Genomic DNA, 72,089 nt, shown 5'->3' with positions numbered 1-72,089 from the left:
GCCATACGTACCCGACAGGGACATAGATCCCCTGAAAGGCTGGAGCTGGAGTTTAGGGATCGTGGAGCAATCCCAGGGCAAGGGCTGTTGTTGACTGTGGAGAGACAGATCGAGAGGATGTGAGGGAGGAGATTGTGGTGGGAAATGCCTGTGGACGAAAGCCTGGCAGCCACGGAAGTAAGGCAATACTGCTGAGTCACACATAGAGGGTAGAGCCATCACCATAGACTCTCCCCAAACACGCCAGCATTGGCAGCTGAACAATAGAGAGGCTGGCCCATCTAACGCCTGATGAGCTGAACTACAGAGTAGGAGCCCAGGCAAGGGAGCTCTGTAAGTGCCTGAACAGGCGGAGCTAGGGAGAAAGACTGGCCAAAGAAGCCTTCTGATTGCCAGCTACAAGAGGCTCAAAAAAAGGCTCTGATAGGGCCATAACTCCTGTGGTGGAGGCAGTCCGTGTCTCTGCACACTTGATGCCGCTAGGGTCCCTGCAAGGCAAGCAGCTGCACCACCTTCATGCTCAGCTCTCACTGGGGCAGAGCTGCCACAGGCAAAAAAAGTCTTCCGTCTGTGCATGCAGGGTTGCTTCAGTAGTGTCTTCAGTTCCTTCAATAGTGTAGACTGTGGCCTGCCAGGCTTCTCTGTCAGGGAAGGGGGCCCTCCAGGCAAGAATACTGGAGCGTATTGGCCAATACTGGTTGCCATACCCTTCTAGAGCACTATATTTCCTGCTGCCCTAGCTGCCACCACCCCTGAGTACCTGGTGCTGCAACCCAAGCAGCTGCACCACCTCCACACCTGGCCCTCAGAGGGGCAAACCCAAGTCCTCCAAGGCAGCCTCAGGAGCAAACCCCAGTGGAAGACCCACATGTAGAGGTGGAAATAAAAACACAATTGAAACCCAGGGGCAGTGTGGATAAAGGAGAAGATTCAAAACTTTCCCTCCAGCTGTACAAGCTGCAGATTAAATCCACACAATCAACTAGGCAGACTCTGTATCTATGGAATATGTAAGGTCACTGAGAGCTCCCACAAAAGAAAGTGCACTAGTTCTGATAGCTGTGGACATTGGAAGCAAGAACACACAGGAGTAGGACCAGATTAGACTCTGAACTGTCCCCATAGCAGGTCCAGAGATCAGCACAGTGTTGGAGGGCATCCTAGGGAGGTGAGGTGGACTGTGACTCCCAGCCAGAGAAAGGACTCTGACAGCAGTGACTCAAGAAAAACATTTATTATTCTTATGTTTTGACTTGTTCTGTAGATTCTTTTAGATTTTTCTTTTTTTTTGCTTCCCTCAACCCTGGTTGTAGCTGTCAATTTTACTGACATTATGAAATCTAATTAAGCTTTTGAGTTTTTTTTTTTTCCCTCAGTCACATTTTTAAATTGTTGTTATAAACCTCTGCTTCTACATTGGGCTTTTGCAGTTCTGAGGAGTTTTCCTTTTTTCTGTCTTCTTCCTTTTTTTTCTATTTTTTATAATTTTAATTTTCTTAAACCTATTATGGTTTTTTTACATTTATTCCTTTGGTTGCCTTTCCTACTGTTCTTTTCCCCTTGCAGTTAATCTTCAATGTATATAAATCTTCTTCATCTACCTCTATGTAACTTTGCATATCTATTCTTTCTTTACTTTCCTCTCAAAACATTTGTTAGTTTTATTTTTATTGCTTTATTCCTGTTGGCACCTTGCTTTAGTTTTGTTTTCCAGTTTGTGCTCTAGTTAGTTTTGTTCTGACAGATATAATTTTTGGTTTCATTTGTAAGCCGGGTCAATCTATTGTATTTTATTTTTGTTGGATTGTTTTGACTTTGCTCATGGGTGTACATGTATATGTGTATATTCCATTATTTTAATTATTATTTGCCTGATTTTGTAACTGCCATTTGTCTGGGGTTCATCTTTCCCTTCTCATTTTGAGATATTTGTTTTAATCTCACTTAATGCCATAACAAACCACTTGTGGAATCTTTGTTCCTGACCAGAGATCAAGCCCTGAGCCTTTGCAGTGGGAGCACTGACTCCAAGGTCCTAAACTACCAGAGAACTAACCTTAGGGAGGATTGAATAGTGAGAACTCACACAAGGAAACCAGTTGAATACAAAACCAGCATCACCCAACCACCAGTAGCACCCTGTGCAAGACACATCATCTAAACAACAAACAAAACAAAAATACAAATGCAATCATCAGAAGACAGGATTACCACCTCACTCAGCCTTGCCCATTAGAGGAAAAACAAACAAACAAAAACTAAGCACAAATCTCACCCTATACAAGGCTTACACAAACCACTGGACCAACCTTAGGAGGGCAGAAACCAAAAGAAAGAAAGAATGCAAACTTGACGCCTGGGAAAAGGAGACCTCAAACACAATAAGTTAAAAAAAGTAATGAAAAGGCAAAGAGTTCAGGTCAGTTCAGTTGCTCAATTATGTCCAACTCTTTGCAACCCCATGGACTGCAGCACGCCAGGCTTCCCTGTCCATCACCAACTCCTGGAGCCTATTCAAATTCATGTCCATCGAATCAGTGATGCCATCCAACCATATCATCCTCTGTCATCCCCTTCTCTACCCACCTTCAATCTTTCCCAGCATCAGGGTCTTTTCTAGCAAGTCAGTTCTTAGCATCAGGTGGCCAAAGTATTGGAGTTTCAGCTTCAGCATCAGTCTGTCCAATGAATATTCAGGACTGATTTCCTTTTGGATAGACCGGTTGGATCTCCTTGCAGTCCAAAGGACTCTCAAGAGTCTTCTCCAACACCACAGTTCAAAGGCATCAGTTCTTCAGTGCTCAGCTTTCTTTATAGTCCAACTTTCACATCCATACATGACTACTGAAAAAACCATAGGTTTGACTAGACAGACTTTGCTGGCAAAGTAACATCTCTGCTTTTTAATAGGCTGTTTAGGTTGGTCATAACTTTCCTTCCAAGGAGTAAGCATCTTTTAATTTCATGGCTGCAATCACCATCTGTAGTGATTTTGAAAGTGAAAGTGAAGTCGCTCAGTCGTGTCCGACTCTTTGAGACCCCATGGACTGTAGCCCTCCAGGCTCCTCCATCCATAGGATTCTCCAGGCAAGAATACTGGAGTGGGTTACCATTTCCTTCTCCAGGAAATGTAGTGATTTTGCAGCCCCCCCCAAAATAAAGCCTGCCACTGTTTCCGTTGTTTCCCCATCTATTTGCCATGAAGTGATGGGACCAGATACCATGATCTTAATTTTCTGAATGTTGAGTTTTAAACCAACTTTTTCACTCTCCTCTTTCACTTTCATTAAGAGGCTCTTTAGTTCTTCACTTTCTGATGACACCAGAAAGAGTGGTGTCATCTGCATATCTGAGGTTATTGATATTTCTCCTTGCAATCTTGATTCCAACATGTGCTTCATCTAGCCTGGCATTTTGCATGATGTACTCTGCATATAAGTTAAATAAGCAGGGTGATGATATACAGCCTTGATGTACTCCTTCCCCAATTTGGAACCAGTCTGTTTTTCCACATCCAGTTCTAACTGTTGCTTCTTGACCTGCATACAGATTTCTCAGGAGGCAGGTCAGGTGGTCTGGTATTCCCATCTCTTGCAGAATTTTCCAGTTTGTTGTGATCCACACAGTCAAAGGCTTTGGCGTAATAAATAAAGCAGAAGTAGATGTTTTTCTGGAACTCTCTTGCTTTTTTGATGATCCAAAGATGTTGACAATTTGATCTCTTGTTCCTTTGCCTTTTCTATATCCAGCTTGAACATCTGGAAGTTCTCAGTTCACGCACTGTTGAAGCCTGGGTTGGAGAATTTTGAGCATTACTTTGCTAGCGTGTGAGATGAGTGCAACTGTGTGGTAGTTTGAACATTCTTTGGCATTGCCTTTTTTGGGGATTGGAATGAAAGCTGACCTTTTGCAATCCTGTGGCCACTGCTGAGTTTTCCAAATTTGCTGGCATATTGAGTGCAGCAGTTTCACAGCATCATCTTTCAAGATTTGAAATAACTCAACTGGAATCCCATCACCTCCACTTGCTTTGTTCATAGTGATGCTTTCTAAGGCCCACTTGACTCTACATTCCAGGATGTCTGGCTTTAGGTGAGTGATCACACCATCGTGGTAATCTGGGTCATGAAGATCTTTTTTGTATAGTTCTTCTGTGTATTCTTGCCACCTCTTATCTTCTGCTTCTGTTAGGTCCATACCATTTCTGTCCTTTATTGTACCCATCTTTGCATGAAATATTCCCTTGCTATCTCAAATTTTCTTGGAGAAATCTCTAGTCTTTCCCATTCTATTGTTTTCCTCTATTTTGTTGCACTAATCACTGAGGAAGGCTTCCTTATCTCTCCTTGCTGTCCTTTGGAACTCTGTATTCAAATTGGTATATCTTTCCTTTTCTCCTTTGCCTTTTGCTTCTCTTCTTTTCTCAGCTATTTGTAAGGCCTCCTCAGACAACTGTTTGACCTTTTTGCATTTCTTTTTCTTGGGGATAGTCTTGATCACTGCCTGCTGTACAATGTCAGGAATCTCTGTCCATAGTTCTTTAGGCACTCTATCAGATCTAATCCCTCGAATCTATTTGTCACTTCCACTGTATAATCATAAGAGATTTGATTTAGTCATACCTAAATGGCCTGGTGGTTTTCTGTGTTTTCTTCAATTTAAGTCTGAATTTAGCAATAAAGATTTCATGGTCTGAGCCATAGTCAGCACCTGGTCTTGTTTACACAAATGAAGGGACAAACTAGAAACACAGAAGTCCAAATAAATGAGGAGGAAATAGGCACACTACCTGAAAAAGAATAATGATAGTAATAATGATTAAAAACCTTGAAAATAAAATGGAGAAAATGCAAGAATCAATTAATGAAGACCTAGAAGAATTAAAGAATAAACATACAGAGACAAACAACACAATTACTGAAATTAAAAATACTCTAGAAGGAATCAATAGCAGAATATCTGAAGCAGAAGAATGAATCAGTGAGCTGGAAGGTAAAATGATGGGAATAACTTCTGAAGAGCAGAATAAAGTAAAAAGAATGGAAAGTACTGAGGATAGTCTCAGAGACCTCTGGAATAATATCAAATGCACCAACATTCGAATTATAGGGTCACAGATGAATAGAGAAGGAAAGGATATGAGAAAATTTTTGAAGAAATTATAGTTGAAATTTCCCCAACATGGAAAAGGAAGTAATCAATCAAGTTCAAGAGGCACAAAGAGTTCCATACAGGATAAACCCAAGGAAAAACATGCCAAGATACATACTAATCAAACTAACAAAGACTAAACACAAAGAAAGAATATTAAAAGCAGCAAGGGAGAAGCAACAAGTAACATACAAGGAAAACAACATATGCCTCACAGCTGATCTTTCAGCAGAAACTCTGCAGGCCAGAAGGGAATGGCAGGATAATATTTAAAGTACTGAAAGAGAAAAATCTACAACCAAGATTACTATACTTGTCAAGGATCTCATTCAAAATTGATGGAGAAATAAAAAGCTTTTCAGACAAGCAAAAGTTAAGAGAATTCAGTACCACCAAACCAGCTTTACAACAAATGTTAAAGGGACTTATATAGTCAAGAAATCAAAGAGAAGAAAAAATATCTACAAAATGAATCCCAAACAATTAAGAAAATGGCAATAGGAACATATATATCAATAATTACTTTAAATGTAAATGGTTAAATGCTCCAACCAAAAGACACAGACTGAATAAATGGATACAAAAACAAGACCCATGTATATGCTGTCTACAAGAAACCCACTTCAGACCTAAAGACACATATAGACTGAAAGTGAGAAGATGGAAAAATATATTCCATGAAAATGGGAAGCAAAAGAAAGCAGGATAGCAATTCTCATATCAGACAAAATAGACCTTAAAATACAGAAGATTACAAGAGATAAGAAAGGACACTACATAATGATCCCTTGATCAATCCAAGAGGAAGACATATAATTGTAAATATCAATTCACTGAACATAGGAGCACCTCAATACATAAGACAAACACTGACAGACATAAAGGAGAAACTGACAGTAACACAATCATAGTAGAAGACTTTAACACCCCACTCACGCCAATGGACAGATCATCAAAAAAGAAAATTAATAAGGAACACATCTTAAATGATACAGTAGATGAGATGGATCTCATTGATATCTTCAGGACATTCCATCCAAATGCAGAAGAATACACCTTCTTCTCAAGTGTACATGAAACATTCTCCAGGATAGACCACATCTTGGGTCACAAATCAAACCTCAGTAAATTTAAGAAAATTGAAATCTTATCAAGCATCTTCTCTAGCCACAACACCAGATACCAATTACAAGAAAAAACCTGTAAGAAACACAAGCACATGGAGATTAAACAACACATTTCTAAATGACCAGCAAGTTACTGAAGAAATCCAAAGGGAAATAAAGAAATTTCTAGAAACAAATGACAATGAAAACATGACAATTCAAAATGTATGGGATGCAGTAAAAACAGTTCTAAGAGGAAAATTTATAGCAATACAATTCTACCTCAAGAAACAAGACAAACATCAAATAGACAACCTAACTTTATACCTAAAACAACTGGAAAAATAAGACCCCCCCAAAAAAATCCCCAAAATTAATAGAAGGAAATAAATCATAAAGATCTGAGCAGAAATAATTGAAAAAGTAATGAAAGAAATAATAGTAAATGTTAATAAAACTAAAAGCTGGTTCTTTGAGAAGATAAACTAAGATCACGGCATCCGGTCCCATCACTTCATGGCAAACGGGGAAACAGTGGAAACAGTGGCTGACTTTATTTTGGGGGGCTCCAAAGTAACTACAGATGGTGATTGCAGCCATGAAATTGAAAGATGTTTACTCCTTGGAAGGAAAGTTATGACCAACCTAGACAGCATATTCAAAAGCAGAGACATTATTTTGTCAACAGAAGTCCGTCTAGTCAAGGCTATTGGTTTTTCCAGTGGTCATGTATGGATGTGAGAGTTGGACTATAAAGAAAGCTGAGTGCCGAAGAATTGATGCTTTTGAACTGTGGTGTTGGAGAAGACTCTTGAGAGTCCCTTGGACTGCAAGGAGATCCAACCAGTCCATTCTAAATGAGATCAGTCCTGGGTGTTCATTGGAAGGACTGATGTTGAAGCTGAAACTCCAGTACTTTGGCCACCTGATGCGAAGAGCTGACTCATTTGAAAAGACCCCGATGCTAGGAAAGATTGAGGGCAGGAGGAGAGGGGATGACAGAGGATGAGATGGTTGGATGGCATCTCCGATTCAATGGACATGGGTTTGGGTGGACTCCAGGAGTTGGTGATGGACAGGGAGGCCTGGTGTGCTGCATTCATGGGGTTGCAAAGAGTCAGACATGACTGAGTGACTGAACTGAACTGAACTGAACTGAGAAGATAAACAAAATTAACAAACTTTTAGCTAGACTCATGAAGAGAAAAAGAGAAGAATCAAATCAACAAAGTTAGAAATGAAAAAGGAGAGGTTACAACAGACAATGCAGAAATACAAAGAATTATAAGAGACTATTATGAACACTATATGACAATAAAATGGATACCCTGGAAGAAATGGACAGGATTCTTAGAAACGTTCAATCTTCCAAGACTGAACCAGGAAGAAGTAGAAATTATGAACAACCCAATTACAAGCACTGAAATCGAAGGTGTGATCAAAAATCTCCCAAAAAACAAAAGCCCAGGACCAGATGGCTTCACAGGAGAATCCTATCAAACATTTAGAGAAGAGCTAATGCCTATCCTTCTAAAACTCTTTGAAAAAATTGCAGAGGAAGGAACACTTCCAAGCTCACTCTACGAGGCCACTATCACCCTGATACCAAAACCAGAGACAACAACAAAAAAGGAAAAATACAGGCTAATATCAATGATGAACATATAAGTAAAAATCCTCAACAAAATTTTAGCAAACAGAATTCAGCAACACATCAAAAAGCTCACACACCATGATCGAGGTGGGTTTATTCCAGGAATGCAAGGATTCTTCATACAGAAATCAATCAGTGTGATACACCATATTAACAAGTTGCAAGATAAAAACCATATCAATAGATGCAGAAAAAGCCTTTGACAAAATTCAGCACTTTTATGATTAAAACTCTTCAAAAACTGGGCATAGAAGGAAACTACCTCAACATAGTAAAGGCCATATATAATAAGCCTACAGCAAGCATTATTCTCAATGGTGAAAAACTGAAAGCATTCCCCCTAAGATCAGGAACAAGATAAGGGTGTCCACTTTCACCACTATTATTCAACATAATTCTGGAAGTCCTAGCTACATCAATCAGAGAAGAGCAAAAAATAAAAGAAATCCAGATTAGAAAAGAAGTAAAGTCCTCACTGTTTGCAGATGACATGATACTATAGAAAACCCTAAAGACAGTATCAGAAAATTGCTAGAGCTAATTAGTGAATTTAGCAAAGTTGCAGGATACAAAATCAATACACAGAAATCACTTGCATTTCTCTATAATAACAATGAAAAATCAGAAGGAGAAATTAAGGAATCAATCCCATTCACCATTACAACAAAAATAATTAAATATCTAGGAATAAACTTACCTAAAGAGACAAAAGAACTGTACACAGAAAATTATAAGACACCAATGAAAAAATCAAAGATGATGTAAACAGATGGAGAGATATTCCATGTTCCTGGATAGGAAGAATCAATATTGTGAAAATGATGATATTACCAAATGCAATCTACAGATTCAATGTGATGCCTATCAAATTAGCAATTGCATTTTTCACATAACTAGAACAAAAAATTTCACAATTCATATGGAAACACAAAAGACTCTGAAAAGCCAAAGCAGTCTTGAAAAAGAGGAATGGAGCTGGAGGAATCAACCTTTCCGACTTCAGATTATACTACAAAGCTACAGTCATCAAGACAGTATGGTACTGGCACAAAAACAGAACTATAGACCAATGGAACAAGATAGAAAGCCCTGAAATAAACCCATGCACCTATGGGTACCTTATTTTTGACAAAGGAGGTGAGAATATACCATGGGGCAAAGACAGCCTCTTCAGTAAATGGTGCTGGGAAAACTGGACAGCTGCATGTACAAGTGTGAAATTAGGGAGATGGTTCAAAAGGAAAGGGATATATGTATGCCCATGACTGATTCATGCTGAGGTTTGACAGAAAACAACACAATTCTGTAAAGCAATTATCCTTCAATAAAAAAATAAAAAGAAAAAAATTTTAAATTACTTCATAACAAGAATAGGGGTAGATAATCAATGATTTTCAAGAAAAACTGAGAGGTGAAAATAACTCTTTAAGATCACATAGATGATATAGCAATAGTTTATTTCAGGTTTCTAAATTTTTAATAAGATCTTCTTATGAGGTAATCTGGGAAGACGCTTACTATAGTTAACTGAGTTATGCTTGCTGAACTGATAGGAGGTTAATTCTTTTTCTTTTTTTTTTGGAATTATTGGTATCGTTCCATTTTATTGTTTTGTTTTAATTAATTAATTAATTTTACTTTACAATATCGTATTGGTTTTGCCATACATTGACAAGAATCCACCATGGGTGTACAAGTGTTCCCCATCCTGAATCCCCCTCCCACCTCCCTCCCCCTCCCATCCCTCTGGGTCATCCCAGTGCACCAGCCCTGAGCACCCTGTCTCATGCATCAAAACTGAACTGGCAATTCGTTTCACATGTGATAATTTACATGTTTCAATGCCATTCTCCCGAATCATCCCACCCTCACCCTCTCCCACAGAGTCCGGAGGTTAATTCTATTAATAATTTCTTATTGCCGTAGAGCTATAGAGTTGTACTTAATATCTGCATTTAGAGTTGTAGAGCTTTATCAAACCAGTGCCTTCCTAAGTAAGTTCTTTGAAGGACCTCACATTTATATTCTGCACCCATTGTAATCCTTGGCACATAGCAACAACTCAATAAATGCTTAGAGGCAGTGATCTCATTTGGCTTCCAAACAACCCAGTGAGAAAATCAAAGATGATAAGGATAAAAATAAAATTTAAAAAGTGCTAATGTTCATTATTAGGCCTTCCCTGGTGGCTCAGTGCTAAAGAAACTGACTGCCAATACAAGAGAGGCAGGTTGGATCCCTGGGTCAGGAATATCCCCTGGAGAAAGAAGTGGCAACCCACTCCAGTATTCTTGCCTGGAAAATCCCATGGACAGAGGAGCTTGGTGGGCTGCAGTCCATGGGGTTGCAAAAGAGTCAGATACAACTTAGTGAATAAGCAACAACAGTGTTTAATGAGTATATCCTGTGCTTAAGGCATTATGTTAAGCATTTCACATAGAGTACCTCATTTACTCCTTAGAATAATTCCAGGAGATTGGTATTATAAATATTTCAGTTTATGGATGGGGATGGAACCTGAGAAAGGTTAAATGGTTTGGCCAGTGTCTAAGAAGTTGCCAAACTCAGAGAATTGAAGTTGTCTGATGATAAAATCAGGGCTCTTTCCATTTTCTTCTTCCATATTTCATTAAAACCAAATTTTGTCTCAATATGTGGAATCTTCTCTTTGCCCAATTGGGAAAAAAATAACTGAGTTTCTGAAAATAAAATTTAAGGAATCCTGAGTCCCCTTGTTGCAACTACTGACGCCTGTGAGCTCTGGAGCCTGTGCACCACAACTAAAGAGTCCGGCACCACAATGAAAGAGCCGGCATGCATGAAGATCCCAAGGGCTGCAACGAAGACCTGACGCAGACAAATAAGTAAGTGAAAACTGCAAAAAAAAAAACCCCTAGAGTCCTAAAGTATAGAATAATGCCACTCTGCATAGTACAAAAGGATGAAAGATTTAGTGCCAAGGTCAGCAACCCAACAACACCAAGAGAGTAAAAGTTTTAGGCCAATAGGAGACTGATATTTTAGATCATTAAATTCAAGGGGGAAAGGGTTTGATATCAGTATGAACTGGTTCACAGGAGAAAGCATTTGGCCCATCCACCCTAACGCCTCGTCTTTATAAAATGTTATCAAATTCATCTCTATATTTAAAGTGATGAAGGCTGTATTAGTTATTATGTTTGTCTCATTTGAAACAGATTGGGGCAACTCCAAACCACAAGTAAATTATGCCCTTTTTCCCTAGACTTTCTAAACTGGGTTCTTTAGATCACTTCTTATTACTCTTTGAGCAGAAATTCAGGGTGAGAGTGAAAACAAGGATGTGTCTTTGTTTAAAAACCCTAAATGGGCAGGGCTCTGGTCTTACATGGGCACCTCCCCCACTGATGCCACCATTTTGCTCGCCACCCTCATCTCCAGCTTGTTGGCCCAGTGAAGGAAAACACCCAGGGCAGGTTTCAATTCTTTATCCTGCCTCACTCTCCCTCTCAAAGGTGAGCATGGAGCAAGGGCAGATGGCTGGACCGTTAGCTGAGTATTGCTTGGCAGGAAGCTGTGTGCAGTTGGGGGACAGTGGATCAGAGCACTGCTTGGCTAGGGTAGGAGAGGGGGGCAGTCTCCTGTTATTATACCCACCCCCTGGCATCTGTATGAGGCAGGTTAACGATCAGAATTGCCTGTGGCCTGGGATTTCCCTGGTGCTCCAGTGGCCAGGACTGTGCTCCCAATGCAGGGGGCCTGGGTTCCATCCCTGAAAGTGGAACTAGATCTCTTATGCCATGACTGAAGATCCTACACACTGCAAGGAAGATTAAAGATCCGGTGTGCCACAGCTAAGACCTGGCACAGCCAAATAAACAAACAAGATAAAAAAAAAAAAAAGAATTGCCTGTGGTCTGAAGATGGCCAGATTGGGTGGCAGTGGGCACGAAAGGGCAGGCAGCACTGGGGGTGGATTCAGCAACACGTGGCTTAACTTCTTGAAGAACTAGAGTGAAGGGGGAACAGCTGACTGGGTCCCATCCAGTACATGCATCCTACCACCTCCCATCATGGGACCTGAGAACCTGGGGAGAGTCTTACCAGGTCAGAACTGTTTAGCTCTTGACAGTGGCAGCAAAAGTGGGAACCATAATTAAGGAACTTTATAATATATTTTATTCCTTTGGGATCCACATTCCCCCATATAACACGTGTTAATTTGCTACAGCTCCTATAACAAATTCCAGGTAACAGGTAACAGCTTCAACGCGACAAGTATATTAGCGTACGGTTTGGCAGGTCAGAAGTCTAACAGGGTCTGCTGGACTACGCTCATTCTGGAGGTACCAGGGCAGGATTAGTCTACTATTCCAGCATCTAGAAGCCCTTTCCTTCGTCTTCAAAGCTAGAATGTGGTGTTGCCTGTCTTTTCGGTTTTTTTCTTTTTTTTATAATAATTTTATTTATTTATTTTTGGCTGTGCTTCCTGGCAGTGCACAGGCTTCTCACTTAGGTGATTTCTCTTGTTGCAGAGCACAGGGCTCCACAGCGCAGGCTCAGTAGTTGTGGTGCCAGGCTTTGTTGCTCTGAGGCATGTGGGATCTTCCCAAACCAGTGATCAAACCTGTGACTCCTGCGTTGGCAGGCAGTCTTTACCACTGAGCCCCCAGGGAAGCCCCTCCTCTCCTTTCTGATATCCTGTCTTCTCCTCAGGCCCTTGTGGTTACAGTGGGTCCATCTGGATCATTCGGATAATTGATCCATCTCAAAACCCTCAACTTGATCATAGCTGCAGAATTCCTTAAACCAGGTAAGGAAACATATTTGCAGGTTCTGGGGATTAGGATTAGCGGACATTCGTGGGCGCCATTGTTCACCTTTACAAAGCAGTGAATCTGATTTTCCATCTTCACAATCTGATCTTCAAACCCATTTACAGAAATGCACAGACATATGTTATATTAAAGTTCAGAGCTACCTGCAGTGAGGTAGAAAAAGATTTCATTAGAAAATAAAATATGCTCTCTGCTCCCAAGAGGTACTACTTGGTTTTGGTTTGTTTTAAAACCTCTCCTGCTCTTTTAAAATAGAATGGGGAATCAGAAAATTGGGAAAGCAGAGGAGATACTGAGAAAGACAAAGCTACTAACGGGTATTCTAAGATCAAAGAGAGCACTAGTAAAGCTACTTTTCTTGTTTTTTAAGTGTGAACAGGTGGCAAATTATCTTGTAAGAACTGTAAGTAAAGGCAAGGGATTTTTAACTAAGTTGCCTCTGAAGTTTATGTGTTTTTTCTTTCTTTTTTTCTGCTGAAATCTTCTTATTTGTTTCTGAAATTGCGAAGGTTTGAATCCAGGATAAAATTTGAATCTTTGATCCAAAAATAAAACATTATATATGATTATCAAATACTTCCTTGTCCTCACTTAAGGAAGCTGTTGTAGGACAATTGTCTGTGCTACTTAGTATTACTGGATATTTATCAGAATAAATTTGCTGACCCTTTTTAATCTAAAGGTAAGTCTTTCTGGTGAGCAGACAGAAATATTCTCCTTACGCCAGAGATGAAACTAAGGTCAAATCAAATTGGAGTTTATTACATTTAAGAAATTGAGAATGGGGTTTTTCTATATTTACTTGAACACGTGGCTTTACCAATGTTACTTAATATTTGTATGTGGCTGCTTTCCTAGGGAGTTATACCATTTGTTGAAGGAAAAAATGATTAGTAAGTGAGAAAGACAACTAACTTCTCTGTCAGTAATCCCTGTGATGGTATTTCTTCTTCCAGGAGGCCATCCTAAAGCATTATCTGGGGACAATGTGGCCTGCTTCTGGGTAAAATTTACAGGAATTTTAGATAAAAGTCCCTGCAAATTTAAATTGATAAAGTAAATGTAAATGTCAGATTTCATACTGTAGATAGGAATGCAAAGGAATTCTAAATGCCCTTTTGGGACAGGTTGAATTTACTGACCCCTCAAGATAATATATCTAGGGGAAAATCTTTAAAGGGAACCACAGTCATATACAAATCTTCTCCTTTCTTCCTTCACGGTCTCTTCCCCATACTCGGATCTATTGATCTAAACGATAACAATATTTATATTTGTGCAGCATGTATTCTGTGTCAGACACCGCTCTGAGCATTTTACATACAATATTTTATTTGATCCTCAATAACGCTGTATAATTGGAGAAAGGCATGGCAACCCACTCAAGTATTCTTGCCTGGTAAGTTCCATGGACAGAGGAGCCTGGTGGTCACAAAGAGTTGGACATGACTGAGAAACTAACAAAAAGTTGGCTTAAAGCTCAACATCCAGAAAACAAAGATCATGGCATCTGGTCCCATCACTTCATGGGAAACTGATGGGGAAACAGTGGAAACAGTGTCAGACTTTATTTTTTGGGGCTCCAAAATCACTGCAGATGGTGACTGCAGCCATGAAATTAAAAGACGCTTACTCCTTGGAAGAAAAGTTATGACCAACCTAGATAGCAGATTGAAAAGCAGAGACGTTACTTTGCCAACAAAGGTCCGTCTAGTCAAGGCTATGGTTTTTCCAGTTGTCATGTATGGATGTGAGAGTTGGACTGTGAAGAAGGCTGAGCGCCAAAGAATTGATGCTTTTGAACTGTGGTGTTGGAGAAGACTCTTGAGAGTCCCTTGGACTGCAAGGAGATCCAACCAGTCCATTCTGAAGGAGATCAGCCCTGGGATTTCTTTGGAAGGAATGATGCTAAAGCTGAAACTCCAGTACTTTGGCCACCTCATGCGAAGAGTTGACTCATTGGAAAAGACTGTGATGCTGGGAGGGATTGGGGGCAGGAGGAGAAGGGGACGACAGAGGATGAGATGGCTGGATGGCATCACTGACTCGATGGACGTGAGTCTGGGTGAACTCTGGGAGTTGGTGAGGGACAGGGAGGCCTGGCGTGCTGAGATTAATGGGGTCGCAAAGAGTCGGACACAACTGAGCGACTGATCTGATCTGACCCTCCTTTTATAGATGAGGAAACTAAATTTAAGTAATTTTCCCAAGGTCATACAACGAAGTGACAGAGGCAGCTGGAGTATGAATATTTGACTGTAAATTCCACACCCTGAACCAATACACTGAAATTTTGCATCTTTTGCCAGGACACAGCTTCTAAATTCCAGGTGGAATTTTTGCACCATACATATTAGTAAGGAGTATAAATGTCACGGAATTCCCAGTTTAGCTGTTTTTGTTTCCCTCTGCCTGGTCATGGGACAAGAGGCGGCCCCTCCTGGATTTGCAGCAGGCTGCTTTCTCTCCCCGAGCTGTGAATAGAGAGCCTTCAGGGTGCTGAATCACTCTGTGGTTTTCCTTCTCTGCTCTGGACTCACAGAGGCCCGTTTCACATTCAGTGAATTCTGTATCTATCAGCCAGCTTGTAAGCAGTGTGACTGTCACTAAAGAAATGAAGGAATTTTACACCCTCTTTCAAAAGCAAACAAACCTGGACATCCCCCTGAACTTTGCAGCGAGCCCAGGAGTGAAGGCGGCCCCCGCGCTATGAAAGTGGACGTTGTGTGGAGGAAAGGCAGTGTTGCTTTTGGAAGTTCACGGGGACTTGCTAAGCTAACTTTGATCCCTTTTTCTGGCGCCCTGGATCCTGAAATCACCCTCTGCTACCCAATCAGTTGATGAAACACTCTGATGATTTGATATGCTTGATTTGAGGTGCCAGGAATGCCTAGATGGTATGCATGACCCAGGACTGTCACATGGGGTGGGGCTGCCGGTTGATCCACCCAAGAGAGCTCAGTCTGCTTACCCCTTGATGTTCGTGTAAACACAAAATCAGGTTTAAGTGAATTTGTGGAGGGCAACATGTGAAGGCAAAAAAGGGACCAACCATAACTCCTGTGCTAAGAGTGAAGGATGTTAAAGGCGGATTGTGCTGATGGGGGCTTCAGGTCCTATTTGGCACTGGCTAGATCAGCTCTTCTCCCTCAGCCTGCCCCCTTAAGACACTACCCAGATACCTGGGCTCAAAGCTTGGAGCCTAGGAAAATTTCAGAATTTAGTACAGATGGCAGTGTGCAGACACAGATTTGGAAGCATGAGAAAAGGAGAGAAAAACTCTAGCTCCAAAGACCAAAGCCTCTCTCTTCTTCTCCCTAGTACCATCAGTTAATCTTCATTTGTTGTTATTCAGTTGCTAAGTCATGTCCAACTCTTTTGCAACCCCATGGACTGTAGTCTACCAGGCTCCTCTGTCCATGGGATTTCCCAAGCAAGAATAATGGGATGGGTTGCCATTTCCTTCTCCAGGGGATCTTCCTGGACCAGGGATCGAACCCACATCTTCTGCATTGGTAGGCGGATTCTTTACCCTTACACCACCAGGGAAGTCCAATTTCTTCCTTTACTTCTTCTTTTTCTTTTTTCAAAACTCTGTTCAAGAGCAGAACAGTGACTTAATGGGTGACACAGAAAAAGAACAGCATTAGACACCAACAGTTCTCAGTGCTATGATTAGTAGTTGCTGCTGCTTGTCATAATACATCAGAAAAACAGCAACCCATCTGTTCCAAATTGATATAGCAAAGGCTCTGAGAGAAGTGTTTATCCAGCTTCTATGGGAAAGTGTCTGCATTTTATGGCATATTGACATGTGTGCCCGTGTAGCTAAAAGATGTTAGATGCCAGCTTACTACCTAGCTGTGCATCATGTAACATCTGTCACCACAATAGAAGGGTTTGACAAGTGGGCTGTTTTAGATGAAAATGTCCAAGTGGGAGGAAGACTCTGCTTTGCTGAAAGTGAAATGCCACTTCAAATCTCCAACGCCACTTGGACTAGTCTGTACTGAGGATATAATGGGAAATGGAATCAAACCACCTCTCCAACCCACAAAACAAATTGCTCTAACACTGTGTTGGCGTCTCCCAGGCACTTCTCACTGGTGGTAATTAGCAGCACATAAATGCTAATGACTAATTAGCTTGGCCTATTTGATTCAGGAGTATCAAAGTGAACTATTGTCCAAAAGCCTGACTTAACAGGTAAATATAGACAGTAAAAGTGCAAATTTTAATAACTTTCAATAACTCCTGGGTTTGGGGAGCAGTAGGTGAAGGGAGAGCTGGGGTGGGGATGAGGGGGATCGGGCGGGAGGGAGGGTATGTGAATAAACTAATGTTATTTACATGTTAGGAGGAAGAACTGGGTAATTCTCAGCCTTTGATTGCCAAGGTCTCAGAAAAGAAATTTAATTCACAGAGACATATGAATTTTCTCTGTATACATTGATGTGAAGTTCTGTTTTTCCTCTGTTGTCAGAGGCTGTAATACCTAAAACTTACTGCAGGAACATCTGGTATCCTTAATAAAACATGTCAGATAAATGGGTGGCTTCTGCACAGCATATGTGCATACAGGGGGAAATAAATAATTCACTTTTCTGGAAAAATATCAAGGTCAAAGAGATGCCTCTTTACAACAAGTTGTTAATGAGGTGTCACAGGGCTGCCTGCTAAAGGCCCCCTTACTGTGTCCTTCAGTGAGCAAAGATTCCAGAATTTCTATAAAGGATGGTTCAGGGACAGCAGTGAGTTACCACAATGGACTGGAGGGCTTGTCTTAAAGCTGCATTGGCCAAACAAGCATAGCTTTGACTTGTTGATTTGTTGGATTGGACACATGTCTTTAGAGAAGGGAAGGTTATAGGAAATGAAAAGTCCCCCCTTCCCTGTCCCCAGGGGACCTTCTGGAATGGCACTAGGGGGTGGGGGTGGGGGTGTGGGAACTGCTTTTTGGAATATTTTTATTCCTTACTGGATTTCTTCATGTACCTGATGTAATCAATTTTTCTTAGAGAAACCAGGAGGAGGGCTTGGATTTTTGTTAGTTTATCTTACATTTAAGTGCCTGTATTCAAATCTTGTTGATTCATTTTATGTAACTGAAATGCTTTTTTTCCATTGGGAAATTGGAGTAAAGTTTAGCTTCACTTTTATATTATTTTCAGTCCTTTAAAGTGGTTAAAATGGTTCTTCAGGGATGAAATTGCATACATGTGACCTTTCTCAACTTCACACAGCACCTAAAAACTGAACGGCACACATCTTACTCACTCAGAGTCTTCTATTTTATTTTCACGGCATTGTAAGTGGGGACCTAAGATACTCAAATATATATTCTAATTTCAACTTCTCAACATCAGACTCATCCTAAGATACATATTATAATAAAGCTCACAAAAGTAGTGTGAGCTTTGGTTTTTCTTTGAAGCTGGTATATTTGTATACCCCATATTGGCTCAGACAGTAAAGCGTCTGTCTACAATGCGGGAAACCTGGGTTCGATCCCTGGGTTGGGAAGATCCCCGGGAGAAGGGGACCCATTCCAGGACTGCTGCTGCTGCTGCTGCTAAGTCGCTTCAGTCGTGTCCGACTCTGTGCGACCCCAGAGACGGCAGCCCACCAGGCTCCCTGTCCCTGGGATTCTCCAGGCAAGAACACTAGAGTGGGTTGCCATTGCCTTCTCCAATGCATGAAAGTGAAAAGTGAAAGGGAAGTCGCTTAGTCGTGTCCGACTCCTAGCAACCCATGGACTTCAGCCTACCAGGCTCCTCCATCCATGGGATTTTCCAGGCAAGAGTACTGGAATGGGGTGCCATTGCCTTCTCCGATTCCAGGACTATTGCCTGGAAAGTCCCATGGACAGAGGAGCCTGGTAGGCTACGTCCAGGGGGTTGCAAAGAATCAGACACAACTGAGCGACTTCACTTCACTTATGTTGCCGTTGAACTGTAATATGTAAACACAACAGTACTATGAGATCCAGAATCATTTAAGAGTTCTGGTTATTGAAAATGTGACTTGGGCACGCCCTGGCAGTTCAGTGGTTAGGACACTGTTCTTCCACTGCAGGGGGCCCGGGTTCAGTCCCTCACTGGGGGCCTGAGATTCCACAAGATGCTCAGCGTAGCCAAAAAAAGAAGGAAAGAAAATGCAACTCTATTCTGACCATGTCAGTCAAGCATCTTGTCACTTCTGAAATCCTGGTTACAATAAAACTAAGGAGATAAGTTAATATTCTTAGGCCCCTGGAAGTCAGATTACTTCAAAACCCTAACGTAGTTTAGAAAAACAACTTTCAACGTCACTGCATAATCTCATCACACACATATCACAAACACCAGGGCCAAACAGACAGGATAACAGCCTAGCACCCCTTCAAAAGAAACTGTAAGCATCTACCCCAAAAGGGCTGATTTACTCTACTGAGGGCTAGCTGAGTAGTTTACAGCTCACATAATGCTATTTGGAACTTCATTTTCATGGGCAAGAGTTTTTCTTGGAATAGTCATGTTCTACTAATGCAGGCAGTGAATAGTAATGTCACATTAATAAAGACAGCAGACTATGTGAGTACAGATGGTTGGGTCTCATTATGAAAATAGCAAAATGTACAAGAATAAGATGCTGTGAGATCATCATGCTTTCCTCACCCCATATTCATCCTTTTTTCTTGTATTTTTCTGTTTCATTGCATCTCTTTTTCAGATGAAATATATTTCATCCATTTCATAATGTTTCTACCCATCCTGACAGCCAGGCTGAACACCAGAGGACCTGCCTTGACTCTTGGCTAATGTTTAAACTCTTCTGCCTCTTTAAGGTGCTATATGTTTCCTGAATCCTTTGGCTCCTTTTCAGTCTTGGTGCAAACTCTCCTCCTTCCTCACCCAGCTATAGCAATACCCTCCTAACTTCCTATCTCAAGTCAGGTAAGTACCCCCTGCATTAGCAGGTAGATTCTTTATCACTGAGCCACCTGGCTTCCCTTATGTGTGTGTGTGTGTGTGTGTGTGTGTGTGTTAATCGCTCAGTTGAGTCCAACTCTTGTGACCCCATGGATTGCAGCTTGCCAGGTTCCTCTGTCCATAGGGATTCTCCAGGCAAGATTACTGGAGTGGGTTGCCATTCCCTACTCCACCCCTTATGTATAGTAGTCTGTATATACTAATCCCAGACACCTACTTTATCCTTCCCCCCTCCACCTTTCCCCTTTGGTAGCTATAAGTTTGATTTCTAAGTCTGTGAATTTGTTTCTGTTTTGTAAATATGTATCTTTTCTTTTTATATTTCACATATAATTGCTGAACATGTATTTGTCTTTCTCTGTCTGACTTCACTTAGTATGATAGTCTCTAGGTTCATCCATGTTGCTCCAAATGGCATTATTACATTTTTTAATGGTTGACCAATATTCCATTGTATTTATGTACCACATCTTCTTTCTATTCATCTGTTGATGAACATTTAGGCTGCTTCCATGTCTTGGCTATTGTAAATGATGCTGCAATGAACACTGGGGTACATGTGTATTTTTGAAATATGGGTTTTTCCAAATATATGCCCAGGAGTAGGATTGCTAGATCGAATGGTAGCTCAAATTTTAGTTCCTTAAGGAACTTCCATACTATTCTCAGTAGTGACTGTACCAATTTACAATCAGGAATACATTCAATAGATAGCTCTAACCCCTACCCCACTGCTAAATCACTGCCATTTTACTTCTGAGTGAGTGGTGACATCATTTCCGTCCTTGGACTAACTAAAGGGATAAAAGACAAGGTGATAATCAGCGATGAGGGGAGGATAACTAGAGCACATATTAACTGGAGATCAAGAAGGCTGATTCTTTTAAAATGGAGTCAAACTTTTCTGACAAGCAATGTTTCCAAGTAAAAGAGTACCTACAAAAGTGGGAGTCGCAGAGAGTCGGGCACAATTGAGCGACTGAGCACGCACCCACAGATGTACGCATTACCATATATAAAATAGGTAATTGACAAAGACATAGTGAATAGCACAGAGAACTGTATTCAATATACACTCAATATCCTGTAGTAATCTAAATGGGAAAATAATCTGAAAAAGAACAGATAAATGTATACGTGAATCACCTTGCTGTACCCTTGAGATGAACACAACATTGTCAGTATATGTCAATATGTATTGGCAACTATATGCCAATATAAAATAAAAATGACTTATGAAAAAAAGAGTAAAAAGAAACAAGAAGTCCCACTTTACTCCAGTTTTATCACCTGTGGATACTGTTGGTGTCCTGCTCTAATTGCTTTCATCCTTCACCCCCTCTGTTAGTCCGCCCCTGAATTGTGCATGCTTTTCTGGGACTGTAATGGAAAGAGGACTGTCCTTTGGCAATGCAGCTGCCTAGCCCACAGGAAAAACAGGAACTGCCCAAGAGTCTTTATTTCCCCCAGAGTGGCCAGAAGAGGACAACTAACCGGAGTGGGAGTACAAGACACCAGCTACTTTCCTAAAGGTGGGGCAAATTCTGAGGTGCAATCGTTCTTTTTTGCTGAGTTGATTTATACTCTTGTATTAGTTTCAGGTATACAGCACAGTGACTCAGGTATTGCTGTTGTTTAGTTGATAAGCCATGTATGACCCTTTTGCCACCCTGTGGACAGTAGCCCACCAGGCTCCTCTGTCCGTGGGATTCTCTGATAACTCAGTGGGTAAAGAATCCAATGCAGGAGACTTGGGATCAATCCCTGGGTTGGGAAGATCCCTTGGAGGAGGAAATGGTAACCCTTTCCGGTATTCTTGCTTGGAGAATCCCATGGACAGAGCTGCCTGGCAGGTTACAGTCCACAGCATCACAGACTCCATCAATCAAGCACACACACACACATGCTTTTCCAAATTCTTTTCCCTTTTATAAGTTATTACAAAATATTGAGTAGAGTTCCCTGTGCTACACAGTAGGTCCTTGTTCATTCTCTATTTACATTCAGTAGTGTGCATATGTTATTCCCAAACTCCTATTTTATCCTTCCCATCAAGCCCCTTTCCCCTTTGATAACCGTAAGTTTGCTTACTATGTCTGAGAATCTACTTCTGTCTTTGTATGGCTTACTTTACTTAATATGATAATCTCTAGGTCCATCCATGCAAATGGCATTATTTCATTCTTTGTGTGTGTGTGTGGCTGAGTAATATTTTGTAGTATACATGTGTCATACCTCATCTTCTTTGCCCAAACGTCTATTGATGGATATTTAGGTTGCTTCCATGTCTCAGCTATTGTAAATAGGGCTGCTATGAACTAAGGTGTACTTTTCAGGCCGAATGTAGGACTTAACTTGAAACTACTCCTGTGTTTGACTTCTTAGCTTCCCCTATCCTGTTTCTCCTACTTCCTTTTTGGCTTCTTCTGGAATCATTTCCTTAAAAAAAAAAAATTACTTGAACATAAACCCTTGGTTCAGGGTCTGCTTCTGGGAGAACCCCTGAAAAATCCGTTCATCAGAAATCCATCGAAAATAAAGATTGGACCATGTCACTCTCCTGCTGAAGCCTTCATAAGTGCTTGTTACCTAGGTGACATCGTTATGCGACACTCAAGGTTGGCAGCTATCAGCATTACCTACCAAGTCTCTCCTAGCCCAGGATCTTAACCTAGGGAGCAGTGGGGTTGAACAGCTCCCTTGTCTCCTGCTTGGTTTCTGACGTTCCCATTATCTAAGAAATTTCTAGAAGCCCCTCAGCTTCCACAGCTCCCCGGATGGGTTGAGGCTCCCCTTTTGTACTCTTGTAATAACCTATCAATCACTTTCAAATGTGTTCCATTTACTACATTGTATTATGATTCTCTTGTTTGTCTCCCCAGCTAGAGAGAGGCACCCTCCAAATCAGGGAGCATGCCTTCACCATTTTAAAATCCCCACTGGCTAGCACAGTGCCTAACACATAGAAGGCCATCATTAAAAAGTTTTTGAATGAATTCACATAACAGCTTTCTCATGCGGAGTAACCAGAGATAGGAAAGTAATTATAGCAGTATGTGCTCCAATTCTGTCACGTGGAAACTAGAAACACACTCTTAGAATAATAAAAATGGCAAAGACTTTCAAAATATTTATGCTTCTGGCAGTCAGGGTGTCACTACAGTGGTTAAACTGATTAGACATAGGTGTTAGGACTTTATCCTGTAATAATATATACCTTGGACTTTTTTGGCTCAAAATTCTTTTACTCCATCTTAGATTATATAACTGGCTGGTTAGAGCCTTTATGTAACCATTGTTGTTTTTTTTTTAGTGGCTTTGTTTACAAAATATTTTTTTTAACTTAGTGGTTTTTGTGGACTACACAGGACTGCTCCCTGACCTACCTCCTGCATCAGGAACACAGCCGACTAGTTCCACAGCAACCACTCAGCACCATGCCTCATTCCTTGGCTGGGTTGGCATAAGTGAAAATGCCACAGGAAAAACAAGAGAGAGCGCTAAAATAAGCTCCCTTGGTTTCATCCTGCCAAAAACTATTTGGGAGAGTAATTCAACATCCATCAAATGTGCAAATGTCAAAATTAGGCAGAAAAGAAAATGTATCTGCTATTTTTAAGGAGAAGTCACATCCCATTAATTGGAGAAGAGTGTTTGCAACATTCAGAAACTTGACAATAGGGTTTATGGCATGGAGAGCCAGGATCCCAGTGAGGAGACAGGCCAGAGCAAACGTGGTCCACAGACATTCAGCTGGGCGAGGGGAGGTTTTCCTTTATCTACAAGCAGTCCACATCTGGAAGACAGAGGGTGCTGGGAGCACCAAGAGACTAACAACACAATCAAGGGTCCTTTCCTGTCTTCATGTTGCTCAGATTACGGGCTACATGTCATTCACTCCCAACCCCTCTCGCCTACTTAAGGACATCGTCATCTTTTCTCTTCCCCACATCATCACTTTTTCCTTTCTACTGGACTATACCCATCAGTATCAATGCAGCTATTTCTTCCATGTGTCTCCAATCCTTTCTTTATCTTCCCTTTCCCCCAGCGGCTCCTGTGCCATTTCACTTCTCCGTCTCACAAAAGTCCTTTTAAAAGTTTTCTCTATTGCTGTCTCTAATTTCTTTCCTCATGTTCTCAGTTTATCCCTCTCTAGTGAGGTTATTGCTCTTTCTCCATCAAAACCTGCCATTATCAAGGTACCATGGACCATCACATTGCTAAAACCAATGGTCAGTTCTCCGTCCTCAACTTACTTGATCCGTCAGCAGCATTTAGCACAGCTGCTCATGCCCTCTTTAAAAACACTTCCTTCCCCTTCAGGACTTCTGGGAAAATGCACCTCCTGGATTTCCTCCTAGCTCACTGGTCCCTCTTTCTCTGTCTCTATGCTGATTCCTCTTCATCTGTTTGGCTTCTTGACATTGAAGTGATGTATACTCAGTCCTTTAAACTCTTTTCTCTCTACTTTCTTAATGAGTTCATTCAGTTTTGTGCTTTAAACACTCTTTCCACGCTAATGACTTCCAACGCTACATTTTCAGTCTAGAATTCTCCCTGACCTCTAGATTCCTGTCCACTTGGGTGTCTCAGATGCATCTCAAACTTAGCATGAATTCCAAATGAATTCCTGGTCTTTCCCTGAAAACCTCTCTCTGAAGTTTTCCCCCATTTCAGTGCTGAGAGTTGCATAGGCTTAAGGTTTAGGACTCATCCTCAGTGTCCTCTTTTACTCACACTTCAACCCCAAGTCATGAGTGAATCCTCTTGGCTTTACCTTCAAGATCAACCCAAATCTGACCACGTCTCACCATCTTCATTGTTGCCATCATGGTCTAACTTGCACCATCATCTCTCTGCTAGATTTTTGCAATAACCTCCTAATTGGTATCCCTGCTTCTCCCTACTTAAAAACTACCCTGACACCACATTCCCAGGCATTCCCTATCCTTCCTCGGTTATTTTTCCCCTGACCACTTACATCATATGTATATGATACAGTTCAAAGCACTTCTTATTTGAAGTGTACATTTTGATGAGTCTGACAGATTTATACACCTGTAACTACTACCACAATCAAGATATAGAGCATTTCCATCATGTTAAAAGATTTCCTTTTGCCCCCGCCTTTTTTTTTTTGCAGTAAATTTATCTCTTCAATCCTGGCTCCAGGCAACCGCTGATGTGCTTTTTAATGACAGGGATGGAAGTGAGAGAAAGAACATGTTTTATCCTAATAGAAAAGATCCAGTAGAGAAGAAAAATAGATCATGCAGATCACTATAGATTGTATTTGCTTTTTCTAGAATTTTACATAAGTGGAATTGTTGCCGTATGTACTCTCTTGTGTCTGGTGTCTTTTATTTAAATTAATTTTTATTAGAGTACAGTTGCTTTAGTCCCTGATGCTGGGAAAGATTGAGGACCGAAGGAGAGGAGGGCATCAGAGGACGAGATGGCTGGATGACATCACTGATGCAATGAACTTGGGCAAACTTTGGGAGATCGTGAGGGACAGAGAGGCCTGGCATGCTGCAGTCCATTGGGTCGCAAGGAGTTGGACACGACTGGGCAACTAAACAACAACTGTTACTTTATAATGTTGTATTAGTTTCTACTGTACAGCAAAGCGAATCAGCTATGCATATACATATATCCTTGTTTTTGGATTTTCCTTCCCATTTAGGTCACCCTGAGCACTGAGTAGAGCTCCCTGTGATATACAGTAAGTTCTCATTAGTTACCTATTTTATATATGTAGTGTATATATGTCAATCCCAATCTCACAATTCATCCTACTCCCCACTTCCCCCCTGAATGTCCATACATTTGTTCTACATCTGTGTCTCTATTTCTGCTTTACAAATAAGTTCATTTGTACCATTCTTCTAGATTTCACATATAAGCGGTTTTATATTAATACAATATTTGTTTTTCCCTTTGACTTACTTCACTCTGTATGACAGTCTCTAGCTCCATCCACATCTCTGCAAATGGCACAATTTTGTTCCTTTTTGTGGCTGAGTAATATTCTATTGTTGCTATGTACCACGTTGTCTTTATCCATTCCTCTGTTGATGGAGATTGCTTTCATGTCCCGGCTATTGTAAATAGTGCTGCAGTGAACATTGGGGTGCATGTGTCTTTCTGAATTATGATTTTCTCTGGGTATATGCCCAGGAATGAGATGGCTGGGTCATATGGTAATTCTATTTTTAGCTTTTCAAGGAACATCCATGCTGTTCTTCATAGCGGCTGTATCAATTTACATTTCCACCAACTGTGTAAGAGGGTTCCCTTTTCTCCACACTCTCCCCAGCGTTTATTGTTCATAGATTTTCTGATGATGACCATTCTGACTGGTGTGAGGCGATACCTCATTGTAGTTTTGATTAGCATTTCTCTAATAATTAGGTATGTTGAGCATCTTTTCATGTGTTTGTTGGCCATCTGTATGTCTGCTTTGGAGAAGTGTCTATTTAAGTCTTCTGCCCATTTTTTGATCGGGTTATTTGTTTTTGATCTTAAGCTGCATAAGCTGTCTGCATATTTTGGAGATTAATTCCTTGTCAGTTGCTTCATTTGCACGTATTTTCTCCCTTTCTGAGGGTTTTACTTTCCTCCTGTTTATGGTTTCCTTTGCTGTGCAAAAGCTTTTTAGGTTTAATTGGGTCCCAGTGTCTGTTGTGTTTTATACAGATTTTTTTTTTTTTTTGAACTTCATTCATGTTGTTGGATGTATCAGTGGTTCATTCCCTTTTATTTGGGGGTAGTATTTGATTTTAGGGAATATACCACAACTTGTTTCTTGAACTGCTAGTTGATGACCATTTGGATTATTTTCAAGTTGAAACTCTTATGAGTAAAGTTGAATGAATGCTAATAAAACATTTGTGTGCAAAACTTCACATGGATATGTTTTCAGTTTGGGTAAATACTTAGAATTTCTAGGTCCTATCATAAGTATATACTTAACTTTATAAGAAACTGTCAAATTGTTTTCCAGAGTTATTGTACCATTTTACCTCCCCACCAGCAGTGTGTGCTTCTTGTTGCTCTACATTCTTGGTGACACTTGATATTTTCAGTCTTTTTACACTCAGCTATTCTGGTGGGTGTGTACTGGTATCTCCTTGTGGTTTTAATTTGCATTTCTCTCTGACTGATAATATTAAGTGTCTTTTCATTTGCTGACCAGCCATCCAAACATCTTCTGGTAAAGAAAGTATCAGTTCAAATCACTTGCTGATGTTTTTCACTGAGTTACTGTTTCTTGATTGAGTTGTAAGCTGTTCTCTATAGACTCTGGACCCAAGTCCTTTGTCAACTATTTGCACTACATTTATTTCCTCCTAGGACATAGAGTGCTTTTCTTTTTCTTAATGGTATCTTTTGAAAAGAAGATACAATATTTTAAAATCTTTGATGAAGTCCAACTTATGTTTTTTCTTTTATTATTTGAGTTGTTTGTGTCCTAAGAAATCCTTGCTTTCATCAAAGTTATGGAGAATTTCTCTTATAAAGTATGTTTTGCTTATTTTATCTCCCACAAGATAAAAAATGCTACCAAACGGTCCAAAGTGATAGAGAATAATTTGAATATTTGACATAACTGTGCATGTCTATATTTTCCAATTTTTAGCATACCAGACTTTGCTATTTTACTTTGCTGATGAATTTCTATAGGCAGGCACTACATTATGGTGGTTAAGAGTAAAGACATGCAAATTAGACAGACCTGAAACTGAAATCTGCTGCCCATGCATAGAGGCCTTGACTGGGTAAGTCACTTAACTTCTCAGAGCCTCTTTCATCATAGGCAAAATGGAAAGAATGATGATTCAATGATATAATACACATAATCCTGGGCACATAGATAGGGTTGCATGAATTTTAGATGCCATCATCATCATCATTATTATTATTGAAGTAAATTTGAGCCTCCAGGGTGAACTTAGCCATCAGGCTACAGTAAGTAGTATTTATAAAATAGAAGTTTAAAGTATTGCTATGATTATTATTAAATTATTATCCAAGCATTTCCCAAATAGTAATAAGCCACACATTTCACAGTAGGCAGTATGTTTTCCTAACAAAAATTTGGGGGTGTTTGTAATCTGTTAGAGCCATATGTCAACAGATTCCTCCCAAACTAAGAATAGAATAACCTCAAATTATTTTTTACCACAAAAGGACCATCTAAAAATGTCTTGGCTGGTACTGCTTCTGTTTCATAAAGTCAGGTTTGGAAAAGTTCTTGCAAATTTAATGTATTTGTAGCAATTGCTTTTTTGTTTTCTTTTCATCCTTGACCATTGCAACCATTCATCAGTCACATGCTAGATCTTAGGACAGAATAGTACTTACTTGCTATATTTCTTTCTCATTCACCTTCTCTGATAACACATTAACAGAAATGATTCGGAGAGCTTGTGGGCAAGTTAGCAACATAGTTAGGTCCTCCTCATTATTTGTACATCATTTATAATTAAATTGACTTGTCACATTTAGAATCTAGAACTGGATATTTAATAAGCAATCTGTGCTCAAACATTGGTTGCATTTAATAAACAAATATTTTAAACCAGCCATTCAAGAAGGATAAATTTTGGGTTTCTTCTGATAACTGCTAAACCATATGCACAGAAGTCTCCTATTTGTTCTACTGTGACTTTCCCAGAGGACGTAAACACAGTAAGAACTGATTTTGATGTAAATAGGCTGTGATGACCCAGGGGCTTTTGCTGTTCGGATTGCTTTAAACCTGCATTGCTTGGGCAGCAGTGCTTACTCTCCAGTGAAACATCCTGAAAGTACAAAATGACTCACACTCTCACTGATCCATCCGCTTCAATTCAAAGCACACGAGCTACACACAGCTTGCTTTTGACTGTTGTAGTATAGTGAAGTAGGATTTAGCTACATGTTTGTTTGCTTCCTTCAGTTCAGTTCAGTTCAATTGCTCGGTCGTGTCCGACTCTCTGGGACCCCGTGGACTGCAGCATGCCAGGTTTCCTGTTTGTCACCAACTCCCGAAGCTTGCTCAAACTCAAGTCCATTGAGTCGGTGACCCCATCCAACCATCTCATCCTCCATCGTCCCCTTCTCCTGCCCTCTTGCTTCCTTATTCTTGAATTATATTCTATTTCCCCCATGTTTGCTCAGGGCATAATATTCCTTTTGGGGGGTTAGGAAAGTTGGTTCTTGTCAGAACAGAATTATTCTGCTTTCTGATCCACTTTCACATCACACAGAAGTCTCTGGGTGTCAATGTGTGCTTTTTTCTATTTCTCCACTTCTTTTGGGTGTGGCAGGAGGCTGCCCCTGTGGGGGACCAACCAAGACACAGCTGTGTCAAGTGAAGCCCAGGGAATTATGACCAGAAGGACAAAAGGAGCAGGTTTCTTCTGGCCAAACAGATACTACATTTCTTAAGCACGAGAGGAACGACATTGGGACCCCACCAAATCCTGTCGCCTTTGGTGAATTACATCCTGATTCCCTGGGCTTTATTCTACATAAACAAGTCTCATTACTTGTTCTGTCAGTGCCCCTTAGAGAGCAATCATTTTAGATGATCCACTTTCTATGTCTTTCTAATGTGAATGGGTTCCTGATCATTTTTTGTGAACTGATGTGATGCAGAGGTGATATAGGAGGGAGGCAAAACCAAACAGAACACAAGATCACTGGTTGCGTGAGGAGGGATGTAGGGCCACTGAAGGATAGAGAAAAAAAAAGAATGCCAAATTGTAAATCTTCATACTTTGCAATTGGTCTGGATAATGGAAGAGGCCTTTGCAGTGACCAGGCAGACAGCCTAAAGCAGTGGTTCTCCACTGTTCTCGACATTAACATCACCCGGAAGGCTCTAACACTACCTACATCTGGGCTCCACCCCTCACGCTTCAGCGAGGCTGATTTGATTGGCCTGGGATGGGGCCAGAGCTCAATGTATCATTCCCTCTCCCAGTGCCTTCCAAATGCAGCTGGGGTCAATAACCTCAGTGTAAAGGAAGCTTCAGGAGTCCCCAAGAGTGGGGATCCCCACTTTGGTATCTTCTCTTAAGGAGCCTGGGGAAGTCCTAAGGACTGTTCAGCAATGGAAGAAATCCCCACTTCTATTTTGTGGGAAGAGGAGGAGGAGATGGCCTGTCATCACCCCTGGAAACTCCCCGGGGCCTTATGACTCTTCCTGATCTCTCCATACAGATAGTCACCACAGATTGCCTTCCCAGCGAAGCATGGCCTGCTGCTCATGTCCATTTTTTCACATTCTTTCGGAACCAAATTCCTTTGGAGAGATTTACAATGAATCTTTTCTCAAGTTAGATTTCAGGCAAGTTGGTATTGGTTGTAACCAGTTCGGCTTGGTGTAGATGGAGACCTATTTCTCCAGCAGTAGGAAAGCCTGTGGGGTTTTATGGCCTGTTTCTTGAACACAAGCACAATGCAGTTTACAACCACAACAGGTGTGGAGGAAATGGGTCATGATCGAATCCAGCTTAAAATCAGGTGACTGATTCTGTGCTTCTAGATTAGAACAAATAACAACAAAAAGCTGCATCAATTTTCTCATCTGAAAGATGGGATGCCAAAGACCTCCCTTTCCTGTCAAAGATCTGTTTAGGAAGATTAAATTAGAAAATGTAGGTGAGTTTAGTTAAAAACTCTATGTTACTCTTCAGAGGTGAAATACTGCATAGTCCAGTTACAGTCTGGTTTTCAATTTAGAATTCATTGCATTGAAAGAAATCTACCTTCTTTAGCCAATTTCCAAATTTCAGGAGGGCATGGAAGATGAAAATGCCTATATTAGCTCATGCATGTGAATCAAGATTTGTTAAAAATACCTTGCATTGGTAAAGGTTTTCAGTTTTTTTTTTAATTTTTCAGAGATTTGAGCCATTTTATCTTTTAATCACTTGGTAGAAAATAAACTCCAAACCTAAGAAATTTTCAGCATGTAGACTGTCTCAATTTTTTCTAGACTCAAACTATTCACATCTTCTTTAGTGAATCCCAGACTTTATAAAAAAAAAATCATTTCATTCTTAAGTACTTCAATATTAAAACACTTTTGGGATAAATGGTAGTGGTTTTAATGGTGATAAATGTGGAAATAGTCACCCTGGTATCTAGCTGAAAGTCACATGACTTATTTTTAGCACTAGGACTTGAAACTTTTGAGCTCTTCAATTTTATTAGAAAGAATTAATTCCCCCACCCTTTTTTAAAGTTCATTAAAAAAAAATGTATCACGTCTCATAAGTAAATGTGTTTTGTTAAAAACAATACCAAATAGGTGGTATTTGGGATTGGTTCTCATCAGTCAGGGGATAAATAAGTTGTAGAAAAGAGTCATAAAGTCAGAGAACTAGATGGAACTTGATTATCTTGTCCAGCTCCCTCATTTAATAATATTTATTTATTTATTTGGCTGCCTGGAGTCTTAGTTTCGACATGCAGGATTTTCTGCTGTGGTTCATGGACTCTCTAGTTGTGGCTTGTGTTGTGGTTTGGGAGGACTTTGGAGCAGGTGGGCTTCAGTAATTGTGGCATGTGGGCTTAGTTGCTCTGTGGGATGTGGGGTCTTAGTTCCCCAATCAGGGGTTGATTGAACCTGGGTCCTCTGCATTGCAAGGCTGATTTTTAACCACTGGACCACCAGGGAAGTCCCCTCCCTCATTTTAAAGATGAAGAAAATAAGGTCTAGAGATAAATACATATTTGTAATATATATATTTATATAACACATTTATATACAGTTATAGTATATATACTTATATTGTATATATTTATAATATACTTCTATATATAAATATGTATGATTGCTGCTGCTACTGCTGCTAAGTCGCTTCAGTCGTGTCCGACTCTGTGCGACCCCATAGATGGCAGCCCACCAGGCTCCTCCGTTCATGGGATTTTTCAGGCAAGAACACTGGAGTGGTGTGCCATCACCTTCTTCGATGTTTGACCCTACTCACACATTAATTCAACTGTTCATTGTTGTATTTATTCAGGGATGGAATTATTCATGGAATATGTGATCATATGTTCAAATATACAAACACACAAAGAAAATGACAGAAATGCAGAATAGAAACAACCCCAAATAGAAATGATTTTCATGTACCTGTCTACATGTTCATATCTAAACTAGGAAGAGAGAATTAGTGGTATATGTAAAGATGAGTCATTATTCTTCTTTCTTACTGAGCCACATTTGCCTCCTTTTAAACTATTGCCTGTGATTAGAACTTCATCTATTTATATGTAAGAACACATCAATACCTAGGAACTAACTAACATTAGATAAGAAACTTGAATAATATTTATTATCTCCATATGTCTATTTCAATACCCACGGAGATTTAAAAACTACGTGGTTTTGTTGTTTTTAATAAAACTCAGTGAAAAGACTTGGATTAACAATAACCATTTTCATAAGGCACATTCTGAAGATGAGCTATGTTCATCCTTTTCTCAATTAAATAATTAATTAATCAGCATTTATTTATGTAATTTTTACCTTCTCTAAACAAAAACAACCAATTAGGAAACCACCTACATCAAGCAATACTACTGAATCTTATATACATCTACATACATACTCCTTTGAAAAAAGAGTCATATTTTATGAACATATTTCACTAAAATTCAGTGCTGTGTGCTTAGTCACTCAGTCGTATCTGACTCTCTGTGACCCCATGGACGGCAGCCCACCAGGCTCCTCTGTCTCTGGGATCCTCTAGGCAAGAATACTGGAATGGGTTGCCATGTCCTCCATTCAGTGCTATCGTAATGTATAATAATAATCCATGTTTGTTACATACTCACATAACTGGTCCATGCCCAGCTTTCTTTATATTTACCCATCTTTACATTTCTTCATTTACTCATACACTGATTTACTTGTAAAAATCAATCTATCTCCGGAAGACGTCTGTGATCCATATATCTGAATATTCTGAACTTCTGCTGTATATTCATTTCCATAAAGAAAAAAAAAAGAAGGCCACTGGTAAATGATAAATGTGTGATTATATATACAATTGTTAAAGCTTGTTTTCACTGTCTGGAACTTTATAAAGAGAATTAGTTGACATTTTACCAAGATGAGGCAAAAGATTTCAATGGGTGAAATAATGAAGAATTTCCTTGAAAACAGATGAGAATTTAAATGAGTTCTACACAGATTTTAGTTTGTATTTTCTCAGCATTGTGTCTCAGCAACACTAATATTGGTGATTTTAAAGGTAAGATAGTGACGACAATGGCTGAGTGTCCAGACAGGTTAGATTCATGTTGGAGTCAGTAAAGTAGAACAAAGATCTTCAAGGAGCAATGACCCCGGACTGAACAAACATGACAAAATATGATTATATACAGAGCACATCAGAGCTAAAACACTGTAGAAAGGAAAAGTTCATATTTGGGGAAAAAACAAAGCCAACAGCATTTAATTCAATAGTTTCCTCTGGAACCCCGGTGAAAGGATGTACGCGTGCATTTGTATCCAGCCACAGACAGTGGCAAGCAGATTAGCTTAAGTTATAGCGGAGAAGGTAATGGCACCCCACTCCAGTACTCTTCCCTGGAAAATCCCATGGATGAAGGAGCCTGGTAGGCTCCAGTCCATGGGGTCGCTAAGAGTCGGACACGACTGAGCGACTTCACTTTCACTTTTCATTTTCATGCATTGGAGAAGGAAATGGCAACCCACTCCAGTGTTCTTGCCTGGAGAATCCCAGGGATGGGGAAGCCTGGTGAGCTGCCGTCTATGGGGTTGCACAGGGTTGGACACGACTGAAGCGACTTAGCAGCAGCAGCAGCAGCATAGCTGTAGAATTATTGTCTCAGGTCACATAGGCTAGTGTCATTCATGGATGTAATATTCAGCAAGAGTTATGGTACCAGAGCAAGCAGATGGGACAGGGTTCCAAGAAGAACTTCCTGCGAGTTGACACTCTGCCAGCATCTTTCTGCACACTGGGTTTTTCAGATGCACTATTAGTGCAGTTACCATGTTGGTTCTACCTGTTCCTTGAAAGATTTTGACTGCTTACATTGATGACTCTTGACCATGGGGTGTTAAAAACAAAAAACAAAAACACTGATGCTTGGGCCAAACTCCCAGAGATTCTTGATTGAATAGAAATGATTGAAGTCTGGGCACAAGTATATTTTTATATGCTCCTCAAGGAGCTTTGCTGGTGGCTCAGAGAGTAAAGAATCTGCCTGCAAATTGGGAGACCTGGGTTCTGTTGGGAAGATCCCCTGGAGGAGGGCATGGCAACCCACTCCAGTATTCTTGCCTGGAGAATCCCCATAGACAGAGGAGCCTGGCGGGCTACAATCCATGGAGTCACAAAGAACAGGACACGACTGAGCAACTAAGCACCGCACAGCATGAGGGATTTTGAGCTGTGCCTGGATTGAGAATTACTGACTTAGGTAACGAGGAGCCCTTACTGACTGGAGCTCTTCTGGGGAATGAGGGGTTGCCTTCTTATACCCAGAAGTCCTCCACATCACTGCCTAATGGGGTGTCACATTCTTGGGAGGATGTAGGACCAATTAGGATGGGGGCTGATAACGTGCTGTCCATGTTCTCTCGTTCAATTTATTTTTTCAGTTGTGTCTGACTCTTTTTGACCCTATGGACTTTAGCTCGCCCGGCTTTTCTGTCTATGGAATTCTCCAGGCAAGAATACTGAAGTGGGTCGCCAGTCCCTTTTCCCTTTTCCAGGGGATCTCTCTGATTCAGGGATTGAACCCAGGTCTGTCTATGGAATTCTCCAGGCAAGAATACTGGAGTGGGTCGCCAGTCCCTTTTCCCCTTTTCCAGGGGATCTCTCTGATTCAGGGATTGAACCCAGGTCTCCTGCATTGCAGGCAGATTCTTTACCGCTGACCCACCAAGGAAGCCCAACTGGGTGGCAAAGCTCAACTGTGAAGATCCTCAACTGTGAAGATCCATCAGAGTTTTCATCATTAGAGACCAGGACATCCTCTGAAATCAGACTAGATGAATATTTTTAGGTCTGATCTGAACAGAAGACTTCGCAGGACAAATTTCTATTCTGTGTCTGGGCTGGATGTAGCCATCAGGAATTGGTTGTCAAATCAGGTCAGAGTGTCTGTGCTGGTTGTGAAGAAATGAGTATTATTTGCCAGCAAGGCACTGACCTGTCTCCTCAGGACACCCAGCCTTATTCTTTGGCTCTTTGTGGCTAAACTTACATAGAAAACACTATTTCCACTTTAAAATGAGAACTGAGAATGCAGATGGATTCTCTGAATTTGAATGAATGAAGCAATGTCCACACCCTTTTCACCCTTGAGCAGGAAATGACTTTCTTTTTTATTTCCTATGCTGGAGGTGTGTTTCTTATCCGGACAACGACATCGACTTTGGTACTGTAGGCAACTCATTTTAGCCAATAATGTTTCCCTTTAATACATGTGTTTGAATTTTTTTTCTATCATTTAGTTTTGCATTTAAAAAGTACTACATGGTTCATCAAGAAAGCTTAATATTTGGAAAAGGAAAATGAGAAAGAAAAAGAGAGGGGTAATATTACTATTTAGAAAATCACATTTACCATTTTGGCTTATATCTTTTCAGATTTTGGTTTTGTTTTTTAATTTCAGGAAAACACAACTGAGTAGTTAAAAGAGTCTGAAGAAGAGATCAAGTCAAAAGCTCAGTTATAAGAAGTAAGAAGCCCAGTAATCAAACTTGAGTGTTGGTCTGGAGACTAAGAAGGGTTTGATTTCCCAGTATAGGGTAGGTTCTGGAAACTATGGTCAGGTGGGATTTAAATGGCCACATCTTTGGGGAAGTAGAGGGCTACAGAGGTCAGGAAATAAGCTGAGTCAAGCAAATATCTTTTTTTAATTACATCGTGGGCATTTTTTCCTTTGAAATATCCTTTAAAACCATTCCTCCTGTCTACACACCTAAAGCAAACGCAGCCTGGTCTCCTCTGACTGAGAATCTTCCTTCCCCCAGATGACATTACATACTGCTGCCAGATGCATCTCCTTAAACTGCTATTTTAACATTATCTTTTTTCTCCTTGGAGATAAAAAAATGTCTCCGATTGTCAAATTGGGTCAGTTCCAGACTTCTCCTCCTGGCTTTCATAGTTCTCTGTAACTTAGCACTAATCCATTTGTTCAGCTCTGTTTTTCTTGTCATTCTCTCACTCCAATCAGGTAGATGGATTAATTGCTCTAAAAGGGCATCATAGTCCTTACCTTTATCCTTACTCTCATCCCCATTTGAGCATCCCACGTAGCTCAGCTGGTGAAGAAACTGCCTGCAATGAGGAAACTCCGGTTCAATTTCTGGATCGGGAAGTTCCCCTGGAGAAGGTATAGGCTCAGTTCAGTTCAGTTCAGTCACTCAGTCATGTCTGACTCTCTGCGATCCCATGGACTGCAGTACACCAGGCCTCCCTGCCCATCACCAACTCCTGGGGTTTACCAAACTCATATCCATTAAGTCAGTGATGCTATGCAACCATCTCATCCTCTGTCGTCCCTTTCTCCTCCTGCCCTCAATCTTTGCCAGCATCAGGGTCTTTTCAAATGAGTCAGTTCTTCACATCAGGTGGCCAAAGTTTTGGAGTTTCAGCTTTAGCATCAGTCCTTCCAATGAATATTTAGGACTGATTTCCTTTAGGATGGACTGGTTGGATCTCCTTGCAGTCCAAGGGACTCTCAAGAGTCTTCTCCAACACCACAGTTCAAAAGCATCAATTCTTCCACTCTCAGCCTTCTTTAGAGTCCAACTCTCACATCCATACATGACTACTGGAAAAACCATAGCCTTGACTACACAGATCTTTGTTGGCAAAGTAACGTCTCTGCTTTCTAATATGCTCTCTAGGTTGGTCATAACTTTTCTTCCAAGGAGCAAGCGTCTTTTAATTTCATGGCTGCAGTCACCATCTGCAGTGATTTTGGAGCCCCCCAAAATAAAATCTGTCACTATTTCCACTGTTTCCCCATCTATTTGCCATGAAGTAATGGACCAGATGCCATGATCTTAGTTTTCTGAATATTGAAGGGATAGGCTATCCACGCCAATATTCTTGGGCTTCTCTGGTAGTTCAGTAGGTAAAGAATCCTCCTGCAATGTGGGAGACCTGGGTTCAATTGCTGGGTCACGAAGATGCCCCTGGAGGAGAACATGGCAACCCACTCTGTTATTTTTGCCTGGAGAATCCCATGGACAGAGGAGCCTGGTGGGCTACAGTCCATGGGGTCACAAAGAGTCAGACATGACTGAGCAAGTAAGCACACACACACACACACACACATCCCCATATTATGGTCTGGTTTGGCATGTCCTACCTTCTTCCATCTGCCTATTTTTAGTCAAAGCTTAAATCTAGTAGCAGCTCCTTCACAATATGTCCCTTGATAAATACACATTGATTTATTATACACATTGATTACGTCTTAGACCTATCACACCAGTCATAATTTACCATTGCTGCTGCTGCTGCTAAGTCACTTCAGTTGTGTCCGACTCTGTGCAAGCCCATAAACGGCAGCCCACCAGGCTCCACTGTCCCTGGGATTCTCTAGGCAAGAACACTGGAGTGGGTCGCCATTTCCTTCTCCAATGCATGAAAGTGAAAAGGGAAAGTGAAGTCGTTCAGTCGTGTCCGACTCTTTGTGACCCCATGGACTGCAGCCTACTAGGCTCCTCCATCCATGGGATTTTCCAGGCAAGAGTACTGGAGTGGGTTGCCATTGCCTTCTCCTACTTACCTACTAACTTGTATTAGTCATCGTTTTATTTTTGTTATATATTTCTCTTAAATTTAATCACAAGCTCACTGAAAATAATATGTATAGCTGGGTCATTTCTCATCTAGTATATAGGGTCAAATTTGTGTACATAAGTGTGTGTGTGCTCAGTCATGTCCAACTTTTTACCACCCAATGGACTATAGCCCACCAGGTTCCTCTGTCCATGCAATTCTCCAGTCAATACTGGAGTCAGTTGCCATGCCCTCCTCCAGGGGATCTTCCCAAGCCCGGGATCAAACTCGCATGTCCTACATCTCCTGTATTAGCAGGTGGATTCTTTACCACTCAGCCACTCTGTAAATAAATACTAAATTCATTAGATAAAATAGATTGTACATGATTTAATATTCAAATTCTACTATAGAATCTAATAATAGAATTCAATTCTATTATAAATTCTATTTTCTTAGGATTTTAAATGAAATTATCATTTATTTTCTCCACTCACTGAAATAGTTTTTTCTGTTTATGCAACATAATTCATCATATGTAACATAATACATAAATATTATACAACAAAATTCATCAATAATAAAACTTAGAAAAGACTGTAACTTGCAGATATAACAATCAAACTCAAATATTTTTACCTCTCTTTTTCATATTCACCAGTGGCATTAAAACAGATTCACTCAAAGTAATCTAGGATAAATATGAATTTATCATCCTCATGATAAGGAAGATAGTGCTCAAGGATAGATAAGAAGTTATATTCTCTAAGTTCATTTAGCTACCATTTTATCTATGTTCGCCTTCTACAGTTATACCAGAAATTTATGTTTAGAAAAAATAGAATCTTGGAGGACTCATATTTAAAGAACATGTAAAATGGTAATGATTGTAAAATCAAATAAAAAATAAAATCACAAGCCCAGCCATAAGAAAGTACCAGCACAGATAAGAACTCTCATCTGGGTACCATTTCCTCTTAGAAGACAGAACCATGAATACAGAGGGCTGACTGTAAGTTATACTTGGATTTTTTACAGTGTGTGTGTGTGTTGGGGGGCTTGGCACCCTGAAATCCAGCTTGTTCAAAGTTCAACTGTATATCCTTTCAGTGATTTCTAATATAGATGGGCTCAAAGTATATACTAAGTTATATAACATTTATTGTGGATGATTTCCCATGAAATATATACAAATATACAACATCCTTTTCTATAGGCTCCTGATTTTCCATTGGATTTAACCAATCTCTATCGGTAGACATTAGTTTGATTCACAATATTCCATTGTCTTTAACCTTTTCAACCATTTAGTTCGCTTGCTTACTTTGTGCTGGTATAAACTCTGCACAAAGAAACATGTATGTTCTTGTACCTACATCTGCTTGTCCTTTACAGATTAGGAAACATGATTTAAAATTTTTTCTTCTGCTTCTGTATTCATGGAAAACAGTCACAGAAATAAGCAAAATCTCAAAGCGAAACTACCCATAAGCTCAACATTTAGAGAAAACCACTTCTAAGGATCTCTGTCCTTCCAAATTCTCTGTTTATCTATATGGTTTATTTCTTTTTAATTTGTTATTGAAATCTAGTTGATTTACAATATTATATGAGTTTCAGATTACAATATAGTGATTCAATATTTTTAAGGATTATACCCTTAAGTTATTATAAAATAATTATCTCTATGGTTTAAAAGAATAACTATATTCATATGTTTCTCAATAAAATCACCATTCAAAAATTTCTTTGTCCCCATTGCATCTAATGGTGTGATTATGAGCACTCATGAAAAAAAAAAAGTTTGCTTTGGAATATATATCTGGAACAAAAGGTCTTAAAAGATGTATCTGCAATAGTGAATCTTACCTTGTCTCTTCCTTTAAAACCCTTGAAGACCAGCTATTTTTCGGTAATGAAAACATCTACAGTTCTGGAGACTGAGCCATGCCAGGTACTGGTGAAGATAAGGTTGGGTAGAAGAGTAGGGACAGTTGAAAGGTGTCTGAGCAGCCAAACGGTGCATTTTTTTAAACATCTTCTATTTTTTGAAATTTATTTATTATTTAGTTTTTGGCTGCACTGGATCTTCATTTCTGTTCTTGGCCTTTCTCTGGTTGTGGCAAGCATGGGCTACTCTTCATTACGGTGTGAAGGCTTCTCATTGTGGTGGCTTCTCTTTGTTGAGGAGCACGGGGTGTAGGCTCATGGGCTTCAGTAGTTGTGGCTCGTGGGCCTGAGAGTACAGGCTCAGTAGTTGTGGCCCAAGGGCTTAGTTGCTCAGGGGCATGTGGAATCTTTCCAAAGCAGGGATTGAACCTGTGTCCCCTGCATTTGCAGGCAAACTCTTATCCACTGAACCACCAGGGAAGTCCAACATTGTGATTTCTAATCCTAAATTTCAGCTTTCTCCTTCCCTTGGAAAGATGGTACGGGGTGAACTCAAACTTCCATTTAAAGTATACATAGCAACTTGAAATAATAAGTTGTAATTTGGGATAGGTTACTTGATCTTATATTCTGTGTATGAACTTTCTAGTTTATCAACAAGTTTCATGCTCTGTAAAGTGAGGAACATGGACCAGGTGATTTATACAGTTCTTCCTAGCCTAGCTGCAAGCTTCTGAATTCCAGGATTCTAGGTCTATTCCTCTCCTATCTGAAGGATACCATCACACATTGCCTGGCACCAAAAAGGCTCTTGATAAATGTCTGTTGACGTCAATTAAACAAGGACAGAAAAGATCAAATCTAACTAGATTAATTACTCTATAAAAAATAAATTGAGACTCTATAAATGACTGAAAAAAGCAAATTCCACTGCGGCAGGATGTCTGGTAATTATTTTGCTCTTAATTAGTCTTAAGTTGATAATGGCCAAAACGTTGACTGGTAATAGAATTAGAGCTTCACATATAACGTAACCAGATTGAGGAAATAAATACCAAAGTTTGAATTCATTCTGACTGCACACTAACTTAAAGTATGGCAACTCAGAGAAGAATCCATTACAGATATTCAAGATACATGGAAGCCACTATTGGATAAAAAAAAAGAATGAACCCTCTGTTTATACTTCGTTTTGCCTCCTTTATCTTGGAATCCTCCTCCATCTCATGTACTCACTTCTTGTTCTGCATGCTGCCCTTTGATGACTTCTTGTCTTCAAGATTGTTCACTTAACCAAGTTTCCCCTCTCTAAATACACTGGAGGTGGATCTGGGGTAACCCAGACACACTGGGGAACTTGTCCCAGCTCACCCCCTCTTTAAGCAAAGTGGAAGAGACCTGAAGGCACTGGTGCTGAAATCGAGGGTGAACTCACGGGGGCTGAGCCACATGGACACCTAGGTTGATTAAAATGTGAATACCCTTAAAGATACTGGCTCAGTTGTAAAGAAACTGCCTGCTAAGCAGGAGACATGGGTTTGACACCTGGGCCAAGAAGACCCCCTGGAGGAGGAAATGGCAATTTACCCACTCCAGGATTCTTTCCTGGAGACTCCTATGGACAGAGGAGCTTGGCAGGCTGCAGTCCATGGCATCGCAAAGAGTTGGGCATGACTTGGCAACTGAAAACAACAACAACAACAACAATAACCCTTAATGATACTCTTAATGATATCATACTTAATGATATCATAATTGTGTCTTTAAAGGGGAAAAATTAGGTAGTTAGGGGATCTGAAAAACTGAAGTTTCCAGTTTAACTCAAAGTCAAGTTTTTTTTAAAAAATTGAAATGAAATTGAAGGATTGACTCAATGCTTCACTTTCCACCACATATCTGGTTTCAGCCAACCTAACTCAGTATCTCAAACACCCATGAAACATACATGACTTTAAGAACATCAATGCCAATGACTGTTATCAAGTTAACACTGAGTTTAAGAAACATTCAAAAAAAAGAAACATTCAATTTACCAAGAACTTTATCAGGTGTGAGGTAGCCTCTGCTGCTGCTAAGTTGCTTCAGTCGTGTCCGACTCTGTGCGACCCCATGGACTGCAGCCTACCAGGCTTCTCCGTCCATGGGATTCTCCAGGCAAGAACACTGGAGTGGGTTGCCATTTCCTTCTCCAATGCATGAAAGTGGAAAGTGAAAGTGAAATCGCTTAGTCGTGTCTGACTCTTAGCGACCCCATGGACTGCAGCCTACTAGGCTCCTCCATCCATGGGATTTTCCGGGCAACAGTACTGGAGTGGGGTGCCATTGCCTTCTCCCGAGGTAGCCTCTAGGTGCATTTAATCTTTGAAAAAGATTTATGGTTATCTGCAGGTGGTATTCTCACACATGAATATATAAGATTTGCCTCTTTAGAACATGCATGTCTTGTCCATGTTGTCTTGCCATAGCAAACTAGTACAGTTATCACAACAATGCCCAGGAAATTTCCTCATGACAAAAAATCAACTACATTCTACTTGTCCCCATATTCTGTCTGCCTATGCTGCTGCTGCTAAGTCACTTCAGTCGTGTCCGACTCTGTGCTACCCCATGGATGGCAGCCCACCAGGCTCCCCGACCCTTGGATTCTCCAGGCAAGAACACTGGAGTGAGTTGCCATTTCTGCCAATGCATGAAAGTGAAAAGTGAAAGTGAAGTTGCTCAGTCGTGTCTGACTCTTAGCGACCCCATGGATTGCAGCACACCAGGCTCCTCCATCCATGGGATTCTCCAGGCAAGAGTACTGGAGTGGGGTGCCATTGCCTTCTCCGTCTGCCTACGCTAGACCACTTGAAAAACAGAATTGCAATGATACTCAAGTAGACCTCATTGACCAATGTGACGATGTCAGTCCAATTAGTAAAATATGCACCCGCATTATGTAGTGTGATGTTAGTCACTAAGGAAATTCTGTAAGTCACATTTACTCCAATTCATGGAGCATTCCATTTATTTGCTTCCCTTTATAATCTTTTACTATTTCTATAGTGTGCCAAATGCGCATCTGAATGTGAATCCATGTGCTGAGTGTACAGAGAATTTGAGGTACCTTCACATTGTTGACTGTCTGCCTATGGGGAGATTTTGGAATGCAAAATTGTGTTCACACCCTAAGAGGTCCTTTGCAGCCAAGGTCACACTGGTCTGTCCCCTACCAGATCATTAGCAATACGAGTTCAAGGACTATAGTCTCAGCCTCTTTTCCCGGTACTTAGATCCTCTCAATGGATGTTAGTTGCAAGAACAATTATATCCACAAACAGGAATAATTAGCAAAATTGTTAAAGTTCATTGATTCTTTTCCCTTCATGTTTGAATTACTATGTTCTGCTGCTAATAAGGGTGTTTGTGCTTGAAATGAAGGCTATTTTTGCCTAAAGATAAGTGAATAAAAGTTATCCTTCCTTAGGGCAACTGCTTAGAACAGTCTTCTTGGGTTCAGTAAATTATTATTGACTTAAATGGTCTTAGCCACCCCATATATTACAAAGATCCATTCAGATGATAATATTTTTACCCTGCTGAGTACTTTCAAATTGAAATTATATAGCAAAATAATTTTTTTAGTAATATAAATGATATCTAAAGTGCCTAGAAAAATGCTTGGCATCTTGTAAATACTCAATACATATTAATTCTTTCCCTCACACATATTAAAAAAACAATAAAAATTCTAACTTTAAAGCTTGGTGGAAATACATAAGATTAACTTAATTAGAGGGCAAATGACAAAAAGAATTATGTCAGAATTATCTTTTGACCTAGCAAAGAGGTTTAACTATCTCATCAGAATTTTTATGTGTTACTCTGCCCTTCTCATATCTCTTGACATCATAGTGGAAATGCATCTAAATTAAGGTTGTCAGATAAAATAGACAACATCTAGTTAAATTTGAATCAGATAAACAATAAGTACTTTTTTAGCATAAATATGCCCTATGTAATATTTGGGACATCCTTATGCTAGAAAATTATTAGTTGTTTATTTGATATTCCAGTTTAACTGAGCACCTTGTTAAATTTTGAAAATTTTTATTTTTAGCTTATAAACAGTATAAATTTATTTCTCATAGTTACGGAGGCTGGGAAGTCTAAGACCAAGGCACTGACAGATTTGAGGTCTATTGAAGACCCACTTCCTAGTTCATAGGTATCTTTCTTCTTGGCACAACCTCATATGGCAAGAGAAGTGGCACTGAATTTTTATTTGCTAAATCTGGCAACCCAAATCTAACAGCAATGAGCACCAGCAATTTAAAAAACAGTAATACTTTGTTGAGCTCTTTTTTTTTTTTCTTACAGAATGTTTGACTGGCAGTTGACCAATTTCTTTAAAGGTTTTAAGCTAATTTTGTCCTCATCCTAAACCTATGGTTAGTTTGCATAAAGGCACTGTGATTTCACCTTTTTTTTTAATTGCTCTAGAATCAAAATGTCTATTTTGACTCTCCATGGTCACCAGAATGTGGCTTACAAAAAGGGAACAGTTGTTAGTCCTGGCTAAAAGCCAGACATTTGGTGTAGAATTATCAGTTGCTTATTCTACTAGAAGTTTCAGTGGAAGCTTGTAAAGCAGGTTTTCCTTATTGGTTTGGATTGAGTAGCCAGGAGACCATTTACACTGCTGTTTATTTTCACTGCATAGTGAAGAGCCCTGAGCATTCGCACTGGAGAAGACTGGGCAAAGCTCGATAAGCAGTGTGGCCACGGGCTAATCACCTAGACAGAGAGCTCGCCAGTGAGCTGCTGGGCACAGAGCAGGGAAGCCCAGAGCCAAGTTTGATTGGAGGTCTTGGCAGTGCACCACTAGCAAAGAAAGGAAAACCAGAAGTTTTACTAAATTGGTCATTTTATGAACCCTTAGTTTCTTCATTACTTACCACTCTCGAGCAACCATATAAATCATCTCGTGCCTGAAATCTAAAATTCCAAAGAGTTGGTAGGTGAGCAGCTGTGGGCAGCTGAGGCTTCTTGCCAACATAAAACCCGAAGGACATTCCGGGTCTTTCGCCAGCTCCCCAAAGCCCTCTTTCCTTTCTTCTCTGAGCCCTGGGGATTGGCAGCCTGTTTCCTTTCCACTGTTACCACCTGTTCTTTCCAACTGCGTTTATCTGCTCCCTTGGTACAGAAGACAGCCCTGCAGCTTCTGCTTACCTTGTTCATAGCGACGGCCTACCATGCTTCAGGCACTCTCCTGTGTGCTTTACACCATAATATTGTTTAATCTTTATTATAGTCTTGAGATAGAGATTTCTGCCTCCCATCTTACAGAGGAGGAACTGAAATTCTGAAAGGTCAAAGAAAATACCAAGGCCTTAAGTAACGAAGATGCAATTCAAAAACAGTGCTATTATCTCCGTGTGGTTCCTGAGGCAGACAACATCCCTTGGCTGACACTGCCAGTAAAACCCTAAGAAATGGGCTTTCCCTCATTCAGCCCCAGATCCTCTCACAGGAAAATACAGAGACCACAGTCATAATAGTGGGTCTCTGAGGCTTAATGAGACTTTCTTAGGTGAGATGAGATAGATAAGAGATCTTGTAAAGAAGTGGTTTTCAAACTTTGATGTATATGACAGGGCTCCAGTTATTTAAGAGTTAAGTGGTAGAGTGTGTGGCTTCCTTCAGTACTGCAAAGCAGAGTGGGCAGAAGATCTAAATAGACATTTCTCCAAAGAAGACAGACGGATGGCTAATGAAAAGCTGCTCAATGTCACTCGTTATCAGAGAGATGCAAATCAAAACTACACGGAGGTATCACCTCACACCATCATCCAAAAAATCTACAAACAATAAATGCTGGAGAGGGTGTGGGGAAGAGAACCCCCTTGCATTGCATTGTTGGCGGAAATGTAAAAAAGGAAATGCAAAAGCAGGTAGTCAGACTTTTGAATGTGGTTGCTCAGAGCAGTTATATGATAATGGTGGCAGCACAGAGGCCGGTGAGGTGAGGGCAGAGGTTTTAGTAGGGAAGGACCACTTGATCTAATTTCACCTATTACTTTAGCTAGAACTCAATCCAGTCCCCTTTCTTGAAGATGTGAGGTTTGGAGGGGTGGGGATTGGGTGTTTTTTTTTTTTTTAAACTTTTTTTCATTTAATTTTTGGCCAAAGGAATCTTGCTTACCCTTATAGAGTCTATGAGATCCTTTCTGCTCTCTCTGGCATAACAATAATCTCAGCACCCTTAATTTCCTGGTTTTTCACTCTATAGCATGAGAAACACAGGATCCATTGACAGTCCAAGAACTAACTTCTTTCAATACAGTAAGTCCCCTACATATGAATCTTTAAGTTGCAAACTTTCAAAGATGCTAACATGCATGCCAGCCCCAGTATGCCAGCTGTTGTTCTGTACTATAGTACTTTTCAAGGTACTGTACTGTAAGGTTTAAAATGTTTTCTTTATTTTTTTGTATTTGTTTTCTTATGTACATATTATTTGTGTGAAAAGTATTATACACCTATTACTGTACAGTACTATGTAGCCAATTTTGTTAGCTGGATACCTAGGCTAACTTTGTTGGACTTATGAACGCTCTCTTACAATGGAACTCATTCATATGTAGGGCACTTACTGTACAACAAAAGCTTTAACAATGGTTCCCAGCAAATGTTTACAGGTACTTATATTTTACAGTCTTGGAGAAGGAAATGGCAACTCACTCCAGTATTCTTGCCTGGGAAATCCCATGGACAGAGGAGCCTGGCAGGCTACAGTCCATGGGATGACAAGAGTCGGAAACGACTTAGCAACTAAACAACAATAACATATTTTACAATCTGCCACAAGCCTGTGACAAATGTGAATTGTAATCTAAAGAAGTTCTTATGGGAAATGCTCCTTTCTTCTTCCTAAATATTTTGAAGGCCTTCCATTAAAGCAAAATAATTTTGAAAAATAGGTATTAATCACAGAAATAGAAATGGGATCACAGGGAAATCTAACTAGTAGGTAATAAAGATGATACCAGCATAAGAAAATCTATGCACATTTACTGCACAGCAACTGAATTTTGTTTGTGGTCGTGAGCACGGTCATTTACCAGTTTGTTCTTAAAATCGAACATCTTCAGAGGAGGAAATAGAAAAGAAACTGAGTTTTATTACCAGCCTTCTCTATGCTTAGAATGTTCATTTTAGATGCTGTTTATTTCTCATAACAATCTTTAGGTATAAATGATATTCTTCTGTACTTTCTCACTGATGCCAGAAACCTCATATGTCCTCTCAGGGAAACTTCTAGTTAATTATTTAAAACAAAACAAAACACTTGAATACTATAGCAAATATAATCACATGTCAAAAACCAATCTTCAAACATCATAGCCAAAGATGCCATGCTTGCCTAAAATATACGATCTTGCCAATGTAAATAAATAACAGATTCACTTTAATGTGACTTATGGAAGAGTGAAGGAACAGATTCTTGATCTTTGATATGTACTTCTGGACTTAGTAATGTAACCACAGAATTACATGGAAACTACAGTTGTTGAATCACATAAAAAATACAATAGGTGATGATTTATCAGTGTCTTGGAAAATGACATCAGGAAAAGGTAGAGAGGAGGAAGATTCAAGTGAGAGGGATTCAGAATGTACAAAGGCAGAGAGGTCTGAAATAACAGAGAAAGAAGACTGTAAATGATTCAGGATTACTTAGAACAAGGGTTGACAAACTGACCCATAGGCCAAATATGGCCAGTCATCTAGTGTTTATGGCCTGTGAGCTAAAAATGGGTTTTACAACACTTTAAAATGTTTGGAAAACAACCACAAGAAGAATATTTTATGAGGCATGAAAATTATATGAAATTCAAATTTTAGTGTCCATAAATATAGTCATATTGGAAGGCAGACATACTCACTTGTTTATATATTATATATAGTTGCTTTCACGTGATGACTGCAGAGTTGAGTAATTGAAACAGAGGGTGCATGAAATGCTCTCATTGCTGCCCAATGCATGATAATTTACAGCGATGCACTTATAACTCTACAGCATTTAAGTGTAGCACATATTACTATTGTTGTTGCTCGTTGTTCAGTGGCTCAGTCATGTCCAACTCAAACTCATGTCCATTGAGTTGGTGATGCCATCCAACGGTTTCATCCTCTGTTGTGCCCTTCTCCTCCTGCCTTCAATCTTTCCCAGGGTCAGGGTCTTTTCCAATGAGTTGGCTCTTCGCATCAGGTAGCCAAAGGATTGGAGCTTCAGCCTCAGCATCAGTCCTTCCAGTGAATATTCAGGATTGATTTCCTTTAGGATTTACCAGGACATTTATATTTATTACCAGAGCATACCTATCATGTCAAAACAAGAAGAGTAGGTTGTTGGGGTTTTTTTTTGACATACTGTCTTGAAAGTGAAAGTGTTAGTCGCTCAGTCATGCCCTACTCTTGGCAACCCATAGACCATAACCCACCAGGCTCCTCTGTCCATGGAATTCTTCAGGCAAGAATATGGGAGTGGGTAGCCATTCTCTTCTCCAGGGGATCTTCCCCACCCAGGGATTATACCCAGGTCTCCCTCATTGCTGGCAGATTCTTTACTGTCTGGGCCACCAGGGAAGCCCATCTTATTTTATTCAAATAGCAGTATGCTCGTACATGGTCCAAGAACACTTGAATACTATAGCAAATATAATCACATGTCAAAAACCAATCTTCAAACATCATAGCCAAAGATGCCATGCTTGCCTAAAATATACTGTCTTGCCAATGTAAAACCACATCCACACCTCAGTCACCACCAAACCATTCAGTAGAGCTTCCTTAATGGTGAGCTGTTGGAAGCTACCAGTTTGAGCACTGTTGATTATTTTTTTCAAGCCTGAATAGCTGTAGGGATCTCAGCAGGGGTTGGAGGAACCAGGTCAACCTTGGCATAGTGCCAAAATGTGGTCAGCTGAAGCTTGGAAGTAAGTCACAGGAGCGTTGACCAGTGCTGGGACCTTCTCTGAAATGTTACAGACAAACAGCGTCATGGTTCTAGGACAGAAAGTCTGCCACCCCAACTGGCTGCTTGAGTGTCACCCATCTGGAAGTGAAAAGGAGGTTTTGAATGTCACATTTTAAGGGAAAGTGGAATATGGATGATTTTGTTATTATATGGCAAAAAATTTTGCATATTATACAAGGACTTGATAGCTGTGCTACAAGAATACAATATATATAGGCATTAGTAGGCCCAGCCTTCGTAACAATATTTTAATTCACAGGAAAGCCACAGTCAGAAAAATAGATAATTTTAATTTTAACACAGAATATCTCATCACGCAAAATTTCTGTACAAAAATAAAAAAATGAAAATGGGGCTGCAATCAAAGTAAGTTTCAGAGTGATTTGTTATTCAAGCAGAAAGCCATTTACCAATACAAGTTAATTAAATTGTGCTTGATTTCAACAGCTGAAGAAATCTGTACATAAAAATAAACATGTTTAAGACTATTAGCTGCTTAGTGAGAACAGTTGCTTGAGGGCCTGGGGAATAGCATCAATAGTCAATTTAAAAACAAGACAAAAGATTTTTGCATTGTTTTCCTTGGCTCTTGATGAGCTGACAGATGCTGTCAATCCTCCTCAATGATTGGTTATTTGAGGAGTCCAGACAGAGTTTGAGGTGACCAAAGTATTAACCTCTGTGAAAAGTATGTGTGGAAAAGAGCAGAGGTGAGAGAGAAGTTAAGAAATACAAATTCAGCACAACCTGAAGTTGAATCTGCCATGATGTGTGACAACTGATGATGGTAAAAAAAGTATATGCTTTTTTACCGGAAATGGCTCAGTTGGACAAATTCACAAGGCTTGTGGAAAGGGAAGGTTGTACATTGTTCATCAGAAGCTAGTTTGCAGAAAATATGTGAATCTATTTTGTTCTTGAAATCTACTGTGTGTGTTATTGCAGCGTCAGTGGTGAATTTCATTGCTGTTGGGGATTTAACAATTGTTAGTTCCAAGAATTCTTGCCAGAAACAGAAGCTAAATATCTTGACCTATCACACAGTAGTTCAATGGCTTAGTGGTGAAGTCTTACTGTAATTTTTTAAACTTTTAGGCCTGAGGGACTTCCCTGGTGGCGCAGTGGATAAGAATCTGCCTACCCATGCAGGGGACATGTGTTCAGTCCCTGGTCAGGGAAGATCCCACATGCCATGCAGCAACTAAGCCCGTGCACCACAACTACCGAGCCTGTGCTCTAGAGCTCTCGAGCTGCAACGACTGAAGCCCGTACCCTAGAGCCTGTGCTCCGCAGTGAGAGAAGCCGCCACAGTAAGTCCTTGCCCTGTAAGCAAGAGTAGACCCCAACTGCCAAAACTAGAGAAAGTCTGTGGCAGCAATGAAGATCCAGCACAGCAAAAAGTTCATTAATTAATTAAAAATTATGGAACTGTGCTTATTTTTTTTTTAAGTTTAAGGCTGAGCCATGAAACAAATTTCAATTAATTTCAAAAGACTGAAATCTTACACAGGGTTTTTCTGACGGCTAAAATAGTTAGAAATAAATAATAAGAAATCCTAAAGAGTTTCAAATATTGGAAATTAAACAGCACACTTCTAAATAACAAACACCTGCATCAAAAAATTATTCCCGAAGAATATTAAAAACTATTCTGAACTGAATAAGAAAAACACAAACGAAGTCTGTGTTATATATTAAAGCAGTGTTTGGAACAAAATCTGTAGCTTGAAATCCTTATAAGACAAAGATGTTTTAAGTCTAAGTTTCCACATTAAGAAACAAGGAAAATGAAAAGAAAATTAAAATTAAGATAGGGGAAAGAGGACATAAATATAAAAGCAAAAATCAAGGAAATAAAAACACAAATATAGAGAAACTTACAAAGCCAAAATTTGATTCTTTGAAAAAAATTAATAACATTGACAAATAACTAGATTGATCAAGAGAAAAGAAAACACAAATTGCCAAAATAGACATAGAAGAGGGAATACCAGGGACTTCCCTTGTGGTCCAGTGGGTAAGAATCTTCCTTGCAATGCAGCGGACATGGGTTTGATCCCTGCTCCAGGAAGATCCCACATACCATGGAGCTACAAAGCCAGTGTGTCACAACTACTGATCCCGAGCTCTGGAGCCTGGGAGCCGCAACTACTGATACCATATGCTGTAACTACTGAAGCCCACTTGTCCTAGAACCTGTGCTCAACAAGAGAAGCCACCATAATGAAAAGCCGTCCACCACAACTAGAGAGTACCCCACCAGCTGCAACTGGAGAAAGCCCAAGTGCAGCAACGAAGACCCAGTGAAGAAAAAATAAAATAAATCTTAACAAAGAGAGAGAGAGAGAAAGATGAGACAGAACGATCAAGTTGGTTTTACCTCAAGGGTTTACATTTGAAGGATCAATGTTATCTACTGTATACACATCTCAAAAAATGCATAACACACATCTCAAAAGATGCATTAAAAGAGTTTTACAAAATTCAACATTTATTCTCGATAAAAATTTATGAGAAACAGAGGGGGGTTTCCTGATTCTGATAAAGGGCATTCTTCAGTTCAGTTCAGTTCAATCACTCAGTCGTGTCCGACTCTTTGCAACCCCATTAATCTCAGCACGCCAGGCCTCCCTGTCCATCACCAACTCCCGGAGTTCACTGAGACTCACGTGTCAGTGATGCCATCCAGCCATCTCATCCTCTGTCGTCCCCTTCTCCTCTTGCCCCCAATCCCTCCCAGCATCAGAATCTTTTCCAATGAGTCAACTCTTCGCATGAGGTGGCCAAAGTACTGGAGTTTCAGCTTTAGCATCATTCCTTCCAAAGAAATCCCAGGGCTGATCTCCTTCAGAATGGACTGGTTGGATCTCCTTGCAGTCCAAGGGACTCTCAAGAGTCTTCTCCAACACCACAGTTCAAAAGCATCAATTCTTTGGCGCTCAGCTTTCTTCACAGTCCAACTCTCACATCCATACATGACTACTGGAAAAACCATAGCCTTGACTAGACGGACCTTTGTTGGCAAAGTGATGTCTCTGCTTTTGAATATGCTATCTAGGTTGGTCATAACTTTTCTTCCAAGGAGTAAGCGTCTTTTAATTTCATGGCTGCAGTCACCATCTGCAGTGATTTTGGAGCCCAGAAAAATAAAGTCTGACACTGTTTCCCCATCTATTTCCCATGAAGTGATGGGACCAGATGCCATGATCTTTGTTTTCTGAATGTTGAGTTTTAAGCCAACTTTTTCACTCTCCACTTTCGCTTTCATCAAGAGGCTCTTCACTTTCTGCCATAAGGGTGGTGTCATCTGCATATCTGAGGTTATTGATATTTCTCCCCGAAATCTTGATTCCAGCTTGTGCTTCTTCCAGCCCAGCGTTTCTCATGATGTACTCTGCAAAGAAGTTAAATAAGCATGGTGACAATGTACAGCCTTGACATGGAACTCTGTTGTTCCATGTCCAGTTCTAACTGTTGCTTCCTGAACTGCATACAAATTTCTCAAGGGAATTCTTAGCTACACCATATTTAACTCTGAAAAACTGAATTGTCTCCCTCTAAGATCAAGACCAGGCAAGGAAGGATGTTCAGTCTCACCACTTCTATTCAACATTATACAAGATGCAATAATACAACAAAAAGAAGTAAAATACATGTAGACTGGAAAGAAAGAAAACTATCTTCATTCACAAATAACATGGTCATGCACACAGAAAATCCTACGGGGGTTGCCAAAAGCTTTTAAAACTAATAAATAAATTTAGCAAGGTTGTAGGATACATGGTCAATATACAAAAGTCAAATGTGTTTCTAGGCACTAACTTGGACAATTGGAATCTGAAAATATTTACAATTATATTTTATTGTTGTTTAGTTGCTAAGTTGTGTCCAACTCTTTGCAACCCCAGGGACTGTAGCCTGCCATGCTCCTCTGTGCCTGGGATTTCCCAGCAAGAATACTGGAGTGGGTTGCCATTTCCTTCTCCAGAGGATCTTCCCAACCCAGGGATCAAATCCTGCTTGGCAGGTGGATTCTTTACCACTGAGGCACCAGAGAAGCCCCAAATTTTATAAAATATATTAAGTGCTTAGCATTTAATATACTTAACCAACTATAGGGAAGACTTGTATATTGAAAACATTGCAAAGAGAAATTAAAGATCTAAATAAATGGGAAGATAAACTCTATTGTTGAATAGAATGACTCAATATGGCTAAAAATGTCAATTCCCCAAACTGATTTCTAGAACCTGTGCGTTCTCAGGCACAGTCCCAACAGGCTGTATTGTAACACTGACAGATATGTTCTAAGTTTAAATGGAAATGCAAAAGATCTAAAATAGCCAAAGTAATTCTGAAAATAAAGTCCAATGTTGGAATAGTCACACAGTTGTATTTCAAGACTTAATTTAAGGCTACAGTAATCAAGACAGTGTGGCATTGGCATAGACAAGGATACTTATACAGCTCAATGAAGCAGAATAGCATCCAGAAAAGACCCATGCTTATATGGTCAGTTGATTTTTATAAATGTACTATTTCAATGGGAAAAGAAAATATTTTCAACAAATTGGGCTGGAATAACTGAATAAACATATGAAAAAATTGGACTATGGTCCCTACATCACACTACATACTGAAATTAATTCAAGATAAATTCTAGACCTGAATATAAAAGCTAAAACCAAAGAAAGTAATATAGGAAGATATTTTTCAAATGTGAATAAGCAGATTTCTTAGGAAAAGTACAAAAAAAACCTCTCAGTTCAGTTCAGTCGTTCAGTCGTGTCTGACTCCTTGCGACCCCATGAATCGCAGCACGCCAGGCCTCCCTGTCCATCACCAACTCCCGGAGTTCACTCAGACTCACGTCCATCGAGTCAGTGATGCCATCCAGCCATCTCATCCTCTGTCGTCCCCTTCTCCTCCTGCCCCCCAATCCCTCCCAGCATCAGAGTCTTTTCCAATGAGTCAACTCTTCACATGAGGTGGCCAAACTACTGGAGTTTCAGCTTTAGCATCATTCCTTCCAAAGAAATCCCAGGGCTGATCTCCTTCAGAATGGACTAGTTGGATCTCCTTGCAGTCCAAGGGACTCTCAAGAGTCTTCTCCAACACCACATTTCAAAAGCATCAATTCTTTGGCGCTCAGCTTTCTTCACAGTCCAACTCTGGACGGACCTTTGTTGGCAAAGTGATGTCTCTGCTTTTGAATATGCTATCTAGGTTGGTCATAACTTTCCTTCCAAGGAGTAAGCGTCTTTTAATTTCATGGCTGCAATCACCATCTGCAGTGCTTTTGGAGCCACAAAAAATAAAGTCTGACGCTGTTTCCACTGTTTCCCCATCTATTTCCCATGAAGTGATGGGCCCAGATGCCATGATCTTCATTTTCTGAATGTTGAGCTTTAGGCCAACTTTTTCACTCTCCTCTTTCACTTTCATCAAGAGGCTTTTGAGTTCCTGAAACTTTCTGCCATAAGGGTGGTGTCATCTGCATATCTGAGGTTATTGATATTTCTCCCAGCAATCTTGATTCCAGCTTGTGTTTCTTCCAGTCCAGTGTTTAAATAATAATTAAATGTATCAGAAATTTAAACTGATATTTTGCCCCTCAAGAAATGACTTAAGTAAATGAAAAGGCAACCAACTAAAGATGAACAAAAATCTTGTATCCAGAACACGTAAGGAACTATAAACCAATAATAAAAAGACAACCCAATGAGTAAATGGGCAAGAGTTAAACAGGCGCTTCAGAAAAGATTACAAATGGTCAGTAAGCACATGAAAAAATGTTGAATGGTAGTAGTCATCAGAGAAACACAAAATAAAGCCACAGTGGATTTATTTCTGGATTCCATTTCACACCCATAAAGTAACTAAAAATTTAAACACTGACAACACCAAATGCTGCTGCGTGTGGAATAACCAGAACTCTTCCTCGTTGCTGATGGACACATGAACTGTTTCAAACACTTTGAAAAACCATTTCAAAATCGTTACAAAAGAAGCCCCAAAGTTCTACCCCTAGGTGTTTGTTTATTCAAGGAAAATATGAGCAAATGACCAACGAAATACTTGCCTAAGAATGTTCCCAGTAGCTTTATTCATAATAGCCAAATATGGAAACAACTCAAATGTCCATCAGAAGAAAAATGGATTGAAAAATTGTGGTATATTTCTACCATATGATAGTCCTTAGTGATTAAAAAAAAAGAATCGACTTATTGCCTCCCCGCCACTCGGTTATCTGGGTGTAAAACTGGCGCACCATGATCCAGCAACCCCACTGCTGGGCATACACACTGAGGAAACCAGAAGGGAAAGAGACACGTGTACCCCAATGTTCATCGCAGCACTGTTTATAATAGCCAAGACATGGAAGCAACCTAGATGTCCATCAGCAGATGAATGGATAAGAAAGCTGTGGTACATATACACAATGGAGTATTACTCAGCCATTAAAAAGAATACATTTGAATCAGTTCTAATGAGGTGGATGAAACTGGAGCCTATTATACAGAGTGAAGTAAGCCAGAAGGAAAAACATAAATACAGTATACTAACGCATATATATGGAATTTAGAAAGATGGTAACAATAACCCAGTGTACGAGACAGCAAAAGAGACACTGATGTATAGAACAGTCTTATGGACTCTGTGGGAGAGGGAGAAGGTGGGAAGATTTGGGAGAATGGCAATGAAACATGTAAAATATCATGTAGGAAACGAGTTGCCAGTCCAGGTTCGATGCACGATGCTGGATGCTTGGGGCTGGTGCACTGGGATGGCCCAGAGGGATGGTATGGGGAGGGAGGAGGGAGAAGGGTTCGGGATGGGGAACACATGTATACCTGTTGCGGATTCATTTTGATATTTGGCAAAACTAATACAATTATGTAAAGTTTAAAAATAAAATAAAATTAGAAGAAAAAAAAAAAAGAATCATGGATACATAGGAGAATATGGAAGTCAGGGGCAAAAGAGTACACAGTATGATTCTTCTTATATGAAGTTCAAGAACAGGCCTAACTAATCTTTAGAGATGGAAATTAGAGCGTGTAGGATATTGTCAGTTACTCAGTCGTGTCCAGCTCTTTGTGACACCATGGACTGTCACCGACCAGGCTCCTCTATCCATGGAATTTTCCAGGTAAGAATACTCCAGGGGATCTTCCCAACCCAGGGATCGAACCCAGGTCTCCTGCGTTTCTGAGTTTCTTTTGTAATGATTTTGAAAGTTTTTCAAAGCATTTGCAGCCTTTTATGTGCCCACCAGCAAAGTAGAAGAGTCCAGTTATTCCACATGCAGCAGCACCGGTATTGTCAGCGTTTAAAATTTTACCAGTGGGGTGATGGAATGTTCTATATCATCACAGGAAGTTGGTTACATAGGTTGGTTACATTTTTCAAAACTCTTGAATTGTACACGTAAGATTTTTCCATTTCATTATATGTAAGGATTAGCTCAACTAAATACGAAGTACAATTAACTGAGAGAGCCTGGGAAGATGGGGCAGGGCCCACATGCTCATAGAGGAAGGCCCTGTACACCATGCTAGGGAGGTCGGCTTGGGCTCTGAAAGAAATGAGGAGCTATTGATGGGTAACATGTAGGATAGTGCCATAAGGTGTGCATTTGAGAAAGGTTACTGAGATGCTTCATATGAAGAAAGAATAAACTTTCCTGATATTCATTTTTTATATCAGTTATGTAGATGGAAATGTTATAGTCCGTTTGCTGTTAAGCTTAGCATGGCACAAAAATGAGGGCTTGTGCTTTTCCTCTCTCCATCACTCTTTCCCAAGACAGCCCTTCTAGTTCTTGCAATTTTGTTTTATAGAAAAGTATATCCCTAGATTGGAATTATTTTCCTAAGTGTATTCCATAGGCTGAGATGGAACTCTTGCAAGAGATCCAGAATTTCATTGATTTACAGAATGGAGGAGACTCTAGACTTCAGAATGCAAAGGCTTCAGAGGTGCAATTCTAGTTACAATTCAGGAGCTTTAGAGGAAAAAAATGAATCAACATAAAAAATGTGAGGATTTTACATAAAAACAGAGAAGTGCTAAATTCTGGCTTATGCTTTCCGTTTCGGGGTGGCTCCCTCTACCCTGCTCCACCCTATCATTGTCCCCCTCTTGGCTCATTGGCATTGTGTTTGTGGCCTTGAGGGGACATGATGTTGCCTGTAGCAGTCTTCACAAAGTCTCTGAGAGGGTATTTTAACTTTGTTAGTGTTGGCTCTTTCACTGATAGTTGTAGAAAATCTAAATTAGGATTAAAGTTATGAGAAAGGCCATTGGCTTCACAGAGCTTCCAAGGCATGTTTTGGTTAGGTTTGCATTGTTTTATAAATATAGAATCATCTTTTCATGTGCCTGTTGGCTACCTGTGTGTATACTTTGGGGAAAATGTCTTTTTAGATCCTCTATCTATTGTTCCTTTTTTGATTAGGCTGTTTATTTTATTAATATTGGATTGTAGGAGTTGTTTATCTACTTTGGATATTAACCTCTTGTCAGTAGCATCATTGGCAAATATTTTCTTCCAGTCTGTAGGTTGTCTTTTAGTTTTGTTCATGGTTTCCTTTGCTGTGTAAACATTTTTAAGTTTGATTAGGTCATATTTGTTTTTTTGCAGGGTTTTTTTTTTTTGCCACACCAGGCAGCATACTGGATCTTATTTCCCCGACCAGGCATTGAACCTGTGCCCCTGGGGAAGTCCCACATTTATTTATTTTTGCTTTTATTTCTTTTGCCTTAGGAAATTGATCTATAAAAATATTACTATAATTTATGTCAGAGGATGGTTTGTTTTGCCTATGATCTCTTCTAGGAGTTTTATGGTGTCCTGTCTTATCTTTAGATCTTTAAAACCATTTTGAGCTTATTTTTGTATATGGGGTGAAGGAGTGTTCTAATTTTATTGATTTAAATGTAGCTTATTAGAGAAATGCAAATCAAAACCACAATGAGGTATCACTTCACACTGATTAGAATGGTGATCATCAAAAAGTACAAATAATAAATGCTTGAGAGAGCGTGGAGAAAAGGAACTTCTACACTGTTGGTGGGAATGTAAATTGGTACAGCCACTATAGAGAACAGTATGATTGTTCCCTAAAAAATTGAGAATAGAGTTACCATATGACTAAGCAATCCCACTTCCAGGTAAATATCCAGAAAAAAATGAAAACTCTAATTCGAAAAGATACATACACCCCAATTTCATACCAGCATTGTTTACAGTAGCCAAGATATAACAACCCAAATGCCCATCAACAGAAGATGACTTAAGAAGATGTGGTATATATGTGTGTGTGTGTGTGCTCAGTCATGTCTAACTCTTTGCAACCCCATGCATGGCTGTAGTCCACCAGGCTCCTCTGTCCATGGAATTTTCAAGGCAAGAATGCTGGATTGGGTGGCCATTCCCTTCTCCAGGGATCTTCTTGACTCAGGGATTGAACTCATGTCTCTCGCATTGCAGGCAGATTCTTTACGATCAGAGCCTTATAGTATGAGGGAAGCCCCATACTATATACACATAGTGGAATATTACTCAACTATAAAAAATATGGAATATTGCCATTTGCAGCAACATGGATACACCTAGAAAATATTATACTTAGTGAAATAAGTCAGACAGGGAAAAACAAATACTTTATGATATCACTCAAATGTGGAATCTAAAAAATAATGCAAATGAATCTATATACAAAACAAAAACAGACTCAAAAAATAATAAAAACAACAAAACCAGAATCACAGACATTGAAAACAAATTTATGGTTACCAAAGGAAAGGAGGAGGACAGGAAGGAGAAATTAAGAGTATGGGGTTAACAGATACAGACGCAGAAAAGAGACAAACAACAAGGATTTGCTGTATAGCACGGGGATCTATGTTCAATATCTTGTAATATACAGTTTAATCTGATAAAATAACTGAGTCACATTGCTGTACATCTGAAACTAACACAATACTGTAAATCAACTCTACTTCCATTTAAAAAATATGGAATCAAATTGAATTTCTGTAATCAGTGGTGTTCTTTCACAATTTTCTGGAATCACCCATCCATCTTCTCTGATAATTTTGCTGAAGCCAAGCCCAACAGGTCACCAGTCCCCCAAGAAGTGGCTGTTTCCATGAAATTAAGCAAAAATTCTGCTTAAAATATGATGCTTACGTCTGCTCATTCAGTTGTAATACTTCAAAGAGAAGAACAAATAAAACCCAACTTCCTGTCATCTCCTAGCATTAAAAAATGACAAACTACAGTTGTTTTCCCTTTTGTCTAGAAGCAAAACTGCAGATAAATAACATGACAGATAAAGAAGCCAAACAAACCGAAGTAAAACTTCATCAGCAAAAGCCAGCCAGTTAAAAAACACGGTGAGAATCTCCCACACTGACACCCTCTCCACCTCTGGTAGAGGTAGGGGAAAAAAAGAAAGAAAGGAAAGAGAAATTCTTTTCTGAAAAAGACAATTATCACCTCATACTGTACCTAAACCACTGAAATCTATATGTTCTTTTCAACTACTTACTTGGAACTGCTGTACTCACCATGGAAGCATTTCCTTTTCTAGAGATGAATCTCAACACAACATTTAAATTAAGTATACTTCAATTTCAAAAAGTTATTTTAAAAGTATGTAAAGATGGATCCCTCTTCCTGCTACCTGACCGAAAACCTTGACTATCAGAGACCAGGATGGGGGCTTTTGGGGCACCCTGACACAGGCTTCACACTTTCTGAACCTTTTCTCTCCTATCTTTATGCAGGAGTCATTGTTTCAATCATTCATTTATTCACCATGTATTCATTCATTCGTTCATTCATTTATTTATTTAATGAATGTCAATACCCTGTCCACAAATATTGTTAGAGGACCACATGAAAACAGTATATATACTTTTATGGTGGTTGTTTTTTGATGACGCCAACGTTTGATTAGTTTCCTTGGCAAGGCAATGGCATGTACCTTCTTTCGCAAATGTCCAATCCCACCTCCACCCCCTCCTCCCCATTAGGGTAAAGAGAAGCTTTTCATAAGAAGGCAACCAGTTTCTGATCCCTGTTGTTTAGAATGTAAGCAGAGGGATGTCGAGAACAGCTCTGGAAACACATTGAAGACAATTACATCAATCAGATCACCAAGATGATGAGCAGGTTACATCTTCTACCCTCAGCATCCTTACTATAGAAAAAAAAAGTTTAGAGAAAGATTCCTCAGTGTGTTTTCTGTACACTCAGAATTCCATGGGGTATTTTTAAAAAATGTACATAACTGGGCTTTTCTCCAGTTTTACTGAATCAGAATCTCTGGGACTGAAGTCCCTAAATCTTCTTTTAGAACAGACGCCCTAGGAGAGTTGTTTTTTTTTTTTTAATGTAAAGGAAATGATTTATTTATACAACTCAAAGTAACATTTAGTGGTAGAAATCTACATAGACCCTTTTACTTCAATAGCGTTAGTAGACAGGAGCCTGACTCAATTCTCTAAGAACAATCAGCATTTTAAACTAATGGGAGTAAGCCACTCTGAGAACTAAAACTATTCTTTAAGCCAAAATATTCAGACAAGGACTAACCAAAGGCATTACCATATCCACAGAGCACTAGGTTTGGCTTGTGGATTAAATCCATAGCAGTTTGTACTTTGCATGCGTGTGTGTGTGTGCTTAGTCACCTCAGTTGTGTCCAACTCTTGTGACCCCATGGACTGGAGCCCGCCAGGCTCCTCTGTCCACAGCTCCAGGCAAGAATACTGGAGTGGGTTGCCATTCCCTTCTGCAGGGGACCTTTCCAACCCAGGGATTGAACCTGCATCACACCTCCTGCATTGGCAGGTGAGTTCTTTTTTTTTTTTTTCCTGATTATGCTGAAAACATCTTAAAAAATTTTTTTTAATTAATTAATTAATTTTAACTGGAGGCTAATTACTTTACAATATTGTGTTGGTTTTTACCATACATTGACATAAATCAGCCATGGGTGCACTTGTGTCCTACCATTCTGAGCCCTCTCCCATATCCCTCCCCACCCCATCCCTCTGGTTGTCCCAGAGCACCAGCGTTGAGTGCCCTGCTCCAAGGAGAGTTTTATATTCTGTCAGGTTGACAACCACTGACTAATAATCTCCAGGGTGTCTTCCATTTCCAAAGGTCATGACCAGTGTCCACTGTGTGGCAGAGAGTGTCATTGAGAAGATAAGATTTATTTGTTTTCTTTTGGCCATGCCACGAGACTTGCAGAGATTTTAGTTCCCTGACCAGAGACTGAGCCCATGCCCTAAGCAGTGAAAGCATGGAGTGCTAACCACTGGACTGCCAGGGAATTCCCCAGGACGATGAGACTTTTTTGATCGAGGTTGGGGAAATATTGTGGTAGGGAGATAATTTTGGATAACTTTAGTAATTATACAATTGAGTATACATAAAAAATTATATGGAAACAAGTATGATATTTGCCCCCCAAAAGAGGAAAATCAACGTTATTTTGAAAAGAATACTTCTAGCATGGTTTTCTAGTGGGCAAGCCTACTAGGAATAACCATCTTAAAAATGTGCAGTTGATAAATTAAGCTATAATTAGAAAGAGAATAAGAGAATAAATTCCAGATGCCTCTATTTCATGTAGCAGCATGGTGACACTTAAGCATGGGCTGTTCAACTTAAGTTAGAGATGACAAGTGTTTGCCACAGAATGGAGTAAATATTTTTGGTAGAATGCCTTTAATCAACATTCTCGTGGTGGGTTATTCTTTATTGATGATAGAAGAAAAATAAACTGAAGAATCTTAGCATAACTGAGGAAACATAACATTTTGATTTACAGTTAAGGGTGATTGTTTAAAATCTGTCATTTATTCAGCTGTTTTGAGAGAGTCACTGAAATAAAAAGCATATTTCTGGGTCGGAAAAATCACAAAAGGAAAACATTTTAAAATCCGATAAATCCTCTCACTAAGTAAACAAAATTCTCTAGGCTAGAAGGAGCCATTCATACTGGGATATTCAATATCTTCCAGGAATAGAGGTAATTACTGAAGGAGGGACTTTCTTGGTGGTCCAGTGGTTAAGAATCTGCTTTGCAGTGCAGGGAACACGGGTTCAAACCCTGGCCAGGAAAGGAAGATCCCACCTGCTGTGGAGCAACTGAGCCTGCGTGCCACAATTAGAGAGAAGACTGAGTGCCACAACAAAAGATCCCCTATGATACAACAAGGGTCCCATGGGCTGCAACCAAGACCCATCACAGCCAAATAAATAAATTTTTTTTTTAAAGTATTGAAGGAGCCACAAAATGGGTAAGATGATGTCCTCAAAACAGAAACAGTGAATTCTTGCCCCATCAACGCATTGGGCCACACCTATTATCTTTCCCTCTGGCATCAAAATTAATTTGAAAATACATGTTGTCCTTATAAGTTTCTGCGTGATGATTCTCTGGAGGGGTCTAACGTTATTAAATTTGCAAACTCATGAGTCTTCTAGAGAACAAGTGCATCTCGGCAAATGTAGAGTTTATGTAATTATTGTCTATTCATGGCTCCACAAACACTGCATCCTCCCTGGCAGTATAACCCAACTATTAATTCGTGGAATGTGTTGCATGGTACTTTTGTAAATAATACTGCACATCCCAATTCATGTCCAATTATGTTGTTCAGAAAAATCACACAAAGCCCAGACTTCAATTACTTTGTCTCACTGTCTGTTTAAGAGCATTGTCTGCTTGTTTAGCACCATTAAAAAAAAAAAAAAATATATATATATATATATAAATAAGTAAATAAATATATATATATATATATTTCAGTCCTGTTAAACTTACCTTTAGACAACTCCCTCTTCTGCTTCCCTTTGTATGGGCTGTTCCACATTTTTGCCACTTCCTTCATCTGCCCTCTCCTTGGACCAGTATGATGAAGAAAAACAAATGTATGAACATTAAAAAAGTTAACTTTTTGTCTACATTTCCTCTTCTTGACTACAAACACATATGCAGATGCAGTATTTGATCCCTTGTTCTCAGAACAAGAGGTTTTCCTCCTAGTATGTAAAAACTCTGTAAATAACACTTAAATTTAAAAATTCTTTAAATTTTTACCTAGTAGTATTACACACTCAGGGCTTCCCTGGTGGCTCAGATAGTAAAGAATCTGCCAGCAATGCAGGAGAACTGGGTTTGATCCCTGGGTTGGGAAGATCCCCTGGAGGAGGGCATGGCAACCCACTCCAGTATTCTTGCCTGGACAAGAATTCAGTATTCTTGTCCCATGGACAGAGGAGCCTGGAGGGCTACAAGTCTACGGGGTGGCAAAGAGTCAGACACCACTGAGTGACTAAGCACAGCCCATTACATACTCTTTATAGAAAAAATTTAAAAATCAGAGGGTATAAGTACTCAAAAATGACTTTCATCTTCTCCCTACCCTAACTTTAATTGACCCTTCTTTTTCACTTCTGGAAGTCAACAACAGTAAGTAATTATGAGCTCACTAATTAATCATCACCTACTGTTGTTGACTTCCAGATCTTCATCTTTAGCCCAGACTTCTCTTCTGAGTCCATCCTAGCATACCCCTTGACTACAGACTGTTCACATTTGGATGTCCACAGACACCTTAGTTGAATTTCTTTAACTGTCGTCTTTATCTTTTCTCCAATATCTATTCCTTCCTCCATAGTTATCTCTCCAGTGGGGTCATGATCAGAGTGGTTCTGATCCCTTCTGCTCCTCATCTCTTCACCTAATCAGTTCTCAAAACCTGCCAATTTTACATCAGTGTTCTTGAAGATGTCCCCCAGGCTCCCATTTCCTCATCTCCTGACACCATCATCATATCCTACCTGGATGATGGCACTCATCTCCCAACTGGTCTTCTTGCATCCAGTCTGGTCCGTCCTGCACTCCATCCTCATTACATTGCCAGATACACAATTATGTTCACATCCATCACCATAAATGTGATCCACAGTTAGAATGTGTTGGCCTCCTTGTCATCTTTGAGCAGTTACACATGCCTTCCCTTGGTGGAAATGCTCTCCTCTCCCTTTGTTCTGCTGGTGAACACATGCTCATCCTTCAGTTCTAGTTTTCTCCCTTCTGGGCATCCTTCTCTGACATGGACGCTGTTAAGCGCATCTTCCTCTGTGCTCCCTAACACCTCTGTCTAATCCCCTTTTCATATTCTCTGTCCAGTGATGTCAGACTTTTGTCATTTCCTCATATGTGCCAAACTCTGTATTACTCCTAGGCCCTCCAACATGCTTTTACCTCTACCAGAACTTTCTCTCCCACATGTCTCTTTATCTGTCTTTCAGTTTTCAGCCTAAACATCATTTCCTTTAGGAGGTCTTCTTGATCATACACTGATTGTTGCTATTGTTTAGTTGCTAAATTGTGTCTGACCCTTTGCAACCCCATGGTCTGCAGCATGCCAGGCTTCCCTGTCCTTTATTATCTCCTGGAGTTTGCTCAAATTCATGTCCATTGAGTCAGTGATGCCATCCAACCATCTCATCTTCTGTTGTCCCCTTCTCCTCCTGCCTTCAATCTTTCCCAGCATCAGGATCTTTTCCAATGAGTCAGCTCTTTGCATCAGGTGGCCAAAGTATTGGGGCTTCAGCTTCCATGCTTCCAATGAATATTCAGGGTTGATTTCCTTTAGGATTGACTGGGTTGATCTTCTTGCTGTCCAAGGGACTCTCAAGAGTTTTCTCCAGCACTACAGTTCGAAAGCATCAATTCTTAGGCACTCAGTCTTTTTTATGACTACTGGAAAGACCGTAACTTTGACTATATGGACCTTTGTTGGCAAAGTGATGTCTTTGCTTTTTAATACACTATCTAGGTTTGTCATAGGTTTTCTTCCAAGGAGCAAGTATCTTTTAATTTCATGGCTGCAGTCACCATCTGCAGTGATTTTAGAGCCCAAGGGGAAAAAAAATCTGTCACTGTTTCCACTTTTTCCCCATCTATTTGCCATACACTTGATTAAGTCCATTTTCTTTTTAAAGATCACTCATAGAATTTCCATGGTGGCTCTGATGGTAAAGAATCTGCCTGCAATGTGGGAGACCCAGGTTCAATCCCTCGATTGGGAGGATCCTCTGGAGAAGGAAATGGCTAGTCACTTCTATATTCTTGCTTGGAGAATTCCATGAACAGTGGAGCCTGGCAGGCAACAGTTCATGGGGTTGCAAAGAGTTGGACATGCCTAAGCACTAACACTTTCATAGTTCTCCATACTTCCCTTGTCACAACTGTTTATTGTTAAAACTTCTGCCTTCTCCACTATACTATATATATGATGGGATCATGGGACGAGTCTTTCTTCTTTCCTATTGTACCCAAGACACTAGCACCAGGCCTAGCACCCAATAGGCACTCTATAAATACTTCTTAAATAAATAAATGAATTAAACTTCTTATCACATTGTAGTAATAATCTGTTTAAGGTGTCTCTCTTGGCAAGGACTGTTCTATTTGTAGTTGCATGATTAGCACCTAGTACAATGCCTGTACTTGGCAAGCAGTTAATAAATCTATGTTAAATGAATGATCTGCAATCAGCAACTCAGAATGGCTCAATTTTTTACTGAGCTGGTGTGGGTGTCTTTAACTCATTCACTTTAAAGCCCTTAGTTTATCTGCTTAAGAACTTAGACCCACAGGTTATAATCAACATATTTATCCCATCGGAAAAATAAGCTAGAACCTAGATCATTTCAAATTTGGTTTCTTCTCTCTTATGTTTCAAGTATTATGATATTAAATTATAAGTCAGTTTCTGCCCAGAAAGGGATGGGCAGAGAATGTTTCACTGTATAAGCCTAACTCTACTGTAACAGTTCTGGGAGGCAATACAGTGTTCAATTAATTGAGAAGCATGATGAAGATAGACAGGTTACTCAATCCTACACTTTTCCCATTCTATCATACCACCTAGGCACAAAAGATGTCTTGTTTATTTACCTCTAATGTCTCTATTGTGTTGTATTTTTTATACTAAAAAGTATTCATTGTTTGAACAAATTAGCTAAGATTTATTTGAATCCTACTATAATCCAGGGTCTAAAGTTAAGTATTCTAGATATCTTAAACTTCAAAAAGTTGTCAGACCTTCTTATATCATGGGTGTCAAAACTGAGAGAATGACTTGGAATATAGTTTGTAAGCAATAAGCAACAGAATAGGAATTCAAACTCTGATTTGTGTGACTATAAAAACACTGATTTTGAGCTTCCCTTAGTCTCCCTAGTAAAGAATCCATCTGCCAATGCAGGAGACACAGATTCGATCCGTGGTCTGGAAAGATCCCTCAGGTTGCGGAGCAACTAAGCCTTCAAGCCACATCTATTGAGCCTGTGCTCTAGATCCCCGAACCTCAACTACTGAGCCCTCAAGCCACAGCTCCTGAAGTCCATGTGCCCCAGAGCCCATGCTCCACAAGAGAAGCCACAGCCATGAGAAACCCGTGCAGCACAACCAGCGCACACCCCCACCTGCCACAAGAAGAGAAAAGCCCGTGCAGCAACCAAGACCTACTGCGGCCAACAGAACAAAATGAAACAAAAGCACAAGTCTTTTATTTTCCTGTGGTCAACACTGTGTTTCTCTTGGGCTGAATAAGGATGACACTTCGGATAATCCAACCAAATATCTCTGGATCTTGCCCCTACCTTGGAGGAAAGGAAAGGTTCTTGTAGGGGGAAAACATTCCAGTCCTTCAGCTGACACCTTTGACCTCTTCAATGTACAAACCAAGTCAGAATAATAAGCCTCAGCCCTTCAGGGAATTAAAAGGATAAAGAGAATGGAGAAATTTTGTGCAAGTCAGTTTACAGAAAATAAATAAGAAAGTGAGTTAAGTTGCCAGGTGCTAGACAAATGATGATGTAAATTACTTAATGACAAGCAAATATTAGTGTTGGACAGTAATTGAAAAGCACCATGGATATCCTCAAAATGATGTCAACAAACAACTTTATTTGCAAAACATACAGTAAAATATTGACTGTAGGCAGAATGTGCCTCTAATAAGCTCTTAGTTCTTTAGCAAGTTCCATATAAATAAGGAAGGAGCATTTCCGTATGCTGAACTGCTTCTTTTCAAAATTAGTATAAAAATTTTTTTGGAATTTTTCAAGTTTTCTATGGCTTCTACCCCCAGAAAGGTGATCTGCAGTTTCACTTTTAATCCAAATCAATTTTCAGCAATATAAGAATTTCAATAGAAGAATCTTTTTTTTTTAAAGAATTTGTCATTAAAAAGTTGACTGTCCTTTAAAGGTAATTTTTTCCAGGTCATTTGTTGGCCATTAGTATCAAGTGTAGTCTAAATATCATGTTTTTCCTGATTAGCAACTTTGTTTCAGGCACATTCTTTTAACAGTTTCTTTCAGACTCTAGGAAATAGCCACAGAAACGGAATTAAACTAAAATGCTACTTCTTAGTTGTCCTTCAGAAATACTTCAGTGTGTCTGTACGTTGTGCTCATGAAACTGGCAATGGTAAAATCCCCTCGTATTTATAGCATTGCAATACTATGAAAACTGATCAGTCTATGCCAAGGCTGTTCAGGTGGCTCTCCCATAATTTGTAAGAAAGGAAGTCACTTTTCCTAAGATAATTTTTAAAAACTCAAAAATTATTTTTAAAGATAGTTTCTTTGATTTTGGAAAATATTACTTAACATGTATCTAAGAACAACTGTGGATCTTTAAGAACATATTTTTCAAACCTAAATGCATGGTCTGTTAAGGAGTATAATGAAAGGAATAACAACATAGAATCTTTGAAATTGGGACTGTCCCAGGAAATTTTAGATATATGGTGACCATGACAATCCTATACAATTTTCTCACTTTTCATTATCCTTTAAGCAAGTAGTCTGCAATCCCTAGCTGGCAGTGCAGAGTTATGAGTTTACACTGATGATTGTAAATCATCAGAATCTGTTCTTTGTGTCTGAAAAAGAATTAAGTCATGCAGAAAATGCCTATGGTATCTTCTGAATGCTCACACACCAGTACACCCTATTGCCCTTAAAAACTTCTCAGGGAAAAGGAAGTGACAGATTCATATTTGCTTCTTCGGAGAGTCATAATGTGCACGGTCTACTTTCAAGTTCATTTCCATTTGCTCAATCAATGATTCTGCTTCATTCATAAGAATCTGAGAGTTAGGAAATCAGAAAAGATGAATCTATAAGCTGTTTGCTGCCACTTACTGGATAACCAATCTGCTTGCCTAAACAAACAGAGAAGAATTTTTAACTACTTCCTGGCAGTCATATACGTGAACCTTCAAATGTCTCTAAAGGTCAGAAACATTTTAGGGACAAATTGATAAAAAAAAAATTACTTCCCTAATCTGTAATATATTTCCTCATAAAACACATACTCCTTCCTGCTATTTATGGTATTTTTATTTCCTGCCCAGGAAAAGGAAAGTATAGTTTGTATCTAAAACAGAATTTCTTGGGAATTCCTTGGCAGTAGAGCAGTTAAGATTTGGTACTTTCAATGCTGAGGACTCAGGTTCAACCCCTGCTCTGGGAACTAAGATCCTGCAAGCCGTGCCGCATGGGCAAAAAACAACAAGAAAACAAACAAACAACAAACAAACAAAAAAACAGAACTTCTGGGGATAAAAAAAAGGGGAAGGGTTAGAATATCACACACAGAATGAAGAGAGTAAGAAGAACATTAGTAGTTAATTATAACTCAGAATGTTCCAAAGCGTAAAGCTACAAAACGAAACACTTTTCTCAGAATAAGTGGCATCTGTTGCCTCCACAAATGTCTGTACGGTTTATGTGCTTTGTGTACAATATTCCAGTTGGGTAGGCTCTAGGAATCACTACTCCATGTCATCATCCCTGTTCCTGTATACCGTATATCCATTAGAAACAAGCCTTTGAACACTGTCGCAGTCAACAGGTGTCTAATCTTTCTAACACTACATTTTTTGCTCTTGATTGTGCCTCAGCTGTTACTGAAGTTTGCCTACTTAAAGCTGGGGTCATCAGCTCCTCCAAATAGCCCCTTTACTTGGGGAATGATTTTGGCTTGTGAAATTATTTTTTGTGGCTTTTTGGCTTGTGTATTAGCCTTTTGTGGCCATCTGTGTAAATGTAGTCAGAATGCCAATAGATCTAATCTCAAAGTTTTATCAAAAAATACTATCAGAGGACTTTCTTGATGGTCCAGTGGTTAAGAATTCACTTGCCAACGCAGGGAACATGGGTTCAATCCCTAGCCTGGGAAGATTCCACATGCCGCAGGGCAACTAAGCCCAACTACCGAGCCCATGTGCCTAGAGCCTGTGCTCTGCAACAAGAGAAGCCACTGCAATGAAAAGCCCATGCATTGCAACTACAGAGTAGCCCTTGCTCACCGCAACAAGGGAAAGCTCAAGCGCAGAAAGGCCCAGGGCAGCCAAAAAGAAAGAAATTAATTAATAATATTTATTATTGGAAAAACATATAATTGAATTATACTAGTCCTATCTGACATAATCTTATATCTCTGAGCTGGAATCAGCTTTAAAGGCAATGAAAGTTAAAGTCAGTTGTGTCCAACTCTTTGCAACCCTGTGGACTGTAGCCTGCCAGGCCCCTCTGTCCCTTCTCCAGGGGATCTTCCCAATCCAGGGATCAAACCCAGGTCTCCTGCACTGCAGGTGAATTCTTTACCATCTGAGCCACCAAGGAAGCCCTTAAAGGCCATGAATAATCCCTTAAATAAGGGGTGGACTAGCAGTTTCTTTCTCCTACACTTTGCAGATGCTAAGCACCTTGCACTAAGTATTGCATTAACTCTGCACAACACTACAAGTAGGGGGAAATGTCTCATTTTACAGATAAGGAAATTGATACTCCAAGAAAGCCAAGCAGCTTGTCACAGGGTGTACAGTTGAGCAGTACAGAGCTGGGACTCTCAGTGATTTTGACAACAGACACCTCTCTTAGTCACTGGCCCTTCAGCATCCCTAATTAACCTAGATAATCGAAGTAGTCATATCCTTGGCACATGTGATGCCACTCTTGTCTACCATTTGCTGGTACTACAATTAATAAAAATTTTATTAGTTTATATTCTTTTAAAGATATGTATGGAGTAAGCATCTGCCTCTCTAAGCCAGTGCATTTTGGGGGATTCTGACTCTCAACAGGTCATCTCCACTCCCACAATCCTCAAACTCAACAGATTCCAAAGAGACTTTGTACTGACCCTCAAGGATGGTCTTCATCCCATCTGGCCATGGCAGCAAAGGCAACATCATCCAGCCAGAAGCCTTGTATCATCTAGATCTCTTTTCCTCTCTCTCTCCCCACATAAAATCACTAGGTCTGTTGGTGCAATTTCCTAAATGTCTCCTAAATCCATTTACCTCTTTCTACCCCTCAGTGCTTCAATTCAATGCCTTGTTCACCCCATCATCACTCTTAGCTTGCTGCTGCTGCTGCTAAGTTGCTTCAGTCGTGCCTGACTCTGTGCGACCCCACAGACGGCAGCCCACCAGGCTCCCCCATCCCTGGGATTCTCCAGGCAAGAACACTGGAGTGGGTTGCCATTTCCTTCTCCAATGCATGAAAGTGAAAAGTGAAAGTGAAGTCGCTCAGTCGTGTCTGACTCTTCACAACCCCATGGACTGCAGCCTACCAGGCTCCTCCGTCTATGAGATTTTCTAGGCAAGAGTACCGGAGTGGGGTGTCATCGCCTTCTCCGGCACTCTTAGCTTAGGCCGCCCCAAAAGTCTCCTGATGGGGCTCCCCCTCTTGCCACTTTCCAGAATGTTCTTCACTCTTCATTTGTTCTGCCACAGAGTTATTGCAAGTATAATTCCAGTCTTTCTCTCCCTTTCTTAAAACTTTTCACTGGTTCTGCATTTCTCTTGGGGTCAAGTCCCTTCTCATCATGATCTTCATGTGGTTGGGGTCCTGCTTGCCTCTCTAGTAGGAGAAACATGAAGATGAGCAACAAGCCAAGAAACAAATACAGCGGTTTATAAGGAGCCCTAAGCGGTGTGAAGGACATAAACAAGGAACTGATGGAAACAGTAGTTGTGGGCTGTGGCCTTAAGGGTTCCTTTAAATAAAGGTAAACTGTTGTTGTTGTTCAGTTGCTCAGTCATGTCTGACTGTTTGCAACCCCATGGACTGCAGCATGCCAGGCTTCTCAGTCTCCCGGAGCTTGTTCAAACTCATGTCCAAAAAAAAAAAAAAACTGAAAAAACAAAACAAAAAACAAAACAAAACTCATGTCCATTGAGTCGGTGATGCCATCCAACCATCTCATCCTCTGTCATTCCCTTTTCCTGCCTTCAATCTTTCCCAGCATCAGGGTCTTTTCCAACGAGTCAGTTCTTCACAACAGGTGGCCAAAGTATTGGAGTTTCAGCTTTAGCATCAGTCCTTCCAATGAAAATTCAGGGTTGATTTCCTTTAGGATTGACTGGTTTTATCTCCTTGCAGTCCAGTGGACTTTCAAGAATCTTCTCCAATACCACAGTTCAAAAACGTCAATTCTTGGGCACTCAGCCTTGTTTAAGGTCCAACTCTCACATCCATACATGACTACTGGAAAAATCATAGCTTTGGCTGTACAGATAAAGGTAAACTGAGTAAAGAACAATTTAAAGGCCCTCACTTGGGGGAAAGAAAGGCGTGACTAAGGATATGAAAAAGGTCCATGTGGCTGGGACAAGATGAACAGAGGAAAAGTAATGAGATTCACAACCCTGCTTTCTGGGATAGAGGTTGGATTTTATCCTAAGAGAAATGAAAATCTTCTGTCATTTAAACAAATATCTCTGGCTGCTTCCTGGAGGGTGAGGCATTGAGAACAGAAAAGAGTTCTCAAGACTGATTGATTTTATTATCACTTTACATTGATAGTCAGAATACATCAGACTTCTAGAATAAGAAAAATATACTACCAAAAAGAGAATGCTTGCCAACCTAACAATGAATAATTCTGGCTTTTAATCATTAATTTACAATGGGCAATAAAATGGTTAATTACCACTCTTATCAATATCTGTTCTTTCAAGAAGGTTTACTGAGAAGTGGAAATATTACTGCTGGTTGTGAGGTTTCTGTTTGCTCTGAGATTAGTAAGGTAAAGAGAATCAAAGGCCAGTTGTAGAAACTGTGTGATATTGTATATTATCCTAATATGTTATTAGATGAAACTTTGCTAAATCTTTTTAAAAGAAGCTGGTGGAAGTTGCTTGTTTAGCTTTCCTTTTAAGAAACTATTTTCCAGTGTCATAAAATAAATCTATTATATTTTTTATCAAAGCAACAATGGATATACAGGGTCTTCATTTAGATGTTATAAACCTAAGATGCTTTTAACTTCCTGCTTTTTTCTGAAGCTATTGTTTTTGTTGTTGTTGTTTTGCATTTTCTTTGCCATCACTACATTTTCTTATTTAAAAAAGTGAAAGTGTTAGTCGCTCAGTCGTGTCCAACTCTTTGCAACCCCATGGACTATGTAGCCCACCAGGCTCCTCTGTCTGTGGAATTCTCCAGGCAAGAATACTGGAGTGGTTGCCATGCCCTCCTCCAGGGGATCTTCCCGACCCAGGGATTGAATCCTGCATTGAAGGAGGATTCTTTACTCTCTGATCCACGAAGGAAGCCTATATATATATG

The 72,089-nt window shown here is 39.9% G+C and overlaps 1 pseudogene across 1 annotated transcript; it reads right to left on the bottom strand.

Moving 5' to 3' along the window:
• Positions 1-48,103: 48,103 nt before the first annotated feature.
• Positions 48,104-48,422, bottom strand: LOC147359299 (ATP synthase F(0) complex subunit g, mitochondrial pseudogene; annotated as a pseudogene). Its single transcript, XR_015141343.1, has one exon. The product of XR_015141343.1 is annotated as an ATP synthase F(0) complex subunit g, mitochondrial pseudogene (transcript).
• Positions 48,423-72,089: the final 23,667 nt, after the last annotated feature.

This window comes from Bos grunniens, chromosome 14 (genome assembly GCF_055505025.1).
Source record: "Bos grunniens cultivar Pamir isolate PY7600 chromosome 14, Bosgru_T2T1.0, whole genome shotgun sequence".
Taxonomy (NCBI): domain Eukaryota; kingdom Metazoa; phylum Chordata; class Mammalia; order Artiodactyla; family Bovidae; genus Bos; species Bos grunniens.
Note: the sequence above shows the minus strand (reverse complement) of the source record. Positions and strands in the feature narration are given on the sequence as shown.